The sequence below is a fragment of the Dermacentor andersoni genome, chromosome 7 (assembly GCF_023375885.2).
Source record: "Dermacentor andersoni chromosome 7, qqDerAnde1_hic_scaffold, whole genome shotgun sequence".
Taxonomy (NCBI): domain Eukaryota; kingdom Metazoa; phylum Arthropoda; class Arachnida; order Ixodida; family Ixodidae; genus Dermacentor; species Dermacentor andersoni.
In genome coordinates this window covers 132,572,426-132,644,514 of record NC_092820.1, presented here as the reverse complement: position 1 = coordinate 132,644,514, position 72,089 = coordinate 132,572,426, and the positions used below count along the sequence as shown (strand labels likewise).

The 72,089-nt window shown below is 45.0% G+C and overlaps 1 long non-coding RNA gene across 1 annotated transcript; it reads left to right on the top strand.

Moving 5' to 3' along the window:
* Window positions 1-17,368: 17,368 nt before the first annotated feature.
* On the top strand, window positions 17,369-52,457 carry LOC140219336 (uncharacterized). Its single transcript, XR_011895538.1, has 5 exons — window positions 17,369-17,500; window positions 17,559-17,638; window positions 32,034-32,123; window positions 39,782-39,838; window positions 52,105-52,457. It is a non-coding gene; the product is annotated as an uncharacterized lncRNA (long non-coding RNA).
* Window positions 52,458-72,089: the final 19,632 nt, after the last annotated feature.

Sequence of the window (72,089 nt, the reverse complement as noted above, 5' to 3'; positions counted from 1 at the left end):
GCAGCAGCAAAAACTTCGACATACAAGAGCAGCGATTGCAATCATGATAGCAACTATTTTATGACTATTTCAGTTGTATTACTTAAGCGGAGCGTATATGCGCATAAAAATCAACTGTATCGATACTTAGCAGAAACAAGGTAACTTACTATCACAAATTAATCATTTTGTTTTATTGAATAGCTAGTTGCTGTTGTTCTGCGTAACCTGAAAAGACATCTTCCACCTGCAACTTGTCTATGTCTCTCAAGGTATTGGAATATTGTTGCTCTCAAATATAGTCCATTTTTTTCTCAACATTTCACTACCTAAATCATGACCATCTACTTAGCTGTGTAGGCGATCACTGTAAGTGAAATTGGAACGTTTGTGGGCAAGCACCCCTTTATTATTGCTACACATCTGGTAGATTACAGCTTTGGCAGTATGCGAATGCGTTAATACATAAGCCGAAAAAGGTTCTCTGACCTACATTGTTAGTATATTCACGTCATTCGTTTGTCGTCTAACTGGCAAAAATGCTGAATAAGTTCTGCCAGTAAATTAGTTACGCTGTTAGACGTGAAATTGCACATCTGCAAGTGTGTTCTAACACGCTGCAATCCTGAATAGTTTCGGTAGTTACCGCAACCACTAAAATTTCGCTGTAAACAATGCAGCAAGGTTCAACATTAAACGAGGATAGCACTTTTGCAGGTCAATTTACGGTCAAGTTCAAATGTAAAGACAAGGTGTCTCATTTGGGTAACTGTATAAATTTGTGCTTTCGTTATGATTTAGTATGAGGTACACTTGGGAGATTTGATTGCTTTTGGACAAAGGCAGAAATGTACGGTTATACATAGACAATATATCACTCAGTGGAGCCCTTGCATGCTAAAATTTACAGGGCCCTGATAGAAGAATGCCAGCATTCACTGCTATATTAAACCAACACCTTTTATACTATGCGATAATGATTATTGCGTACCATCATGTGAAGATATTTTCGCTAAATGTATTTGCCTCTCTATAAAACCGTCCACACTTGTGCATCTAGAAAATTTACCACGTGTAGTTTATAATTTATAGTTTCTGGTCAGAGAGGTATATTCACGTTATATTTTTGTACTCAACAACAGTATAATGCAGTTTGCTTTTTTTGTAGTTTCCGGCTTGAAACTGCGGCGTTGTGTTCTGATTCATTGTCTCATAACATCAAATTATAATCGTAATATACATTTATGTTACTTTTCTGAGAGGCACATAGACCTCGCCGCTCGGTAAAATTGCGGTTGCAATATTTATTTCCAAATGACAGTGCTCAAAGTCCAATTCTATAGGAAAGTAAGCTACTGATACTGTAACAATTCTGTTTTACAGAGAACGAAAGTCGACTTGCGGAACAGCACAATGCAGCAGCCTCAAAGCCCACTCTCAAGTAGACAGACCACATTTTTCTTGCAGGGGAGCGCAGCACACCATTTCATTACTAGCTGAACAATTAGGCTATCTGAAAACTCACCAAGTAGCTTCGGCTTTGTGCTATCGGCCATTGCTGCTGTCCTCGGCATTGCATTCCCACCACTACTCTCAGACATGCTGAAGTCCCGTACCACAGAAACCCTATTCAATAGGTCTTCTTCCTGCTGCCTGGAATAATACCTCAGTGTGTACGCTGGCGCGGCATGTAAAACTCAACGCGACCGCAATCTTTGGAACAAGCCGTAAAATGGCAGCACTCTCGTATTGCGAATTTCAAAAGCAGATTCGGTGCACTTCCGGCAGCAATTTTTCTGTTCCCAGCGGAACAAGTCTATTTCTTTGGGAGAGTGAGAGTGCTCCCCGTATTTTTCATTCGCGGATCGTGAGCAGCTCGACTGCTAGATCTACTCTACATAGGACGGCGCTGGGAGTCAGCAAAGATTGACAGAGTCGACCGGAATAGGTTGATGTCAGGCCAGCAGCAGATAACCTATCGCTATGGCGAGTCCGCCCGTAAAAATGAATCGTGGCCTCACGGAACTAATGATTAGTGCCTTGCACGGTGAACTTCCGCTTTTAGTGGATTGTTTGTGGAGATCAAACATTCATCTAGTTGAATTTTCCAATGGACCACCGATGACTCAAGCGGCGAGGATACTTCGTAAACTATTGTAATAAAAAAGCTCTCGACATCATGTTTCGGCAGCCGGCACAGACGTGGAAATTTGCGCGTTAGGTCGACGAAGTCGTTTGTCAGCATTCGGATAAAGAGGCAACACCGGCTCCTTTTTGGAAGTTCGAATTTTTACAACCTTTGCTTTTGTCAATGAAATGCACTTCCGAAGGCGATTCGCGCTGCCTCCACGTGTTACCATCGAACTGATGGCGAGTTTCCCTGCATCCCCGATATTTCCGACACACAGTCACGCCGGATTAGAGAATCACACTTACATGCGATGCGACTTCCATAAGAACGCAGCAGGCTTAAAGGAAACACGAAACTACCAAAGAAAACGCGGTGTGCGAGTTCAAAAAACGCGAGAAATGCTCGCAGCGGCCTATGCAAGCTTCTCTGGCGTGAGGGCGGGAATCACAGATTATATCCTGTCGTCCTGCGCCGTTGTGGAGTGCGCCGGTACTGAGTTCGTCAGCCCCTCCAAATCTGCAATCGGAATTCACTGCTAGCTGGCATTCGCAAAGAATCACAAGTTGATTTGTTCTCCTGGTGTTTCTTCAATGCTTGTTCAATTTGTGCCAGTGAGGTCGCCGCAACCGTCCGAAGTTCTCGCGCTCCTGCATAATAAACGAATTATTCATTATTTACCTAAATAAATAATGATTCACGATCTATACATCAACATATACAGGAAATGCACGAGCTGATGTATCAAGAAGTGGCTAAAATAAAGCACTCGTTCGTCCAGTGTGACAGACGAATGCCGCGCATATCATGAAACATTTCAGTTCGAATTTCTTATCGTGAAGAGTGAACAATGTGCGGTGTTATTTTGAGGGTATTTTTTATGCTTTTTAAGCATCATATGCCTCAAAAGCAGCAGCAGGCAAAACAAGGAATTGAAACTAGGCAAACGCTCCAAATATGTTTCCCAAAGAGAGGGGCTGTAATTTATATGGAATTTATTTCCATGCATCAGCTTTCCTAGCACTTCTAGATTACTCCCCAAAAAAACGATGCATAGGACCCATCCTGATGAACGTAAATAACCATATATCAACACGCTTATGTTGCAACAGTGGATGTGAAAAAGAGCGTTGCAAAGCTGAGGCCCGAAACAAGAAATGCGAGAACGAACCAAATCGACAACAGGAGACGTCAACGGTAATGTCAAAGGGGAGCTAGGAGTGCAACAACATTTAGAATTCCTAATGCGACCGTCACCCAAAGGAAATGTCATCCATCTTAAAACACGTGCACCCGTTGTGAAAGCTTCTTAAGATGCACATTTTCTAAGAAATTATGAACATTACTTTGAAGCTATCCAACCTGGAGTTTGCCCCAACTGTTTCAAGTACAGAAATACACGGCATAGGAAGACGAATGTTGGAGCTTTTACCTTCTCTGCTAAATGTTGGAAAAGTTGATTTGCAATTATCTTGAACTGAGATAATTTATATGTATGTGGCCTAGGTTCATTTCATGAGCATAGCACACAACTAATAAACATTAAATGAACATAGTTTTTATGCGGGTATGATACGGACACCTCGGTCAGAATCCAAGCTTCCTTCTTTTCTTGAAGTTGATTTTTCTTGGCCTATAAGGGGTTAGTGCCCACGTTAGGTAGGATAATACACACTAAGGCATCCCATCGGGTGATGCGTTAGTAAAGTGCAGGAAAACATGGCATATGATTTACTTATAAGGATCATACTTCGTAATAATACACCATCACTTAGCGTTTAGGCAGGAGAGCTAAATACTGAGCACAATAAATGATTTCCTTATAGATAGAATAAAAGGTTAGGACTTATTCTTTCATCTCGGGTAAAACATTTCACAGTGTATTGTGTTTTTTGATAGAGAAACGAATTTACCTGTGTTAATAAGAAAACACTGTTGTCCTGAAAGCATATGCACGTTTCCAAAGTCCAAAGAATGACACTGACAGTTTTCTCAATTTTTCAAATTCAAGCTTAATTATCATTTCTACCTATCAGATGACTTGTGCCTTTACCTTATTTATTATTTCAGTTACTATTTGAGAATAGGTTGCGAGCAGTTTAAATTATAAATCTAATAAAAAAATAAACAGTATATCGGCCTGCTTGGGTTCTTCGAATTCTCGATGACAAGTTGGATAGTCTCGCTGCGCAATTATAATTCAAGAATGCAAGAAAGGCAATGAATTCCAAGGGTTCCAGCAATTCACTTCGTGATCCCTATAAATTAAGTGGTCGTTTTATTTCGAAGACTACTTCGCATATTGAAGACTTCAGTTTTTTTCTACACTATATTCTAGCCCAAACGCATGTTGTTTTGATCTATGATTGATACGGGCTCTCGCGACTCAAACTTTAAGTTGAACGGAATACTACAATAAATGAAGTGCTGAAGTAACCTTTCGACTTGTATTGCTTTTTCTTTCCCATCAATTTACAGGAACTCGGAAAGAACACAATATTTACGGGGCACTCTGAAAATATTTAAACATTTATATAAAGCTATCTCCTGCTTTCTGAACGCAACAACGAATATTAGAGCGTACTGAACGCTTGTTTTTACGTAGGAGATGACGTGAAACACTTGGAATGCAAGGACTGCAATAGTTCTTTTTAATTATTTTACTGGTCGTCACTACATTTGTATAATTGCTACTCTTAATATGTTTCGATTGGCACGAAGTTTCGACACCGGAACGGCTTTCCTTAGAAAAATATCTAGATGTAGGCACGTTTATGTGAAGTTACCGTCGTCACAAGTGCTGTATTAAATTCTCAAAACACAGCCCCACCGAACGCTGTCGATTGTAGAATGACATTTGTAGAACGAGCGGCTGAACTTCATCAATGGCAATGATGACAATTCACTACTAACATTTCGCTTCGTGATCCCTATAAAATACGTGTTCATTTATTGCGCGGGATAGATCGCGCATTGAAGACTTCAATTTTCTTGTTCAGCATATCCGGGTTTCTTTGGTTGGGCTGTCACTACTGCTCTAGGTCAATAAAACATTTAGATTTTGGGAATGCCATGAATATAGTTAACCAACCTCGTGCCTCCTAAGCAATAAAAGTGCATAACAAGATGACTTCGTCGTATTTATGTAGATAGTTACCACTAGTTTATTAGAGCACTATTTAAGGCTCCAAATGCTAACACCTTAATGTCCCCTTTATTAGCAGTAATGTATTGTTTACTGATTCGGATGCAAGCCTAAAACATCAAATCACAGTGTTCTGGCTTTACTGAGTTTTTCTGACACCTTTAGGTTACTACACACGCAGGCAATTAGTACAGCTCAATATCAGCCATACAAATAATGGCAGAGAACACTCATGTCTGATTACGCCTTCACGTGAGACCTTCACAAAAATTATAGCTTCTCTAGAATAGAAGCATATCTTATGACATCAGGCTCCTAGTACTGCTTGTAACGCTGGCCGGAAGTCGGGCAACATTCGCTGCAGAATAGTAATGCTCATGCTCGTTCTAGATGATTACAGCTTCGGTGAGTAGCCTTTACGAAATCCTGCGTGGTCCGTTGGTTGACAGAAGTCTAAGCAGTATCTGATTCTATTTGCGATTACCTTAGCAAGTACTTCATAGGTAACGGAGAGTAAACTGTTCTGTCTATTATTTTTCAAGTCTTTGTGGGGTGCTTTCTGCTGGATTAAGATTATGTTGGCGTTCTTCCAAGATTACTGTACGTTCGAGGTGATCAGGCACTGCGCATACAGAGTCGCCAGTTTTCTAGAACAATCTGCCCACCATCCTTCAAAAATCTGCTGTCACCTGAGCCTCCCCAGCTGCCTTCCCCCTTTGCATAGCTCTCAAGGCTTTCTTTACTTCTTCCGGCGTTACTTGTGGGATGTAGCTTACCTCATGACCCAAATTGTAGTATCTTCCGCGTAGATTGTCTGATTCAGGAACTCTATGCGATATAATTTTTCGGGGAGTCCAGCCTAGACTAGATTAAACAGCATCGGAGAGATGACAGCGCCTTACGGGGTGCCGGGCCCTCCTATGTGAATATCGTGGGACGTGAGCCCTCCGACGAGGATGATTGCTTGTCTATATGATAGGAAGCTCTTGATGTAGTTAGCGGTCCTTTTCCCGAGTCCTATTTGTTAAATGTTTTCCAATATGGTTGCGTGGTTGGCATTCTCAGAAGCCTTTTTAGGATCAATGCTCAAGATTATCCCTGTAGAGCGTGTTTATGATGGCTTATCTGATGCCTAAGCAGAAGCACCGCATCTTGTGCCAAAACTTTCTTGGGAAATCCTATCATTGCATCTGGGTATACGGTAATGTCCTGTAAGAAGTTATATACTTCGTTTAAGATTACATATTCCATTAATTTTCCGACGCAGGATGTTAGGGAGATCGGTCTGAGTTCTCGATATGAAGCTTCTTGCCAGGTTCGGAACAAGCGTGATCGTCGCTTTCTACTATTGAGCTGGCACTTCTGCCTTTATCCAATGCTCGTATATCTGCTCTGTTAGTTTGGCGATCCATTGAAGGTTCCTGGGAGTCTTCCTATTTATACCGTCCTGGGCTGGGGCTAATTTGGCGTTTAATTTTTGTAGGGCCGCGCGGATTTTGGCCTCCGTGTGTTCCTCGTGTAATTTTGAGTTTATATTCCCACTGAACCTTGAATGGCTCCAAGGGGGTGCCTATGTTAAGTATTTCTGCTCTAATTTATTAAGAAATTCCTCATCTCTGCTCTCATACGCGTGGCTTAACTTATTAATGCCTTGCATGCGGTTTTGCTTGTTATTCTCGTGGTCAAGCAGGATCCTTAGCATGTGCCATGTTTTGCCGGTGCTTAAATTCTCGTCCATGGAACTATATATCTGGACCCATTGTTGTTTAGTCAATAACTTAGCATGTTCTGTGTTTTTTTTTTGTTTTTTTTTTTGAGGAGCTCTAGGCGCTTTCTTAACTTTCTGCTAAGCTTCTGACCTGTAAGTCTATTATGAAGCCACTGCTTAGCTTCCCACACGTGGCGAATACTGCTGCCGCATTTCTCCACGTTAAATTCAGGTGGTGCTGTTCTTGTGGCAAGTTTGACGTCATCACTGAGCTCCCTAGTCGATTGTTCTATGTCTGTGATGGATTGTTGGTGTGTCTTCTCTAGCGTTCTATGAAAAAGTTCCCAGTCTACAACATTGATCTATCGTTCTCAGAGTCTCTTCGACCCTTCTCTGACCTGTCCTCAACCAAATATTGCAGCATGTTCTGGCACGTCGCCTTTTCAACATTCTTGGTAATGGTTAGGTCTTGGGTTGTGTCCCCGTTTGGCACCGTGCCTACTCTGGTTTAGTGGCACGGTCTGTGACGAGCGTGAGGACTAATTAGTGCGAGTAGTTCCATCAGTGTCTTCCGTTTGCTCGGTTATATAAATATCCCCACGTGGTGCGTGGGTTATTAAAATCTCCTCCTATACCTACCGGATTTTCTCCAGCAGATTTGAGTGTTTTCTGGAAAGAGTAATAAATTTGTTTTTATGTAACGGGGGTTGCTATAATTGTTGAGAATAAGTACGCTAAGTCCTGTCTTCTTTTGCAATGAGTTCTTATAGAATTCCAGCAGAACTTTTTGTTGGGCTAGTTGGTGCATAAGTTGGTGCATAAGTTGGTGCATAAGCGCTCGTCCGTGTCTCTTCTTCTTGTGTCGTCTGTTTGGCGCTATAGTACTTCAGTTCTTATAGAATCTTGTCAATGTGCATCATGCCTGTTTTGTATTGCATGCACGTTATTTTTTTTTTACCATCGTGGTTCAATAAAGTCGTTTACTACTACTACCATCGTGGTTAATCCCTGGTCTCCTCTTTGGTATAGTCAAAAAACCTGTATCCTGCTGGCTTTATGATCCCGTGTATTTACTGCAGAATTATGACATTTGGTGTATTTTTGCTTTTTAAATAATGCTGCAAAACTTACTTTCCTGGTTTTGGGAACTTCTAAAATTCTACTGCTATATTCTGAACCCTTCTTTAGAGCGCCTCATTTCGGGTGCGACCATGGGAGCGAGATGGGAGGTTGGAGAGAAGGTGATCTTCTTTCGTTACTGGCTTGTGAAGTGGCTAAGAAGTGGCTTTGGCAGAATGTGACTACGGCTGTAACGGTGGTATGGTTCAGGGCCAGGGAGATTTGAAAAGAATCGTCTCCAGCGCACTTGAAGATTTGTTCAATCCTACTTTCTTCCGTCATCGTTTGGCCGACTCGATTGAAAAGTTATATGACGTCATCAGTGCAACCAGTGAAGTTCCCGCCTGCGTGTTGCGCTCATTGGCGGAGGCGCTGTCCGGCACGAAGCGCTCGCACAGCAGATGGCCGAATGCTTCCACAACGGCAGTCTTAGTCATTCCTTGTCGCAAGGGTTGCCTGATGGGTTCGGAACCGAAGGTTTGCGTTACGCACAAAAAAACAAATAAGGTTTGTGAGCTATGTCGAATCGTCCCATTTGTTATGGTTACACAGCTGTTGGTAAAAAAAAAGCCAGTCGTCGACGTCAGTGTCAGTGGTGCCTCTGAACACAGCTTGGTCACGTTGACGACTGGCGTCACAGGTGACTGGTCCAGCTAAGTGGGTCTCTCACCCGCGGCACCTCGCATGGTGGTGAAGCTATCAGCATTAAGGGCACATTCACACAGGCGACTTGAGGAGGTCGCGCGACCATTTGCGACTCGCAATCAAAAAGCGACCTAAGACGACTGATGCTCACACCGGCAAGCCCGGCTGAGCGCGACCCGCAAGTCGCAATCCCGGAGATTATCGTTCTCAGCGAGAACTCTCGGAATCTACGCGGAATTTGAACGTGACGCCGGAGGAGGCCGGATGTAGACACACGAAAGATCCCTTCCGGTGCGCCGCTGATTGGTTTATCAGTTTTGCGACCACGGTCACGCGACTGAAAAATTGGGCAGAGAGCGACTGGCCCAAAATGGTCGCTTTTCAAGAAAGGCGACCGTTTGCGACCATTTGCGACTGGTCGCTTTGCGACCAACTTGGTCGCGCGACCACTGTCAGTCACCGGTGTTAATGAGCCCTTAAGAGTGGCACGCCGGAGTTCCACGGAGAGTCGTTAAGTATCGAGCACATGCACCAAACGCTATTGGGCTTATTGGCTCTTGACAAGAGCCGTAGCCCCATCGGGTCTGATGCAGAGAGCAGCTGTACAGCTCCAGCCGAGCGCAAGCGTGACGAACAAAGCCACACCGATCCTTCTATTTTGCCTTCCACACTTCAGGCGCCACGCATCCACAGCTACACTCGGGCTATATTCGTCATTACACTGCGAATGAATTGTGCCGAGCGCTTCCTTGCTGGCCCCGCCAAACGGTGCCTCATGCTTTGCACCACTTCAGACCCCCACACATACCCCCTACGCAACACCCAAGACTTCACGATAGACTTCCGAGAAGGCTTAACTATATTTAAGCTCGATCTCGAGAAAGCATATCATCAAAGTCTCGTTGCCCCGGAAGACGCTCCCAAGACCACCACTGCCAGCCCGCTCGGGCGTTTACGAATTCACCAGCCTGCCGTTTAGCCTTAGAAACAGCGCGCAATGTTTTCAGCGCTTCATACATATTGTAACGGGTATAAAACCATTTACACGGTGTATTTACGAGAGAAACATAATGAGCACTTGAGAATTCCGAGAGGCTGTTGCCGCATCATCGCCTTTACCGTCGTCGTCATCGTCTTCTTCTCCCACCGTAACACGACCACGTCTGGTGCTTCAGACGTGGCCATCGGAAAGGGTAGGGTAGTAAGGGTAGGGTAAGGCTTAAGCCGGGATATGTGTTGTACGTCTGACATGCCTGACATTTAACAACAAAGTCTAGGAGAATTTATTTCGAAAAACTGAAGATAGATTTCGTATCTCTGTGGATGGTAAGCGAGGACCGCAAGTGTCATGACAAGCATTCCATGTCTGCGATCAGCTAGGAGCTTCGAGGAACTTTGGAAGCCACATTTCCTCGAACGCCTCTGTAGGTGCAATGACATGACAATGACATTGGCCGGAGAAGTATCTGCCCTTCACGAGTGGAGAAATACGGCGGTTTATTTCCACGAAAGATGGATCTTTACAGTCTATGTTAGCTACGTGACGATATCAAAAACATAAGAAATCACAAGAAAGCTACTGTCGCAATAACATTATCTAGCGGCAGCAATAAATGCAGCGCTTGCTCGCAACATTGTCACTAAGCTACTTCTGTGCGTAGCGGGACAGCAAAGATATGGCTTTACGGGGCCTCAGTTTTTCTGGTTTTGCTTTGGCCATGATCAGTGTTGCTGGAATTTTGAGTGGAACAAAGGCCGATTACGAACCTCCACAGCCCGACCGAAGTGGCGACAATACATTTCATAGGGTGAGAATATTCTATATTTTGGTGGCTATAAGTATATATATATATATATATATATATATATATATATATATATATATATATATATATATATATATATATATATTGACGTCCGCGCATGCATTTCCGGGGGGATGCGTTTGCGTGGCATTTTATATCAGTACAACCGGTTACAGGGACGCTTTTGAAGAATTATATACTGGAACGTCAATGCATTTATTATCACAGGTAAAAACCTATATGGGAATTAACCTATTGCAGATTATGGCTCCGTAACTTACAAACGTACAGGAAATCTCTTCAATGTTCAAAGGAACAAAAAGGAAGTAATTGCGTGTAATGAATTTATTGCTTCAAATGTACTACAACCGGAAGTTGGCTTGGTACAGGGAAACGATGAACCAAGGACTAAAGCAGATTCCATTCTCTGAGCCAACCCCACCATGGTTCAGAACATAGAAGTGTTGGCGAGGAAAGGCAGCAGCGTTGGCCAGTTAGCGAATACAATGTAGCGAAATATTCGAGGAGAAATGGAAATGAATTTAAAGAAAAAACAGGTCAACAGAGCAGTACAGATGAAAAAAGGATTCATTCACGGTAGTGCTGACCAAAAAATATAAGCGTCTTAGATCGAATGATCCAGACAGCATAAAAGTAGTATATGCGATAGTAGATTAAATAATATCATAGACTGCATTCACATATGGTAGTAGCGCATAAACACAGTAAATAGGTCTTTCCTCTCTGGTAACAAACGACACCGAGAATAAATTACATCTTATGAAAGCACCTAACTTGAGACATCCAAGAAAATGTTGTGCATGATGAGCGATAAGAAACGAAAACAACCTAAATAAAGTTCATAATCAGAACATCGGAAATTCCGAGGAAGGTATAAGCAAATGTGGAATCGTGAGACCATTAAGAAGGAATGCACGTAGTCCAAATATGTTTGGTTCCAAACAGCAGGGCAACATCAGCCTGGCTTTGATCACTGGACCTCGTGCATATCACCGGCGCGCCATAGTCGCTAAGCCACCACGGCGATTGGATTACCAACAGAGCAGCTCAGCAAAATTTGTTAAGAGATAAGACTCTCGAATAAAATTACTACCTCAACAAACGCAGTTACATAAGAGCAGGTAAGAACTATCCTATTTAATAGCCATAGAAATCTGAATGCGCTGGAGGCAACAATAATAAAGTGAAAAGAAATTCCTGAGACCTGCTGACCGCAGTTTCCAATGCACATGAAATGGAGATATTCCAAATAGTAAGATATATTTGTTCCCCATTTCAGCGGTCACAAATTACTATACCTGACCTTAAATACACGATATGCTATACGGCATTGGAATGAAATGTACGCTTGTTTTTCTTATATCTATTACAACGTCCGTTTCAAGATTAGCCGATGAGAATCATTCCTGGTTACTTTGTTTCACAGAAGAAAGAATGAACTAGGCCGAGAGGATGTCTAGGCCTAGTATGTGGTCATGGGGACATTGGTACAGCGCAGTGAAAAGCATGACAGTATGGTGGCTATTTAATCTGCACTTTCAGAGCATCCGTACTTTCGAACAGCGTCTTTTTATTCCCTTTATTCGTATTTCATGACCACATTACACAACAAATGTAGCAAGAATGCACCCCCAGTCCGTGACTCCTGAAAATGAGCTTTTAACCTTTTTGACGGGCCCTCGTCGATGCTTATCGATGCATCGAACTGGCATCTCACTTTATCCATGCAATGCAGCTTTTGCTTTAGTTAGGACAACTAAGCAATATTGTAAAACATTGAAAAAAATATATTTCTTATAGCCTATGTGACGAAACTTGTAGCTTAGCAATAGAACATTTACGAAGGGCGTCTTGCCTGAATCTATCATGTAACTTCAAAGACATTTTTGGTGTGTGGGGTTAGGAAGCAGAAATGAACATTGGAAATGCTCCAGCTGGTTGCAGTCGCGAGCAAGTCTGGGTATCAGAGGTGCCTCGATTTTTCTTTTTTCGCAGACTGGGTACTCCGCCTGAAATTAAGAGTGCACGCCTAGGTGCACCTGTTTTAGCAATACAGTCAATTAAACGAATTATGGTTAAGAGCTTATGGTGGATAATAAATAAATATTCATCAAGCCCTCACGCAATCTGACCTACACAATGCTCTACACTAACGACCAATGTAGGTTCCTGACGTTCCGAGAAATATGGTGGTGTTTCAGCAGAATAATTTGAAGTGTGTTTCGTATGCAGCTTTGCGGAGGAAGTGAGCGTGCCCTTATTAAGGCGAACAAGAAATTGAACAATTTACGAGACCCTAAATGACCCCTAATCTCCGCCAGTAATAATAAAAAGATTTGCCTGAACTCCTCGAGGGGCATTTCTAGTTCGCACAAAGCACGCCACTGTGGTAAATGCTATGGATTATTCCATAAACGAACAAAATCGGGCCCATATTATTTGCTAGCACGTCTTCGCCATGCAGTCACCTATCTGGTTTGCCTCGTAGTCTTGCTTGGTTGTCGTGCACAATCACAGTGACAGAATCTAAAGGTAATCTAATATGTTTATATTGCAATTTCTTTGGTAGGCTTCTGCGAGTGGTCAAACATTTTCGCGGTATTGTTAACTTCGCTTGCCAGTCATCAGACGTCTTAAAAACCGCAAGAACTGCCCACCTCAGAGTAGTGCGTATATGTGGATTATGCATGCTTAAGCCGAACAAAATAAAAACAACTCTTTCCGATTCTTCGCTTTGGCACCATTAGCCTTCCGTGATTGGTACAACTTTTTTCGGGCCATGCCTAGTTCGCCCATCGGCCACTCTACGTCACGAAACTGCATAATACCACCATGTCAAATTGATAGGTACGCACTAAAGACACTGCAATATGCGAACAAAACCGATATCTTTCGGAATAGGCGAACGCTGCTACGTGCACAAAGGAATAGAACATGCATGCTACCCGTTTACAGCTTCATGGTGCTGCCACGCGGAAGACCAACCTTTATTAAAAAGAATGGTGCTGCAGTTTTTGTTGGGGTGGCGTCAGGCGGCGGCTGGAAGTCCTTGGACACGGGTGGAATCTTCGGCTTGCCGGTCGGTCCAGAGCTGGTCTTCCAATTACGAACTTTTGAGAACTGCCTCCTAGTGGTGGCGACACCGATGGAGAAGGTCCCAGCGGCCCGCGCAGCTGGGGCGGCATCGGGGAGAGGCGAGCTTGAGGCTTCCTGTAGACTGGTCACGGCCGCGGTTATGGACGCGTCGCGAACCGAGGTGGTTTCAGTACCGTTCTTGCCGGTACATTCCCAAAGCATGTGTCGCAGTGTTGCTCTCGGTCCGCAGGCTTTACACGTGTCGGTTGGGTATAAACCCAGGTAGCAGCTATGTAAGAAGGTGGGGCTAGGGTAGGAGTGTGTTCGGAGCAAGCGTAAGGTTATGGCTTCGTTCCAGCTTAATTTATTGTGTGGTGGCGGGAATGTGCGTCTTTCGGGCCTGTAGTGTTGGGTGAGGTCTCTAAACGTGGTGAGGCGATCGCCCCACGCTTATTGTGATTCTTCCTGGTGCATTTCTGCCGTACGTCGTACTTTCCCGATCCGGCCGATCCGATGCCCCGCTCTCGGAGGTGGAGGCAACATAATTGGCGTGTCCGACCTCGAGCCGTCGCATGGGCCGCCTCGTTGCGCCTGGGTGGGACATTGGTGTGTGCCCGGGCCAAGAGGAGGCAGACCGTAAAACTGGTGGGTTGCGAGAGTGATATCGAGTCACCATCGCTACAAATTTGGAGTATGCAGGCTACTTCTCGCAAGAAACGGCCGCGCGCGCAGCCGCAGTCGCTGATCGCAATCGCAGCGTTCGGCTACGCGGCGATTGCCAGGGCTGTCGCGGCTTCTTCGGCCGCCTCCGTGCGTGCCGTGGTCACCGTGGCGCTCGCGAGGTCCGTGCCTCCGTGGTTGTAACCCGTGCAGTCTACAACCGCAATCGCCTGTGCGTTCCTGCCTTCACTATACCGCGCGGCGTCTACGTGCACCGCCTCGTTGCTGTTGCGAAAATTGTTTTGAAGACCGCTTGCTCGTTTGCTCCGTTTCCGAGCATGTTCTTTGGAAGCGGCGGGATGATCAGGCGGTTGGGGACCGAGGCCGGAACCGCAATCTTTTCTCCGTGCTGAGTGCGGTACGTGATGCTGAGCGACTCGAGGATGCATTTACCACCTTTGACTTCGATAATCGTTCCTATATCGCAGCGTCGTGCGTCTCGATTAAATCGTCAATCGAGTTGTGAAGTCCGAGCTCTAGAAACTTCTTCGTGCTCGCGTTGAGTGGAACGCCGATCGCCATCTTGAAACCCTTTCGTATCAACCACTCGACCTTGTTTTTTTCTGACCCTATCTACTTAAGTTTCGGCGCATAATACGCAATGCACCTTATCGCGTACGACGGCACGAGACTGATCGCGCAGTGTTCGCGCATACCATTGCGTCTATTCGTGATGCGTCTGATGATGAGTCTGATTGTGCCGTCTACCAAACGACGAAGCTTTCTCAGCGTCTCTCCGTTGTTTATTTGTGTTTAATAAACATTTTCCGTTGCAGTATGACGTTAAAGAGCCCATTCGGTACGTCTGGAAGATTTTTGATGCCCAGGTGTGTGCAGCTGCAATCACCGATTCTCTACTCCAATCTAAGCAAGGGGAATCAGACCAATCGCAGGCGGCAGCACCACTTTTCTCACCCAGTTATCGACTTCCATTGCGGTAGCGCCCCACCGAAACACTCTGTTATTCTGCATGCTCCTAGCTTCCCGCCAGCCAATTATATTAGAAAGGTATGTGGCTCCTGCCGGGTCTATTCTTCTTGAAGGCAAACAAAAGAAACCTTCTATGAACAAGCAGAAAGCGTCATTGCTTTACTTAAGTAACTTTGACTGTCATCATTCTTGCTTGCCTTGACGGTTACCTAAATTAAATGTCAGAAGATTGAACTATAACCAGAATCGAACAATTTTACGTTGAAATAAACCCTACAGAGTTCACTTCCTGCAGTGAAAATGCAGATAAAAGAGGAAAGTGGGAGCATCCATCCGAAGGATAGCGAAGACAAGAAAGTTTTCTCTCACCTATGAGGTCAGGGTGGTTAAGGGAACCTCTAATAAAGGTGCAAGACGGAATTATCTGCTGCTAAATGCGTGCCTGACAGGTACGAAGGGCCACACGTCAGATTATAAGGAGCCGGAATTCAAATAATTTAAGATTAAAACTGGTAAGCACACGAAGTTAGCAAACCCATTGTGTTTGTCCTCTCCGGCATGCTACTGCCTGTCCGGGAACCGTACTGCATTTAGCTCCAACCATGGCCTCCGATATAGCGCGCGCTGACAGGTTTTGCTCGGGCCGTCGCGTCCAAAAAAAAGAAAAGACAATGTGAATCGGCGCGAGCGCCTGGCCGCCACTGGATGGCGCTTTTATCCGAGGGCTCCGGTGCATACTGAGACGGCAGTAACAGGCAGACTGCGCGTGGTCACAAGGTGCACATTGACGGTCTTTTTCAGTGTACCGGAATATTTTTTTTTTCTGGATGTATCGAAGGCAATTTTTCAGCCTTTGCTCCAACATTCTGATGACTGAACCCTCTATGGTTTTCTATTGCCTTACAATTTCCAGTACTTTTGTAGGTTGCTACCTATTAATTTTGTATTATTTATGTTAAACAAATTTATTTTTATGAGCAGCTCATGTGTGGATTCTTAGACCATTTATTGGCGCTAAACTTGTAGCTTATCGTGGATCGCAGAATTTATTTCTTGTTGCCTTGTCAAACGCATTCTCTTTATTTTCACATTTCTTCTTTTCGCACTTCCGATTGTAGTTATTTGGCAATTTATATGGCAACAGCAGCGTTGTATGTCTACTTTCTTGCCACGAATTTCCATGTAATATTACTAGTATGCCACCGTGCTTACTTTTTCCTTTCCTTAGTTTTTATTTATTCCTACTTTTTGTATTGACAGTATTGATCTGACATGCCATTACAGTGTGAGAATGAAGCTTTCTTATCGTTGATGCTTTCTTGCCTGTTTGCATATCGCTTGTTTAATTTTGATGTAGTCGCATAGTTTTCCCCTTAATCAGTGCCTTCCTGGAGGCAGGACAAGTATTCTTAAAAAAATATACTTTCCTCAAAAATAAACATACCGTAAGCAGACACGTGGACAAGAGACTGTAATTTGGTGTTCGGAGTAATTTACACTTCACACTGTCTGTAAGGGCTTCGTTTATTTAGCGCATTCTATCGCTGTGCTTTCTGTGTGGCCAATGAAAATCATAAAATCCAAGTACAATATTCACACGCCGGACAAGCTCGCATTTCCTTATGCATTAAAGAGTGTGACTGTGATATTAAATACGAAATTTGCAGAAGTTTTACACCGATATCACTTTGAGCCACAACGTCTATACCAATAATTGTTCACGTTTTCCTTTGTCTCAAAATTGCCATATTTGGCTGCGGCAATGAAATCAAATATAACTTAATATAAAGGAAGCGACCGGCACGTTACCTAAAACTTAATGAGAAATTTATTTACCTATTTATTGCGCGCCGGAAACGTGACTTCCCTAACGATGTGTTTCAGTAACTGGTAATTCATATTACCAGCATTGAGTTAACCACTGCTCTCAGCCATAAATCCGGCATGCTGTAAGGAGCGCGCACAATATGCAGTACCTTAACACCTTTTTAAGAATGTTTTTGTTGTTTTGTGTTTTTGTTTTGCACATTATATTTCAGCATTACTTGATTTGATCACTTGGTTATCTACACCTTTTTTTTCTTGCAGTTTTGGAACGCCACCCAGAAATTGTGGGTTTATTATTCTAATCAGATTGGTGCCCCAAAGTGTCAAAATGACGTCAAGGTCAACATAACAAATAATACTATATTCCTCACTGAATCCTATATAAATGGCTCTGAAAAGTAAGTTTCAAAGCTCCATAGTATTCTTGGCTGATATTAATAGTGGTTCGTCTTTCAGGCACAGTGAAGGCAGTGATTGGTGGTTCGACAGAGGCGGCAAAGGGTCGTCCTCAAATTCCATGGTAATGATGAATTACAGTAAGTGACGGTATTTTCATCTTTCTTTATAAAACCCAACTGAGCATTGTAGTACCGCTAATACTATACTAGATGGTACAGTGCAACTTCGAGACGTCTACTTACAGCCGTAGAACTTCTTTAGAGAAGTCCGTCAAGCGAATCTTTCTTTTTCTTTCCTGCTTCGTTTCGCGAAGTTGTTATCTGTTGCGGGGTCGGTCTGTTTAACTGCGAATAATTTACACATAAATGTACAAATGGTATTTTCCACCGAATGCTAGAGCTAGCGAACTAATGCCCACGTAAATGCAGAATATATGCGTATGGTAAGGTTATAAGTATCAGTATAGCACAACAATCTCTTTATGGAATTGTAAGGGCTTCTGTATCTACCAAGTACAGGCAGTCGGGAAAGGGCGTGGTAAGGTGACACACTACGATTGCAAATGCCCTCGCGACCGTTCGAGGTGACGCATATGATGACGCTACTGTTCTTTGTGCACTGGCGGGCAAACGTATTAATCACTAAGACCTCAGCGTGCGCGTGTTTACTGCATTCATGGTAGGCCGCGAGGCTGGTGTATTTGTTGAGCATTTCCATCTGTCACCACTCGTGAGTGGAATGGATAAACAGCTGATATGCTGATTTGACGGTTCCTGATAAACAAGGGCTTTAGTGTGCATCGACGACAGTCTAGAGCGAGATCGAGAAGGTCGACATAGCGAAGTGGGCCATTTATATTCAAGGTTTAGCTCTTTATTTCATGCCTTGATTAATACATACCTGTATACAGAACGCATTTTACAAAGAGAAATGCTAGTGCGTCTTTCTTGGCATCGATGGCCTCACGGAAACAAATACCCGATGCCTGCCACGAGAGGGAGTGGTGGCTCAGTGGGGGACACGGTGAATGAAAGGATCTTGTACTTACTGGAATAGTGCATTACAGACCGTAGACAGAGCTGCTGAGCGGCTTCTGCGAAGATCGAACACGTGACCGCGCCTCCATTGAGCACCTTCAGGATTTATCTTCCCGACAACGGGCGAGGTGGTGTGCATATGCACAAGAAATTTTTCTTCCTTTCTGGGTGAAAGATTATTCTCCCTTTATTGAGTGCTCTCAAAAGAATGCGGAATAGGAACTGTAGTGCTGCTAATAACTTATACACAGCCTCATTTTTTCCTATTCGGCGCATGTGCGTCTTCCAATGAAAGAATAGCCAACTATGCGTACTTCTTTTCTTTTCATTTTTTTTATATGAGCACATGGCTCGAAACATTGCGCTTATATGCGTGAAATATTAGGAAATTCTTATTTCCAGTGTCATCATATATGTCTTTGTTGTTTGCACTGCTTCTCGCTGCCATCACTTTTCTTATAGCGTTAGCATTCTTTCTGTATTTCGCCCTCCTTCACGAGGCTATGGGCTATATTTGTTTGCAAACTCGACCAATGGTCACTTGGTGTAGATTTACCTGCCCATTTTTAAGAGTATCGTTCACAGCCTTATCACCGCCTAGAGAAGGAACGTGGTTTGTTCCTCGTGAAATTTTCACGTTTATTTCAACAGCAATTATATCGGCGGCTCAATATATATGTCGCCGTTGCCGTGAGCTTACGTATAAAATTCAAGTGCGATAAGATCATATCCCGCGCCGTTGGCTCTGCGCGGGAAAGGACGTGGTCGAGGGTAAGTCGCGATTGATAGTTGCTGGGTGGGCGCCCCAAGTATATATAGGAGCCTGGGCCAATTTCCTATCAATCTTAGCACAAATTTTGACCAACTTGTTAGAGGCAGAAAAAAACAACCTTTATATCAAATCTGCCTGCTACATTCCTGAGGCTGTGTGATAGTTTATGCACATATGGGATTATGAATATGCATGTCGCGTGGCATTGCTCTGAACATGGGTGCACTCCAATATATAAATACACCACAATACTTTCCGCGCATAAAAATAAGACCACGAGGGAGAATATTGAGGCCTACTATATCAGCGGTGGTCCCGTATGTATACGTTTCGCGTCCATAATCGAAACACGTCAAGCGACGCGAGCTAGCTCGGGTCGCTACAAGCCGAAATTAACGCACGTGGCAATATATATATATATATATATAAGTCATCATGTATATGTCTATATACATGCTCATAATCATGCATATATAGAAGTATCAGTCAGCGTGTTACTCCAAACTTCACACGTCTTCCGAGCACGGCTTCGACGTCTCCTTGCAAGAACATCCTTCTCCCAACCCATTCCACCCGTTCCTGATGTATCCGACATCATTGTGCGCATCATCCTCCGCGAGATTGAAGGGGCCTCCCCAGTGGAACTGGGGAGGCCTCTTGCAGCCTTTTCGTGCAGCCATTTCGCTTATCGAAGCCGTCGTGCGTCAATAACCAGCAAACGCATGATTACAGATGCTTTACTATCCTGAGTACCGTCCGCCCACCACACCTGAGGTATACAGAAGGCCATTCGTTCGTCCTCGTTATCAGAATTCCGCAGTATGGCCCATCTGCTTCTGTTTTAGAGTGTAGTTCCCGAGTGCCGGTACACAATGGCGACGACAGCCCTCCGCCATTATGGCGGGCACAACGAAACGTTGCCCTTTCGCCATCCCGACACCTGCACCGCTCGCCTCTGCGTTGTCACTCTCCTTCTCCCTCATATTCCCGCCGTTCATCAGAAAACTGACGGGCGCTGCTCCCAGAGGTTAGCCTCCCACGTCGAATAAACCTGAAATTCCTCTGCTCACACTAAATGGACATCACAACCTTATCAACGTAGTCGTGGACGGTATACCCGTCATGGCACTCATTGTCGCCGGTGCCAGCATACCGGTCATAAACTCAAACCTCCGTAGTCGTCTGAAGAAAAGTTCTTACCCCTGCTCCGATCGCTATAGTCCGCGTAGCCGATGGTGCGAATCCGGCTGTTGCTGGATTACGTACCACCCTTGTCACTGTTGCCGGACGCCAAACTTCAGTTTTCTTTTACATATTGGATCAGTGCCCACACGAAATCATCATACGACTTGACTTTCTTTCCGCACATTCGGCTCGCATTGCCTTGAAGGGTGATCCACCTTCACTTATCTCATGCTGATGAGCCTTCAGATCCTGCGCCGAGTCGACTGTGTTCCGCCGACTACTTTCGTCTACCACATCTAGCCGTGACGTACATCGATGTCTCACCTGATCCCTCTGCGGACTACGGCGATTACATCGTGTGGCCCAACGCTGCCATGCTCTGTTCGCAGAATGTCATGTTCCCCTACTCGGTCACCAGTATAAAGGGCAATGCCGCACGTCTCCCTATTGTGAATTTTGGACTATGCCCTCAAGTAATACCCCAGGGTATCACCCTTGCAACCCTAGCGCCAGGCTCCGACTATCTTGTTTCCGTCTTAACTGATCCTGCTGCTAGTCATTCGAACCCCACGATGTTACATAGCATAACGAATATGATCGCCACTGACCTTCCGGCTGGACACGTGCACGCACTTATATCGTTTATAATTTATTGTCCCTTAAGGACCCCTTTCAGGGTATTACATAAGGGGGGGGGGCAAAAGCATCAAGAATCACCATGGTCATTGTTATAGAATGGTTAACCTATTTGTACAACGGTAAACAAAACTTAGTATACATGCTAGTAGACGATGGCGAAGAAAAATTAAAAAAGAAAACGAAGTAAGGTACTAACCGGCAGTAGAAATGGCAACACAACCGGCAATATAACAGAAAAGTAATAAAAAATTAGACGTTAGAGTAACAGCATAGTAGTGGTAGGTTCAGGGTTTAAAAAACATGATAGTAAGTGTCTTCCTCATATCGTGCCAGGACATTTTTTTATCTTAATGACCGACGACTGGGCTAAACAACAGTTGTCAAGCGAGGGATTCGCCCCCGTGATGCCAAACCCATACACCGACGTCCCTAATGTGTCTCCACCGCTCAGCGCCCAGATTTACAAAATGATGTTGACGAAAAGGTTTCCCGTAATATCGTCGCACATGGCCATCTATCGTCGTGCTCGTTATAAAGAAAGACAAGAGCTGGGGCGCTTCTGTATCGTATACCGGAATCTTAACCAAGTAAAAAGAAAAACCAGTACCCCTTACATCGGACACATGACGTCCTCGACTCTCTGAGTGGTTCCAAGTATTTTTCTTTCATAGACGCGCTCCGGATATGGGCAGATTGCAGTTGACAACACGAATCATGAAAAGACGGCGTTTATTACACATGATGGGCCTTATCAGTTTAAGGTTATGCCATTCGGGCTATGCAATGGACGGATGGATGGAAAAAACTTTAATAGAAAAAGGACCTGCGAGGTTGCCAGCCCGGGCTCAGGCCAGCCGGGCATTATGTACGGTGAGGCATAGCCTTTCCACCGCTGCCACGGCCCGCTGGATAGCCCATAGTTGGTCGTCTAGTTCCGACCTAGTCAGAGTGCTTAGCCATCGCTCCTTGAGAAGGTCCGGTTCTATGTTGCCCTCTACATATATTGAGCTGATCTCTGTGCATTTCCATAAGATGTGTGCCATGTCTGCGTGTTCGCACTTGCAGAGCTTGCAACTCGCCTCTGGGTATTGTATTGTATTTATTCTAAGGGTACTGGGTTTCAGAACGTTCTGGTTTGCAACCTTCTCCAATCTATTTCTTGAGACCTGTAGAGTTGTTTGTGGGGTTGTGGGTATGCTTCTCTTTGTTTCGTGTATTGTGTGAGTATGTGGTGGTACATGACCAGTCTATCCCTGTTGTCTTTTATCGCTTCTTTGTCGTCGTCGCCTCCTCCTTGTTCTCCATCGCCTCCGCCGCATTCCTTCCCCCTTCCCCGAGGGTTGCGGGGTGTTGTGCCATAACTGTTCGTGCAGCGGTGGGATAGTATTCGCGCGGCTCGCTCAGCCTTCACGTTGAGGTTGGGAGGGGCTTTCGTGCAATGCTATGCAATGCTCCCGCCATATTTGAACGAATTATGGACGCCCTCCTTCACGGCTTAAAGTGGGCAATCTGCTTGTGCTACGTCGATGATGTCATCGTTTTTTCGCCGCCTTTTGACACACACCTCGAGCGTCCCTCGCCAGTTCTTCCAGTATTCCGCAAGGTGAGACTTCAGCTCAGTTCGACGAAATGTCACTACGGCCACCGGCAACTTACTGTGCTCTGAGACCTCTTTAACTCTTCCCGTGTTTATTCCGATCTGGAGGAAGTTTGCGCGGTCAAGGATTTCCCTGTACCCACCTGCGGTACCGACCTTCGAAGCTTGTTAGGCCTGTGCTCCTGCTTCCCCAGATTAGGGCGTAATTTTGCTGACATCGCACGCCCTCTAACAGAACGTCTTAAGAAAGACGCAACTCTGGCTGGGGTGCCGACCAAGCTAGTGCCTTTGCTGAGCTGATGATGCGACTCACGTAGCCACCGTTTCTCGGCCACCTTGATGCGTACGTCCCAACGGAGGTTCGCACCGATGCCAGCGGCCACGGTATCGGCGCTGTTTTGGCACAATGACAGCGCAGTTGCGACCGTGTCATTCTGTACGCTAACCATCTTGTTACCAGTCGAACGCAATTACTCGATCACCGAACGCGAATGCCTCACCCTTGGTTGAGCATTGGGTAAATTTCTCCCCTGCCTCTGTGGACGGCGTTTCCCGGTTATCACCGATCACCACGCCCTATGCTGGCTTTCCCATTTGAAAGATCCAGCTGGACGTCTCGATCGGTGAGCTCTACGGCTCCCAGAATAATGTTACGCAGTAATGTATGAAATAGCCAGGCTCTAAGAGGGCGCTCATTGCTTGTCACGTCATCCAGCAGAGCCACCAGACAATCCTGAGGCCGGCGAGTCATCTTGCGTCCTCGCGCAACGACGTGACCCTCGCCTGAGAGACATCATTCTCAGCCTGACGGACTTGCCATCTTGCGCCTCTTCACGTTCATTTGTGCTGCGAGGTGCCATATTGTACCGTTACAAGATGTACCTTGATGGCCCTGAACTGCTAATGGTCGTTCCCAAGCATATGCGCGAGACTAGTCGCACAGTTGCACGATTTCCCAACCACTGGTGATTTCGGAGTCTAAAAGACATTTGACCGTGTTCGGCGTCATTCCTTTTCGCCCGGTATTTACCGTTTCGTTTGCCGTTACGTCGCGTCCAGCAAATCTTGTCAGCACGGCAAAAAACCAGCTTCTCCACCAGTTGGCCGTATTCAGCCCATTGAAATACCATCTGCGCCATTATTTCGTGTTGGTCTTGATCTCCTTGGCTCTTTTCCTGTATCGCTTAGCGGGAACATGTGGATAGCATTTGCTACGGACTACACCACCTGGTACGCTATCGCGCGGACTCTCTCTGCAACCCCCGCAGGGGCGTCTGCGCAAGCAGGCGTTTGGTGTGTTGCGACACCACGTACCCGAGCACACGATGGTTGGACCCTCCCGCGCGTAGCCGTGCGCGGCTTAGCCGTGTCTGGGGAAAAGGGGATCCTGGTGGTTGAGCCGAAGCTGGGTGTTTGGACCTTTAAGGCCCCCCGGCGGAGGCAACACACCTCTTCGGCCTCGGCTTCACATAGACGGCACCTCCAGACTGACCCACCTGGAGGAAATCGGCAGTCGCCTTTTCCTGTCACTCTCTCCCTACAACCTTCGTCTTTCCCTTACTTTCCACCTTTCCTGTCTCCTTCTCTCTTCTGTTTACTTCCGTTTACCTTGGCGGCAAGGGTTAACCCTGTGTGGCTATCCAACCTTGGGTACACCATATTTGGTTATAGTGGCGGCGTACGACTGGCGTCGTGCAGACTTGCATGCAAGCTCTGCCGCGTCCCCTCGTTGGGCTCCGTGGTGGGCGGTCGGCGCTGTTGCCGAATTTTTATACATTTTCATGGAAACTTCCTTCCCCAAACTTCCTGATCGCCCTCAGAAACGAGGGCGCACCGAAGATCTCTTTCAATTTTTCGGACAACAAGTCCACAACTTTCCTCGATTCCACGTGATTCACTCAGAAAAGCCAGACAAACTTGTGCGATCAATTTCACCATTCCTTGTTTCCAAGTGTTTGACCGAAGTTTTCGGTACAGGATATAAGGTTTCGAGAATGTCAAGTGGTGATCTCCTTTTGGAGCTCCAAAATCAGAAGCAGTATGAGAAGCTGCCGAAACTTGTGTCATTTGGGGAGACCCAAGTAACAGTAACCCCGCACCGTACCATGAACACAAGCCGTGGTGTTGTCTCGGACGATGACTTGCTGGAGCTCACTGAGGATGAACTCTTGGAGGGCTTCAGTGACCAGAACGTTATCAATGTTAAAAGAATTAAGATCAGGCGTGACAGCAAAGAAATCAAGACCAAACACCTTATATTGACTTTTGGCTCAAGTATTCTGCCCGAGTCTGTAGAGGCCGGGTACATCAAGCTCCGTGTTAGGCCATATGTGCCAAATCCGCTTAGATGTTTCAAATGCCAACGCTTCGGCCACAGTTCGCAGAGCTGCCGAGGCCGTCAAACCTGTGCGAAGTGCAGTGCACACGAACATACTTCTGAAGCTTGCGTGAACACTCTCCATTGTGTAAACTGTGAAGGCGAGCACGCCGCATACTCGCGGTCGTGCCCGTCTTGGAAGAAAGAAAAAGAAATAGTCACAATCAAAGTTAAAGAAAACATATCGTACAAAGAGGCACGCAGGCGGGTAGCATACCTGTCTAAGAGTAGCTTTGCCGATGTGGCGCGTAAGGGGGCAGCGTCACAACGGCCTCCGGCGGCTGTCCGACCCACAGGCAGTGAGTCGGCGGTTACGCCATCTGCCCCCGCGGCGGTTGCAGCTAGCGCTGCTCCGTCTACCCAGCAGACGGGGCCATCGACCCCGAAGGTGGACGCAGCCGACGCTGCCCCAGCCTCCGAGGCCCCTTCCAGCGCTGGCAACGGCCAGCGCAGCCAAATCCCTCAGGGAGCCCCATCGACCTCCGGGCTGGTGGGCACAGGGGTCTTGCCCTCCAAGGCGGGACTCCCTCTGAAAACCACTCGCTCGCAAGAGCGCTTGTCCGGCGCCTCACACGAGGCAATGGACACTACACCTGTCCCCAAGGCGCACCAAGCGCCTAAGGAGCGTCGAGAATCGCTCGAACGCTTCAAAAAGAACAAAACACCTATTACAGGGCCTCGAAAGGGCTCTGTAATCTAAGACATCTTTCCGTTTCCGTACACACAGCACCAATTTACTCTAAATATGGATACACAAATTATTCAATGGAACGTCAGAGGTCTTCTTAGAAACCTGGATGACGTACAAGAACTCATACACAAACACAATCCAAAAGTGCTGTGTTTACAGGAAACACACCTAAAATCAAAACACACAAACTTTCTCCGACAGTATATAACTTTTCGCAAAGATCGCGATGATGCTATCGCATCATCGGGAGGGGTAGCTATAGTTATCCACAAAAGCATTGCGTGTCAACATTTACAGCTCCAAACGCCTCTTGAAGCAGTGGCAGTCCGAGCTGTCCTCCTAAACAAACTCATCACCATTAGCTCGCTTTACGTACCCCCACACTACAAATTAAACAAACATGAATTCCAGTCATTTATAGACGAATTGCCAGAACCTTATGTTGTTCTTGGCGATCTCAATGCGCACAGCTCCCTGTGGGGTGACTGTCGTATAGATGCGCGAGGTCGTCTTGTTGAACAGTTCCTTTTTTCTTCTGGTGCGTGCCTTTTGAATAAGAAGAAACCCACCTATTACTGTCTTGCAAATAATTCCTTTTCCTCAATTGATCTCAGCATAGTTTCCCCGTCTATACTGCCTGAACTGGAGTGGGAAGTTTCGAACAATCCTTACGGAAGCGACCACTTCCCCATACTATTAAGAACACTTAAAGAAAACGAATATCTACCACAGGCTCCTAGGTGGCAGGTTGACACAGCCGACTGGGAGAAATTCCGAACCATAACTAGTATATCATGGGATGACATGTCCTCGTTACAAATTGATGCTGCTGTGGATTACCTTACAGCTTTTATTATAGATGCCGCATCTAAATGCATACGTGAAGTAAGTGGCTCGGCATGCAAACGGCATGTCCCGTGGTGGAACGATGAATGTAGAGTCGCACGTAGGAATCAAAACAAAGCGTGGGGGTTGCTACGCGCTTCGCCCACTGCAGAGAATCTTGTTAACTTTAAGAAAGTTAAGTCTCAAGGCAGGAGAACCCGCCGACAGGCTAGAAGAGAAAGTTGGGAGAAGTTTTTATCAAGTATAAACTCTTATACAGATGAGGCCAAAGTATGGAACAAGGTAAATAGAATTATAGGGCGACAAACATATTCGCTTCCTCTGGTAAATACACAGGGCGATACACTGCAAGACCAGGCAGACTCACTTGGGGAGCACTTTGAGAGCGTATCAAGTTCAAATCATTATTCGCAATCCTTCCTGAAATATAAGCAAATAGAAGAACGTAAGCCACTAACAAGAAAATGTCGAGAGAATGAGCCTTACAACCGTTCTTTTAGTATTGCCGAATTAAGAGCTGCCCTGAGCGCATGCAAGAGCTCCGCACCAGGATCTGATAGAGTCATGTATGAAATGCTCAAAAACTTACACAATGACACGCAACTTACACTACTCACACTTTTAAACACCATCTGGAATGCAGGGTACCTTCCAACCGCGTGGAAGGAAGCCATTGTGGTCCCTGTTTTGAAACAAGGCAAAGACCCTTCCTCAGTGGCAAGTTACCGCCCGATAGCCCTCACAAGTTGCATTTGTAAAGTGTTTGAAAAAATGATAAACCGGCGACTCATTCATTTCCTTGAACAGAGCAAAATGCTTGATCCTTATCAGTGCGGCTTCCGAGAAGGGCGCTCCACAACTGACCATCTTGTACGTGTAGAAGCAAATATCCGGGACGCGTTTGTACACAAACAGTTTTTGTTATCCATATTCCTAGATATGGAGAAGGCGTATGATACGACGTGGCGTTACGGAATCTTAAGAGACTTGTCGGAAATGGGCATCCATGGTAATATGCTAAACCTCATAGAAAGCTATTTGTCCAGTCGTACATTCCGGGTAAAAGTCGGTAATGTACTTTCGCGTCCTTTTACGCAAGAAACGGGTGTACCCCAAGGAGGCGTGCTCAGCTGCACACTCTTCATCGTGAAGATGAACACGCTTCGCGCTTCATTACCACCGGCAATCTTTTATTCTGTCTACGTGGACGACATTCAGATAGCTTTCAAATCCTGTAACCTCGCAGTGTGCGAGAGACAGGTACAGCATGGCCTGAACAAAGTCTCAATGTGGGCAGACAAGAATGGATTTAAGATCAACCCTAACAAAAGCTCTTGTGTTGTTTTTACAAGAAAGAGAGGCCTGGTTCCGGATCCTTCCTTAGAACTGTGTGGACAACGAATACCTATCATCAAAGAGCACAAATTCCTAGGTATCATACTTGACTACAGACTCACTTTCGTCTCCCACATTAAACATCTTAAAGAAAAATGTCTAAAAACAATGAACATAATGAAACTTCTATCCCACACTACGTGGGGTAGTGACAGGAAGTGTTTATTGAAACTCTATAAAAGCCTCATTCGATCACGATTAGACTATGGTGCCGTGATTTATCACTCTGCCGCCCCGAGCGCACTAAAGATGCTGGACCCAGTCCACCATCTAGGAATCCGGCTGGCCACTGGTGCTTTCTGAACGAGTCCCATACAAAGTCTATATGCAGAATCGAATGAGTGGTCACTTCATATCCAGAGAACATACATCAGCCAAACATATTTTTTGAAAGTCCACTCTAATCCTGAACATCCCTGTTTTAACACCATTAATGATATGACATATGCTACACTGTTTCGTAATCGTCCTTCCGTAAGACAGCCTTTCTCGCTGCGTGTGAGGGAGCTTAGTCATGAAATGCGTGTTCCACTCCTCGAACTTCGGCTAATGCATCCAGCCAAGCTGCTACCTCCTTGGGAGTGGCAGCTCATACAATGCGATGTATCTTTCATGCAAGTTACGAAACACGCTTCAGACATTGAAATCCAAATGCATTTCCGGGAACTCCAGCACAAACACTCCTGCACGGAGTTCTACACAGACGCATCGAAGTCACACGACGGGGTGTCCTACGCAGCCGTCGGGCCATCCTTCTCGGAAACCGATGTACTACATGCGGAAACTAGTATCTTTACGGCTGAGGCCTACGCACTATTGTCGGCTGTGAAGCATATCAGAAAATCAAAACTCCAGAAAGCAGTCATATATACGGATTCCCTTAGTGTTGTGAAGGCCCTGATGGCATTCTGTAACCACAAAAATCCGGTAATTAACGAACTCTATTCTGCTCTGTGTAAAGCGTATATAGGTAATCAGCATGTCATCATATGCTGGGTGCCAGGTCATAGGGGCATCGAAGGTAACGTCCTGGCGGACCAGATGGCCACGTCAGTTGCATCACATTCTGCTAATCACACCGCTGCAGTTCCTGTCACAGACCTGAAGCCCTTCTTACGGAGGAAACTACGGAACCAGTGGCAACGCCTATGGGACGCGGAAACAAATAATAAGCTCCACGTGATAAAGCCACAGTTACGATTCTGGCCTTCCGTAACAAAATCACGCCGGACAGATGTCCTATTTTGTCGTCTAAGAATAGGACACACATTTGGCACACATAACTATTTACTCACCGGAAACGAGCCTCCAACCTGCGGTAGATGCGGGGAGAGGCTCACCGTCCTCCACGTCCTTCTGGAGTGTCGGAAAGCCGAATATGAAAGAAAGAAACATTTTCCCATAGCATACCAGCAGCAGATCCCCCTTCATCCAGTAATGTTACTCGGCCCAGAACCGCTATTTGACACCGTCGCAGTTCTAAGTTATCTGAAAGATGTTGTGTTTCATGTCTTTAGCCCCACATGTTCGTAGCGTCTCCTCTCTTCAGAGGATGGCGCTATGATAATTACTTTGAATAGCACATGCCTCTAGGCCCTTGTGGTTCAAGGGCTCTGGCGAGGCAGCAGTGCTCCAAGTAATTTTACCATCTTATATATTTTATAATTTGCATCATCCTTCTACGATGGATTTTAATGTTCATAGTACTCGTCATTAATCATCGCCATAATTTTATAGCGCGTAGATTTTACGCACTTCACAGCGACTATTTTTAGGCCACTTTACAGCCAAGTCACATCTTCCATAGTACATCAACATTAAAACTTGTCATGGTGCTCTTTGGCCAAACCTGGCCCTTGCGCCACTAAACACAACACATCATCATCTCTCTGCAACCAGCGTCGCTCACTCCCTTCTCGACGCCGTGATACGTCACAACGGCGCTCTCCGACGACTTCTTACAGACCGGGGCCGCTATTTTCCTTCATAGGTTGTCCAGGACATCTTGCGCACGTGCCCTACGAAGCAGAAGTTTACGATGGCGCATCACCCTCAGACCAACGGCCTCACAAAATTGCTCAATATGATTGTCACAGCAATGCTCGTTATGTACGTCTCTACCGACCACCGTGACTGGGACGCCGCTCTGCCGTTCGTCATATTCACCTACGATACGTCCCGCCATGATTCTTCTGGTTTCTCTGCATTTCTTTTTCTATTGTATGGACGAGACCCTATACTACCGTTTGACAGGATCCTCCCAACTGTTCTCGATAAAACGTCAGGATGAGCCCGAGATACAATGCATAGAGCTACCGAGGCACGTAAGATTGCACGCCTGCGTCTGACTACTTCCCAAGAAAAGCAACAACGCATACGTGACGCTTGTCACCACGATGCCCACTTTAACCTCGGGAACATCGTGCTTCTCTGGAAACCAGCATGGAGACTTTGTCTTTGTGAGAAGCTGATTACGTCCTACTTAGGCCCATACTGTGTCTTGTGCCAAGCGGCGGACGCGACTTACAAGTTACAATCTCTCGATCCTCCTCCGATATCGATCACGCCTCTCCACTGAAGCGATATCACAAATACCCTACGAAGCACCGGGAAAACGCATTTGCCACCGAGGGTCATCATGCTACTAGACGCTTCGGTAGCGAACAATGATGAGAGGACTGACGAAGACGACGATCGCGGATAGTCGCGCGCACGGGCTTCATCGTCTATGCCTGTCTCATGCGCGTCGTATATATGTGGTAAATACATGGTCAAGATTATTTTGTCCCTGTTTAATATATATATATATATATATATATATGTATATATATATATATATATATATATATATATATATATATGTTACGTAACCGAACTTTGGCCAAGCCTGATTCTCTAGCTATCATAATCAGGGCCGTGATGCGCAGCAGTGCTCGCATTCGGACTTGCAGTAAAGAAAGAGAGAGGGCGAGGGAGAGAGGCTGCAGTTTTTCCAGAAAAGCGAAGTGGTATTTCTGACAACGAAGTGTAAGTCAATTACATGAAGGAAGGTTATACGACTGATAGACCCGAGTCTGTGGGTAGTGCGAGGGGACTCGGGCTATGACGTCTATGACGGCTAGTCGTATCAGAGGGTCGTTTTAGTGAATACTTCTTCGAGGACAAAGGAAGTTCCTACAAATGCGACTGGTAATAAAACTAATAAAACTAACGTTACCCACACACATACCTATATATATATATATATATATATAGATATATATATATATATATATATATATATATATATATATATATATATATATATATATATATATATATATATATATATATACACACAGATATATCGGTATGTGTGTGTAACGTTAGTTAACGCTTATATAGATATATCTATGCGTTCGGAATCTGGTCAACCGCCCCTCCCCGCAGCATAAAGACTATCCGACACACTAGAGCGCACTTGAATTCGAAATACTTACCCATCTTTTAGTTACAACAGTTTGCCATGACAACATGTAGGTGGACTATTTCGTGCTGAGACATTTTCACAGGTATCATTTGATTTCTTAGCGCTCAGTCAGGCCATTTTTCCATCATTTGCTTCTCATATAAGACGTAGTTAATTAAAACGGTTGGTGATATGATCTGTAAAGTGTAATATTGATTATGCGAGATCTGGATATCCCACATGCAGGAAAGAAACCATTGTATCTAGACGTCTGCAACACTGATAGGTACTACGCCGCCCAATGTCAGGAAGGTTTCTGAAGTTTCTGAAGGAAATAAAATGTCATAAAGCAAGGGAAATCGTGCTGCTTATGTAAACATTTTCATCAAGTAAGGGTTATTGATACCGAACACCCTTTATATTTGTGAAATTTATGCAGTTTACTCTTGTTTATGCGATACCTTTATATCGCATTATAATAATGCTTGCATTTCATGGAAAGGGTTAGCTTATTAATGACCAAAATATATTTTCTACGTATGCAGGTCGAACTGACTTGGTAACAAAATACCTACTGTTCACTGGTTCCGGTAATAACTGCGGCGTCGTTAAGGTGGAAACATGGTATCCAGAGGGTAAGTATTTCTAAAGACATCTACTTTACCAGGCAGGCGATCTACGTTCAGTTATCCCTACTAACACGACTAAGGTTTACTAGAGAATATGAGGAATGGACAGGCTAGCGAAGCACAAAGGGCATGTTCAGAGGGACACCCAAATCGGAATGCATATGCACACACTAAATCTAAGTAATTACGAGCAAAGTTTGAAAAAAATTATATTGTGGAACGCCACCGCAATTCAACCTGCACAGTTAATCCAAGGTCTTGCCCCACATGTGCGCACGAAGACTAATTATTAGCTAACTTGTGAATACACATGTTAGCTAATAAGTGTTGAAAAATGTGAGCGATTCTGGCGGGGTACCGACAAACACACCGAATTTAGGGGAAACAGTACGGCAGCCGTACCACGAAGTAGCCGCTGCACGTTTATATTAATACGAAAGAAGTTGCGTTGCCCAAACGTTTTTTTTCTGAAATACAGTGCTGCTGAGGTACAAGTTTGATAATTTTTAAATTACAATAAATAACTTTCCTATTCGCAGATCAGATATTTGTAAACGTTAGCTTGATTTCTTCGAAATATTCTAAAGAACACCTGCTGGAGTAGGTTTGCTTTTAGAATTGATGACAAAATTTGTGAGTTCTTACTACTGTTCTGGCCTGTTTCTGTTTTAGCGCCCAAAATTATTTCGGTCTCTTTCAATATGATTCCTTCCGCCGTTTGCCAGCACTACAAATATAGCCGCTGACAAAGAAATACCTACAAAGAAATGCCAACGTCCAAAAACTCAGTGCACCTTCTTTTTACTTTTGGGAGAGAGCTGGACTAGCTGCAGTTCCTTCACAGCCTAATGACTGTGGTCGGCTAGCTCAAGTGGTAGACTAATTGGAAAGTAAATCGTGGTTGCTTCATGCTAAAATAATGTCTTTGTCAGAGCAGTGACATCAGTGTATACTATATTACGTGCGTAGATGGTGAGGTTTCATCCTGAAACCAGTGACACAATGACGGATTTGTATGGATAATATGTTCGCCAAAGACAACAAAATCAGATAAAGAAAAGTTGGATAGGCGGATGGTGGGACTTATCTCAATATTTGTGAGGGAACCTGCACCTAACCTTTTCTTTCTCTCGAAGCTTCCTTGCAGAATGTCAGGCAAATGAGCAAACCTAATTGGTTGGCAGATCTTATAAACTGGTTGTTTGAAGGGCCCCTTTGCGCAGCAAGCACACCGTCCTCAGGATTGAGCGTGAGCGAAACGTGTATACCAATCACATCATTTCGTTTCTACCAATCACAGAGAGGCGCATGTCACGTGCTCTCTCCCAAGCATAGCTGGTGCGCCACGTTTCTTTCATCTGTCGCAAAGGCGGCGCCCAGGGGGGGGGGGGGTGAGCAGGTGAAGGGACCACCATGTCTACAAGTGTACTAAGAAAACGGTACTTGGTAAAGGAGCAGAGCGCAATGCTACAGTGGCGTGCATCGTTTTGAATGAATGCAAATATGGCAAGGGCGCTAGAGATAAAAAAGAACCGGAAAGCTCGCCGTCGTGCACAGCGTTCGCCGCAAGAGTTTGTCGGTAAAGCTAGTTTGCCTTCAATGCTATCGCGTTTTCCTCTTGAATTGGAAGCTTAAACGTCTCCAAAGTTTTTCGTACGTATCCTCTGACTGTCCACCACACATTGCGCTGTGCTTTCTTAGGTAAAGCAGCCGTGGAGAAACCAGCACCAGTTCAACGCCGAATGCGATCCCGGTGCTTTCTCTTCAATGTACCGGTTCCGATGCCGGATGACGCCGTTATCGACTCTATCGAAGAAGGCTGACGTGCCGGAGGCATTCAGGTGGAAAGTCCTCGCGCGACGCTTTCAGAAGTTGTCATAAGAGGCAGATGGGCCACATCAGACTTGCGGCAATTTGTCACGTCCTACTAAAGACGAAAGACACAGTAGAAAAAACTGTGAATCATAAAACTTGTTCTACGCTGAGGGAACCAGATCGCAGAAAGGCAGATGACGCTCAAAGCACCACTGTAGTGGCAGGCACGACTCTGCCCGCCGCTACCGTTCACCTTTATCTTCCGTTACCGTACCGTTCCTTCATCTACCGCTACCGTACCGTACCTTCATCTACCGCTACCGTTCACCATCACCAGAAGAGAGAAAGTAGGCGTACCCAGCGACAACGTATAGCAGTGAGCAACTGCAGTAGTAACATCCAAGTTATTTTGAAGAAACAATTACTCGTGATGTGTTATTCAGAATGTCAGTTCTCAGCATGCAACAAGTAGCTCTCACTCTATTCTTTAGTGACAATGAACACTTTTTGTGTTTGTGGGCTAAACATAAACGTGTGCTTTGCCAAAACATTGCTTTGAAATCAATATTCCTGTTGTCTTTGCTATTGGTCAAAGAGGTACCTAACGAATAATTTGCAAGGAGATTGAGGAAAATGTGAAGGCGCGTGTTCAGCTGACGGTTTATTTTGGGGACAGGGAAAGGAGGTGATCTAAGAGTAGCGGTTTGTGCGGCGACGTCAGCGAGTAGGCCACGCGTAGCGGACAGCGGCTATGTCAATGCGGTCACTGTGGTCAAACGAGATCACACTGGGATTAGTGTTTGTCTAAACAAAATGTCATTAAAATTTGCCAAGGGTTGTTTAATCAAATGATTTCTGACTTTCCCGTGTTACAAAATATCGTAGCATACCCCGAGTGAAAGCTTCCTTTTAACGCTATAGATCCACTCGATGACATCCCTTTAGTGCAGCTGGTAGTTTTCCTTGTGCTTCTCTGAAACTCATATGCGCCTCCTTAACAGACGCGCTTGCTTCCCTTCAGGGGAATCAAAAATCGGGTGAGCTGCCATAGCATCATAATTACGACGGCCCTAATTTAGCTCGATCCGTTTCAAATCTCAACCTGGCAACGTTTACCGTTCAAACGTTATCTACTGAGGCGAGTCTAGCAGTACTATTGGAGAAATTAGAGGGCAGTCAATTGGATATCATAGGGCTCACTGAAGTTAGGAGGACAAATAAAGCATATACAGTGCTAAAAAGCGGGCACATCCTGTGCTACCGGGGCTCAGCGGACAAACGAGAAAAGGAGTCGGATTCCTGTATAATAAGGATATAGGTGGTAACATACAGGAATTCTATAGCAATAACGAGAGGATGGCAGGTCTTGGTGTGAAACATAATAACGGGTACAAATTGAACGTCGTACAGGTCTACGCCCCTACGTCTTGTCATGATGACCAGGAAGTCGAAAGCTTCAATAACGGCGTGGAATCGGTGATGGGTAAAGTCAAAACAAAACACACTATACTGATGGGCGACTTCGATACCAGGGTAGGCAAGAAGCAGGCTTGAGACAAGTCACTGGGGGAATATGGCCTAGGCTCTAGGAATAGCAGGGGAGAGTTATTAGTAGAGTTTGCAGAACAAAATAATGTGCGGATAATGAATACCCTCTTCCGCAAGCGGAAAAGCCGAAAGTGCACGTGGAGGAGCCTGAATGCCGACACTAAAAATAAAATAGACTTTACACTCTGCGCTAACCCTGGCATCATACAAGATGTGGACGTGCTCGGCAAGGTGCGCTGCAGTGACAATATGATGGTAAGAACTGGAATTAGCCTAGACTTGAGGAGAGAAGGGAACAAACTGGTACATAAGAAGCCGATGAATGAGTTAGTGGTAAGAGGTAAAATGGCGGGATTCCGGATCAAGCTTTAGAACAGGTGTTCGGCGTTGACTCAGGAAGAGGACCTTAGTGCTGAAGCAATGAACGACAATCTTATGGGCATCATTAAGGAGTGTGCAATAGAAGTCGGTGGTAACTCCGTTAGACAGGATATCAGTAACCAATCGCAGGGGACGAAAGACCTGATCAAGAAACGCCAATGTATGAAAGCCTCTAACCCTACAGCAAGAATAGAACTGGCAGAACTTTCCAAGTCAATCAACAAGAGTAAGACAGCTGACATAAGGAAGTATAATATGGATAGAATTGAACATCCTCTCAGGGATGGAGGAAGCCTAAAAGCAGTCAATAAGAAACTAGGAATTGGCAAGAATCAGATATATGCGTTAAGAGACAAAGCCAGCAATATCATTACCAATAAGGATGAGATAGTACAAGTGGCTGAGGGGTTCTATAGAGATTTATACAGTACTAGTGGCAGGCACGATGATAATGGAAGATAGAATAGTCTACAGAAATTTGAACTCCCATAAGTAACGCCGGAAGAAGTAAAGAAAGACTTGGGAGCTATGCAAAGGGGGAAGGCAGCTGGGGAGGATCAGGTAACAGCAGATTTGTTGAAGGATGGTGGGGACATTGTTCTAGAAAAACTGGCCACCCAGTATGCGCCATGCGCCATGACCTTGCGCGTACCGGAATCATGGAAGAATGCTAACATAATCCTAATCCATAAGAAAGGGGGCGGCAAAGACTTGAAAAATCATAGACCGATCAGCTTATTGTCCGTTGCCTACAAAGTATTTACTAAGGTTATGGCAAATAGAATCAGGAACACCTTAGACTTCTGTCAACCAAAGAACCAGGCAGGATTCCGTAAGGGCTACCCAACAATAGACCATATTCACTATGAATCAGGTGACAGAAATGTGCGGAATATAACGAACCCTTATATATAGCTTTCATTGATTACGAGAAAGTGTTTGATTCAGTCGAAACCACAGCAGTCATGGAGGCATTACGGAATCAGGGTGTAGACGAGCCGTATGTAAAAATATTGAAAGATATCTACAGCAGCTGCACAGCCACCGTAGTCTTCCATAAGGACAGCAACGAAATCCCAATAAAGAAAGGCGTCAGGCAGGGAGATACGATCTCTCCAATGCTATTCACAGCGTGTTTACAGGAGGTATTCAGAAACCTGGATTGGGAAGAATTGGGGATAAAATTTAATGGAGAATACCTTAGTGGCTTGCGCTTCGCTGATGATATTGCCTTGCTTAGTAACTCTGGGGACCACTTGCAATGCATGATCACTGACCTGGACAGGGAAAGCAGAAGGGTGGGTCTAAAAATAATCTGCAGAAAACTAAAGTAACGTTTTACACTCTCGGAAGAGAACAGCAGTTTACGATAGGTAGCGAGGCACTTGAAGTGGTAAGGGAATACATCTACTTAGGGCAGGTAGTGACCACGGATCCGGATCATGAGACTGAAATTATCAGAAGAATAAGAATGGGCTGGGGTGCGTTTGGCAGGCATTCTCAGGTCATGAACAGCAGGTTGCCATTATCCCTCAATAGAAAAGTATGTAACAGTTTTGTCTTACCAGTACTCACGTACGGGGCAGAAACCTGAAGGCTTACGAAAAGGGTTCTACTTAAATTGAGGACGACGCAACGAGCTATGGAAAGAATAATGATGGGTGTAACTTTAAGGGATAAGAAAACAGCAGATCGCGTGAGCGAACAAACGCGAGGTAATTATATCTTGGTTGAAATCAAGAAAAAGAAATGGGTATGGGCCGGACATATGATGAGGAGGGAAGATAACCGATGGTCATTAACGGTTACGGACTGGATTCCAAGAGAAGGGAAGCGTAGCAGGGGGCGGCAGGAAGTTACGTGGGCGGATGAGATTAAGAAGTTTGCAGGGACAACATAGCCACAATTAGTACATGACTGGGGTATTTGGAGAAGTATGGCAGGGGCCTTTGCCCTGCAGTGGGCGTAACCAGGCTGATTATGATGATTGTGATGATGATGATGATGATGATGATGATGATGATGATGATGATGATGATGATGATGATGATGATGATGATGATGATGATTCAAATGCTGCATCTGTATACCCATGAAATAATTTATTTCCATACTTGCGCACCCAATGAACTGTTCCTTAATGATATCGAAGATCACGTCAAAGCACAATCAATATCCATTAGAGGAACACGTGGGCTCAAACGGCGCTTCACAGTGAACTGATAAGCCACAGTAAAGAATTTAATAAATAGAATAGAAAACATTGATAACTACTACTCAAGCATAAACATCAATATTGCTCTTCGGAATTTATTGAGTATTTGCGAAAGACCCAAAGAAGAGAGGAAGCAGAAATGGAGAAGACAGGATGATCCATTGAGCGTAAATCAATATAAGAACAGGAACACGCCTCGGTGGTCCCCAAGGCCTGTTTGTTCAAGTAGACATAAGTGTACAGCAGGAAGGTTTAACCTGGACAAGACAAGTGACAAGGACAAGTGCTGTACACTTCCGATTATAAATCAGCAACTTGGCTAATCAGCCATGCTGCCTTGTTGTAGCAGCTTCACCGTTGGCCTTTCTTGCGATCTTTCTAGGAAGTCCAGGAAGCACAAGCATGATTCCGTGTTTTTGTTTCAGGCCACTTTTTTTAAAGGCGTGTGGCAGCAATATCAGTAGTGGTTGTTCTGCAATTTTTACAAATATACTCCTTGTTAAGTTTCTTGATTTGGTTTTGCATTACAACACAGACAATTTTAGAGCGAAGCTGCTTAAGGCTAGAGTTCCATGGATTTTTCGTGTCCAAGAAATCTGCTAATGGAAAAACTCAACTCCCAAAGTTGATGCAGAATCGCTTCATTCTATGCAAAAGCGTATTCGTCTCACCACTTGGATATGCCTTTTCAGTATATTAGTTGTCAAGAGGCAGCATTTTCAATATCAGTAGACTCTCAATAAGATAGAAATCTTTTTTTTGCTTGTTAACAGGGGTGTGAGCCATTGCATAAGGAAGCATAAGTCATTCATTGTGTGGCATGATCGACAAATTTCTCGTTGGGTAGACATAAAAATGTTTTTTGCATTTGACAGTACATGTGACACTAGAACGCCTCTGCGTACCCATCGTCACGATCAGCACGGGTCAGGATAAAAAATGTGTTCCTGCCTTTCTAAAAAATTATGTCTGACCTCTGTGGCGTGTGCTAAACAGTTTCCCTGGTCATCCGCCCTCACAGAGTGGAAAGTCTCATGATTTGTTTTCCTCTTCAATACAAGGTTACCTCCAATACAAAATACCTTCTTTGGTTTGAACACATGCACACAAATGGCTTGATGGTGCTTTTTTATCTCCCCCAGCAGTAATTTCGAAATTCTTCAGAGGTGCGCAATTTGATATGCTTTGCTTCGCGTTACTTCTCCAAAATTTCACCTCTTCGTTTTTTATATGGCTACTCCAGTTTAATATAAGTGGATGCTGCAGCATACCTCACCGATTCGACGGCCAACAGCGCAGAACATCTAGGTTAATCATTACTGCAATTCCGAGAAAAGTTCGATGAAAGCGCGGTAAATTCAGGGTTATGAGAGCCTGCTACAATAAAGTACCTTCACTAATTATACTGGTTTCTGTCTTTCGACCTGTGCGCCGACACGGCAATCAAAGCAAAACAACATTTGCCCATTTAACATTATCATACAACACATATTTTTCCAATTCAGTGAACGATAACTGAAAAATTCATGAAAGGTTTCATTACTCTCATTACTCGCATGCCTGCGCTGAAATTACAGGCATTATTGCTGCAATGATGCTTGATATTTGTACCACGAGATGTGGTGCGTGGAATTATTTACAAAACAGTTCCTGCAACACAAGCAACGGACTATATTGAAGATACTTATTGCCTTTTTTTTCGCAGGCCTCCCTCCGCTCGCTAAGGATGCAGTAGGCATAAAAGAAACTGGTGATTTCACAGGTGAGAATAGCTCAAGAAATCTATACATTGTTATGAAAACAAATTTTGATCAATACGGTCCATGCGAAAAGGAAAACCTCCATCTGAGTAAATATGCCGGTGTTTTTATGCCAGCCTTGTCGGACGTCAATGCGATATAGCGTAGTTTCGAGTAAGCAATATCAAAATAAAAACAAAGTGCTCGTGCAACATTTCTTTGGCGCATAAATTCGCTGTAGTATTATGCACATGCTACTCCAGATACTGTCATGTTAAACTGAAAAGTATGCCTCTGAGATAATTAGTACATGCATGTATTGAAAATGTTTCATTTTGGATGTACCTTATATTTCAAAAGGGAATATGCTGATACAACGCATATGGCAAGTGGTTCGCGACGCACGCAATGAAATGCGGTAAAACAAATTCCATGCTTAAACTTGTCTTTATTTTAGTCCAACCTAACATGCAATCTCTTGGTATGTTTATTTCGTTTATATTTTAATTCAGAAACACGGAGTACAACTTTATAGTCACGAACTGTTTACGTTTATTCTCAACACCGTTCAACAAGCTATGCCGAAATGCAAACAGCAAGTCATGCGGATGCACAATGCCATAGGGGGATGAAGAAATTGTATGTGGGAAAATGCCATGCTACTTGTTTTTCAAGCGTATAATGGTTACAAGGAACTTGCTCACAGAGAAGCGTGACACATCTATAAATATATTTAGAAATTCTATGCCATACCCCTTAGGTCATAGTTGCAGATATTCATATTATAAATGTTTAGCAGCTGCAATTAGATAATGAACTGAGCTTTTCAATATTAGACGCTGCTGCATTAAAAGCCAGTGCGCTTGAAAGATGCATACGATGCTACAATATATGTACACACATTGGGAAATATATGTACACCAAACCTTTGTTATGCCGAACTGGAATGATGGGCTGGAGTTACTTCCGTATGTTTATTGCATCATTATATCCACTAATGATGTTTACTGCATTATTTATTTATTTATTTATTTTATCCTCAACCTTTGCACATTGGGGAGGTATAGGTAATAAATGTCTTCTGAGGTGCACAATTTTAAACATACATGGAAGACGACTATGGTGTCCGCGGAACCCCAAAATTGCCACGTTTGCGATAAAATTGGAATTAAAGCACAAAGCAATATTTCCCGTTCGCAACACATTATTTATTTGCACTTGACACGCCTGCCTTTTATAATTCTGATTTGATAATGATAATTCGCTCACACTTTCCACTTGATAGAGTGTATAAGCGCGACTGGACGAGGACGAAGAAAGAAACAGATACACAGACACAGCGCTTCACACCACTTGACTCGTCTAAGCGTCTCGAAATCGGCGAATAGATGACGCCTTCGAAGAAGCACGCTTGAACGCTTTGTCGCAGATAAAGTCCGTTGTGCTCGAGGAGCCCGTGACAAACAACTTAGCATGCCGACTACCCATTTTATTAGTGCCGGTCCACTGCTATCACGTGGTGCTGCTATGCCCCTGCGGCGGCCAATGAAGGTCACCGCGCCTGCTTGGTTTTCCCGACTCATGTCATTCTAGATTGCACCGCCTGTATACGATGGAATATCGGAGCCTTGGCCTAGATGCACCAGTCAGCACGGCACGCCATGATGCGAGAGAGAAATGGATGGGCTGGCGTTTCGCACCGCCACGCGCATACAGACTGCAGTTGCTTTCGCGTATTTGACACAGTGTTGAGCTCATACGTGAGTAACGTGGGATACATTGATCGACATTTCTAGCGAAGCTTGCACTGACTCACAAGTTTCGGTGACGTTGTGGCAGCACAAAAAAAAACAAGTGGCTCCCAGAGCAGAGCAGCTGTTTGACAGGGCGGCTTCATGAGTTGACAGCTGTGCCGACGCCGGAGGGTGAGTCATTAGCAAGGATTTCAGTTGCATAGGAGCGTGCTCATGCAACGCGCGCTACCAATGGGAGCCGCTTCGCTTCCGCCTGGCAGAAAAAGGGCAGGAAAGGGTTTCGCGCGCGCAGCAGCGGCTTCATTTCCGTTCAATTTATAAACGAAAAACGGGTGGGTGGCCACGCGTGGTGCGTTCCCCCGAGGAACCGGCAGCCTTTGACGAGCGGCGGCGAGAACTGTCCCGTGAAAGGGCTCTTCGTTGGCGCACTCATCGAGCAGTTAGAGCCGCCTGAGCCAAGGCAATCCGACAGCAATGAGAAGACCCCAACCTCTGGGAGCGGGAGACCTAAGCAATCCGGCATCGTAACCTGTGTGTTACTTAACCCTGGCGAAGGTCAGGTGCACACATGACAAGCTTCGCTTAACCCCTTTTTATTGCGATAGCAACTATATAGACACCCCAGGCGCATCTCTGCCGTCTCCGTCGCTGTGAGGTTCCGTATGAGTGTAAGCGTGTCAGGGTGAGCCGATGAACGTGGTCCAATCTCGCGTGTACAAGCGAGGAACGCAGCCCGGATGGTTGCCCTCGCGTTTGGAGTGCGAGCCAGGGGGGTGAGGTGAGAGAGCAGGAGAGTTCTTCTCTGGCGGCTGCTACGGTGCCTGGTTGTCCTCCTCGCCCGCCGCTCCGTAGAGAGCGGAGACTACCGCGGCGTCTACTACGCCGTTGGCCATGCGAATTGTGGACACCGTATTAGACACTTTGGGGAACGCCATAGGGACGCATTGCCGGCGCTCGTGTGTCCAGAGACCAATGTGCGACGTGGCTTAAGTGCGCGCCGACGCAGGACTCACCTTCAAAGCGATATGCGATGTTTGCAGTGTGCGCGTAGTGCCGATAGCTTTGTATGCGCTATGCTTTCGACGTTTCTTTCGCACTGAAGCGAGACATGCATGAAGGTCAATTCGCTTGCTGCTGCCGAGATTCGTCACTGCAGAATTTTAACAGTGAGTTTCCACGCCAATCGAGCTAGGTGTGTTCTTTTTTACCTGTGCGCGCGTGCCACCATGCTGGTTAATTTAGTTAAAATACGTTGACGGGCTAGTTGGTTTGAATCCATGATAGAATATCTATGCGCGACTGTACAAGGACGCAGAGAGGAGCAGACACACACAGACAGCGCTGTTTCTGTGTGTCCCAGTTGATTCACGCCTACACATTGTATTATTGCTAATTTCATTTCATTTCATTTTATTACCTTAAAAGCCCCATAGGGGCATTACATAAGGGGTGGACATACATATATTTATTATACATCATTTTAAGAATAACAGAGCATAAGTAACAACACACGTTGTAGGCGAATATTTGTAAGCGAATGTTTACAAGTGTATACGGCCGATAAAACTATTATCCTTACTTCCTACAGCTATCTAATAATTTGCTTTCGCAATCGGCGCTTCGCTTTTAGGATGGAACTGCGATATTTTTTCGGTAAGGGAAGGGTTGGCTTTTTTTTCAGCACTTTCGCGAGGTATGAAGACCCTTTGCTGATCAATTTTGATCCTAATGTACGTTTGCTTAGGTATTATTGACGATGGCGTGCTTCCTTCCTCGTGTAGGTGCCGTCTAAACTTCCATCTTAAAAGGATTATACCAGGCAGTAAAGATTTCGAAGTGGCATATCGGCAGTTGGTCTTCGATGGTTGACCTGCGTGGCTGTGGCACATGTAGCATAAGGCTTTCCGCTTTGCAATGTGCCATCGGTGCTCTGCCAGTGGCACGACCGTTAGCGACAGGAGGAGTACATGCCGTTTCGGCATGCTCTGCGTATGCACCGCCCTCCAAGAGCGAGAACTGAAAGTCAAAGGTGAAACCAACGCCCTCCAAACATATTAAAAGAAAAGAAAAAAAGAAAATTATGGGGTTTTACGTGCCAAAACCACTTTCTGATTATGAGGCACGCCGTAGTGGAGGACTTCGGAAATTTCGAGCACCTGGGCTTCTTTACCGTGCACCTAAATCTAAGTACACGGGTGTTTTCGCATTTCGCCCCCATCGAAATGTGGCCGCCGTGGCCGGGATTCGATCCCGTGACCTCGTGCTCAGCAGCCCAACACCATAGCCACTGATCAACCACGGCGGGTCTGAAAGAAAAGAAACCACGAAGTTTCGGCTCCCACGTGGGGGCCTTGTTCACAATGAAAGTAAACGAAAGAGGGAGATGATTCTGTACGTGTGAATATATGGCGCAAATAGTGGGCATGAACAGAAGGAAGGCTGCCGTCATTGCGGTGTAGCGTGGTATCAGTAGTTCGGATTCGTAATGACTCGACATGCAAATGCGAGGTTAGAGAGAGAGAGAGAGAGAAAAAATGATAAATGAAAGGTAGGGAGGTTAACCAGGACTGAGCCCGGTTGGCTACCCTACACTGGGGAAAGGGAAAGGGGGTTAGAGGTTAGATTACTTTCAGTGGCTAGCACATGCGCCTTACGCCAGTGAATACCATGTCCTTTTGTTGCAGAATGTTCGGAAAGAGCGTTAGGAGAAGCTTTTTCTTTTTTCACATTATGACAATGTTCCTTGATGCGCGTTTGAAGATGCCCGTCTCACCGGTGTAGACGTAACTACAGTCTCCACAAGAAATGTTATATACTGCACCTGGTATCCAGGTACCCAGGTATTGTCATCTAACACCCTTCCTTTACTGTCATTATGAACAAACAGCCCCTATGGGACCCTAAACGCCTTGGTTTCTTTACTTTTAATATTTTTGGTTGGCGCCCGTTTTACCTTTGACTATGAGCAAGCCCGACAAGACGATTTTTTGTCGAACTCTTATTTTCAACGAGAAATGAAGCTTGCTCCGTAAATAAATATCTTACATTAAAGACCCATAAACCGCCATCAGTGCATGAGGAGCTAAAAAGGTTTAATTTGCAGCATACTCCATTGTCAGCTCCCTTAATAAGCCCCCGTGGTTGCTTAGTGGTTATGGCGTTGGGCTGCTAAGCATGAGGTCACGATATCGAATCCCGGCCTCGGCGCGCACATTATGGTAGGGGGCGAAATGCGAAAACACGCGCCTTCTTACATCAAGTTCACGTTAAAGATTTCCCGGTGACCGAAATTTCCTCACTGCGGCGGGCCTCATAATGAGAAAGTGGTTTTGGCACGTAAAGCTCTATAATTTTTTAGCTCCCTTGATAGTGTCATCAACGACGAAGTGCAATTGTCATCATGCATCAAGATAACACTCGGGCGTATTAGGCGACTGAGTAATGCCGTGCTACAAAAGAACAATGCCCCTACATCACAGCATTTTGTGGAAGCCGCCACACTCGTTCTGCTCTATCAGCGCACCCGCTACAGAGCAGCGGTGATCGACTCATTTCTCTCGGCGGAAGTCGGACGTCCGGCCTAGGCAGAAACAATAGCTTGATGGTGGCGAGATTAGCCCTATCACTGACCTTCAAGCACTCATACCACACTACCTACCTCGCGTGCTGACGATCTTGTACCTAAAGGACGGCATATTCAAAAATATACACCGATTCAAGCAATCAACAAAACGTACTGGTAGTCTCGGGCGACTTGTCGGTCATCAATATATTTCCCTACAACGCAGAAGACAGATCTAGGCGCACTGGCTTCACCCGACATTCACCAAAGTGCAGGATAATACCTCGTTCTGGCCATGGCTTTACGCAGATGACCTACATGATGTTTAATGCTGCCATTACCGCGAATTTCCGCGACGAGAGACACCGAACCGTGAAACCACTCTAAAATCTATTCTCCCAAGATAATAATGACATTTCAGGACATTTTAGTGTGTGAAACATTGGTTACAAGTAGGACATTGTGCGGAGGACTATATAACTCGTTATCCTGAGACAGGCGCCCTCACAAAAGTAAATGCTTGTGATGTAGGGAATTTGTCACATCATGTTGCGCAATGATGCCCCATCCACGGTAATTGCAGACAGAGCGACGGCGCTATGGGCAGACCTTATCAATGCGATTTATCCCACTAAGTGAAACCGGGCATTCAAAAGTAACTGCTTACCGCCCGCAGACCAATCTGCTTATGGCGTAGATAAGCAACGCCCTCACAGACACTATCCTCATCAGATCATATCTTGATTTACGTAATCTTTCCCTCAGCACAGACATATTCTAAACCGCGATGTTGACTCTATTTAACCCGAAGAGAAGGCGACCAGCTCACCACTAATGCTTGCCCGATTTCGAAGCGCGCTGAGCAAGTTTTCAGTTTGTACAGGCGCACGCTGTTGAGCAGCAGTTTGGAGATGCAGCACACCGCATTCGCAACAGACAACTGTTTATAACTAAGGAGTTCCAGTTTGGCGTGGACCCCTGTTTGCCTCCGTGACTTCTGGGAAAAATTTTCTAGGCGTACCATCGGTCCATATAGGGTTGATCGCATTCTTGGCTTGATAGAGAGAGAGAGAGAGAGAGAGAAGACGATGCATAGAAAGGCTGGGAGGTTAACCAGAGGCAGTTCCGGTTGGCTACCCTGCACGGGAGAAGGTGACGGGGGATAAAAAGAAAAAGGGAGCGGAAGGCGGAGATAGAACGAAATAGAGACGAGCACGACCAAACCGCGTACACGGTAGGGGCGGCGTTCTTAGTCTATCGTGAAGCCCCGCAGACCGCAAAAACCTTAATGAAGCGAGTATCGCCTTTAGCGTGGGTGTTCTGAGGGAGTACTAACCCAAAGCTTCGAATTCTGATAGTGGACGATTGTCCGACTGGTCCAGTACGCTGCACAGCACTTGTCTCTGGGCACTATATCGCGGACAGACACAGATAACATGTGCTAGAGCCTCATCGATGTTGCTTGTGGCGCACATGGGGCTGTTGGCCATTCCATATGGAAAGCATATGAGTTCGCAAATACAACGCCTAGCCACAGACGGTACAGTATGGCCTGTTCACGTCGGGGTAAGCCACGCTGTAGTCGCATCTGTATGTCCGGAGACAAGGAATGCGAACGACACATGGCGAAAGCGTTCGAGTCCCACAGAAGCAAAGTACATTCACGGGACATCAGTCGCAGCCCAGCCGCAGTGTCTGTTCGCGAAAGCGGAATCAAGACACGTCGGTCACTTTCATGTGCACATCGGGCGGCTTCGTCGGCTTGGTCACACCCGCTGATGCTGAAACGTCCTCGAAGCCATTGAAAGATGATGTTGTGTCCCTTGTCATGGCTACGATGATACATGTGTCGAATTTCTGAGGCCAGTTTTTCATTGGGTCCGTGGCGCATTGGGCTTTGTATGCACTGCAGGGCTGCCTTGGAGTCATTAAAGACTGTGCATTGTTGCGGTAGTTCCGGATTATTGAAATCGAGTGCAGCACCTAGTGCCGTAAGTTCAGCGCCTGTTGATGTGGTCACACATGAAGTTTTTCATTTGATTCTTCAGATTTTGCCGGGATGATGACTGCAGTAGCTGAGCTGTTGAGTTATTGGGGAACCATCTGTGTACATATATTGCCGGAATCTGTGTACGTTGTGAATGTGTTCCAAAGTTGCGTCTTTCAAAGTTTGCAACGGCGTTCCCGCTTTCTTTATGATTACTGAAATTGTCAATTGCACTTGCAGCCGGTGCAGACACCACAATGGATCTGATAATCGTGTAACAGGCGTAAACTCTGATGGCATGTAGGACTGATGTCTTAAAACACCTTTGGCAAAGGTTGAATGTGGCCTTTTTGCTGGCAAGCAAGCAAGATGGTGTCACGGAATCCGAGTCAGGTGTCGGGTACGGGCGCTCAGGACATCTGCATTTATATAGACTGTCAAAAGAGTGTCTCCGGCAAAGGCAACTGCCGCAATCGATGACGTAGTTTGGGGAGACCGAGACAAGTTCTGAGTGCTTGTGCTTGCACACTCTAAAGTTTGCAGATATTTGTAGCGCGAGTATTTCCTAGTGTAGGTAAGCTGTACCGCAGGAAGCAAAAAAACGTGATTTATATAGTGGCAACATAGATAGTACTGCTGCGCCCCAAGACTTCCCGCTGAGAAACGCAAGAAGGTCCACGACGGCGGCTAAACGCTTTGTCATGTACGAGACGTGAGGGCTCCAAGACAAGTCCCTATGAATGGTGACGCGGAGAAAGTGGTGTGTTCGTCTATATCGTACAGTTTGCTCATTATACCGCAAAGCATACGGGGTCATCGCTTTGCGAGTAAAGGCAACGAGTGCACATTTCTCAGGGGAAAGCTCCAGGCTTTGCCTTCATAGGTATGTTGACACGGCTGTTGAAGCCTTCTGAAGTCGTGCGCGGACTTGTAGACGTGTCCCTCCTGAAGCCCACATGCTAATGTCGTCTGCATATACGGAGAGCTGAACGGTTTGCGGTTACGAATCGGCGAGGCCAAGGAGCCCCAGGTATAACAGGATAGGGCTGAGTACTGCGCTTTGTGGTACACCACGACTGGTATAGCTAGACGGCGTTGGTCCGTCTTCAGTCAAAATAAAGAAAGATCTTCCATTAAAATAGCTGCGTATCCAGCGAAAGGCGTGTCCACCAATCCCTACAGCTTTTAAAGCGTCCAAAATCACATGATGATGGACATTGTCGTACGAACCCTTAACATCATGGAATAAGGCCGCAGTGATTTGCTTCAGATGTTTGTGGTGCTGTACATATGTTGACGGCTGATAGCTGATGGCTGCATGCAAACACGGCTCCGACACCACACTCCGATTTATTCCACACCGCGCTCAAGACACCGCACTTTCCGCGCTCGTGAGTATTATATGCGAAAGCATTACATTGCTCATAAAGCAGAAAATTCGGCGGTGTTGCCTGGGATATACAAACAATTTTGTGGTCACAGAGAGGCGCTCGTGCTCTGCTCGAGCGTTTGTTGTCGTCTCCTTCCACAGCAGCCTCCGAGGCCGCTCACCATCGCAGCGCTCCCATACGGCCCCTAATTCTGCGAAGGCGCTGACGCCACGGGCCCACTATCAGTCGGTGCGGTGATTTCGCGGAGTTATGTAGTGCACACGATGAAAGAACGTTCGACGGATATGGTAAAAGAAGTCACGTGGTCACAGTGACAGACCGCGCCGATAGTCCGTCTCGATACAGGGTGTTTCTGTATGAAACAGTTTGAAAAATCTTACGTAGTTGCCTGTGCCAGATATCACAATTCTGGTTCATGAGCTGGTCTACTCGAAGCGGCGGACAATACTTGCACAAAAAGTTTATATGCAAAATCGAATAAATAATAAAAATTCACTAATAAGTTTCTAACTAACATTATGGGTCAGTGCAATTTACAAATTCTAGCTGTGGAGCTCGCAATGCGGATCGACTTGGAACGAATTCTCAAGATGACACTAGTTTCTAGGCATAAACTCCCGAACTTTGTGGAGATATGCATTGGCGTTCCAGTAAAATTGTTAACAAAAAGTCGTTTCACGCACTGAAGCACACAAGTAACAGGAACGCCAATGTATTTCTCCGCAAAGTTCGGGAATTTATGTCTGGAAACTGGTGTCGTCATGAGAATTCGTTCCCAAAGGATCCGCCTTGCGAAGTCCACTGCTAGAATCTGTAAATTTCAATATGGGTCGTTAGATAATTAGCTAAAAATGAATTAGTGAATTCTTTTTAATTCGTCGACTTTTAATTTCAATTTTTTGTGCAAGTAGTGTCCACCGCTTCGAGCCGACCGGCTCATAAACTAGAATTCAGTAATCTGCCACAGGCAACCTTTCAAAAATTTTGAAAGTGTTCGCTGAAACACCCTGTATATAGAGGCGCGCGTCCCGGCGCTGCCAGTCGGTGCAGTAATTTTGGTGAGTTCTGTCGTTCGCTCCCGGGGACGATGCTTCGACCTCAACTTCTCACTCAGTAACTCCGCCCTTTCCTCTGGACGTCAACACGTGTCTTAACAAGGCAGAGGCGCGTGATACGATATAGGATACAAGGCAACGCGATAAGCATAACATTTCGTTTCGTAAAGCGAGTCGTCATTGAGAAGACGTCAGAATGTTTTCGCATTCACTCACGTAGGCATATCTAATTGTCTATCACTCTATTTTGTTTTCTGATAACAAGTATACAAACACGAACGACGAATTTCCTAGATCGCCGTCGGCCTCCGAGTGGGCAAGTAGCTGTAGCCACGCCGCTACGGCTGCTTCGCCGGGGCCTGGTTACTCAGTCTCGCCATAAATGGTGCGCCGGCCGGGCTGTCGACGCGTACGCTTCAGCGCAAGCGACAAGCTGAATCCAATCATCCAGCAGATATAGCTAGATGGCAGGTTCCCAAATCTTAAACAAAGGCAAATTTGTCTGCTGAAACGCAGGAGCAAAGGGAGACCAGATTAGCACGTTATAGACAAGCTTACCAAGCGCGGAAGCTTGCCAAGATCGAAGCTACTGCAACGACCACCGTCGTTCAGCAACACGAACAAGGAGGAGGAGACGAAGCTGTGGATAAAAGCAACGACAGTCACGACGAACGTTTGGCGAACCACGCCCTTCAAGCTCGACTGCGACGGCCAGGTTTCACCGCGACTTGACGGGCAACCCGTTCGGCAGCGTGCATAACGTGTGTGAAAGACTGTGGCCTAGTCTTGTGTTTATAGTCTTTGCAAAACCAAGTCAAACAGACCTTTCGATCGTGATAACTGGGTTTCCAAGAGTTAAACCTCAGTCAATTCTTCTCACTCTCAGTCTCAGTGAATTGTCAGTCAATAGTGAGGAAAGTAGCCATTAATAACTTCGCTGTAAAAATTGTTAAATAGCGCCGTTTCACTAGTACCAGTGCCAGTATTCTATGAGGATATAACGTTTCACATGACGCTCACAAATATATACCCATTGATCTCACCCTGTGCAGCGTCGAGGTTTGGCGTCTTCAACACCGCTGGTGTTGCTCATGACGCTAAAGTTTTCAGGTGCCTTAGTTGTCAAACGCCCTTATATCGAAGTGTTCGACTCTTATAAAATGTTTCGTTATGCAGGTTACTTCGTTGGGAAGGCCGAGCATATTTCCATTCACCACTCATTTATATGAGCTCAAGCCGTTTTGCGCGGTTGAAAGAACTTTTTTTTTTTCGTACAGCTCACTGGATCATTGGCTTTGTTTGACTGGTTTCATGAGGAAGTCTGAACGTCTAGAGTTAGAGATGGATGTCTCTGGTTCGAGGTGGTCCGTGATGGCAGTCCTCGATGATTCAAGCTCGCGCTGGCTGCGCCAAGGAAAAATCACCGCGCCGTGGAGGGTAGCACTCATTTCTACAAAAAAGCCGCTTGCCGGCGCAAATTATAATACACGTTACGCCTAGTAAGGCAATCACCGAGAAAACGTGGCCAGTAATGGCACCCCTTCAGCCACCACTGGTTTAAAGAATACTACCGCTATCTATATGCGTTAACATTTCGCATGTAAGTATGCTATAGCAGCAAAATTGGCTAACATGGGAAGGCCAATAGGATGCAATAATAAACCTATCCCGCCTGCACAAAACATTTCTCAGCAAAGCCCTATTGCACTGACCAGGGCCGGTGCGACCATCTGAAATGTCCGGCAATGAAGAGGTACTCTTACAGAAAGTGGCCCTTGAATATGTACGTGCAATTTTTATACGCCATTAGTGCTATCAAATAAAAACTGCGCTTTCTAACACTCACTTGCATTTCAGTGAGTTCATAGGGCATTGACCTGTCTTTTTTAGTAATTATTCTTTTTCCTTTTTCGTTTTATTTTGTCAAGGCAGCCTGGATATAGACAGGTGTTCATAGTTGAGAGAAATTGTTCTCATATTTATGTTCTATACCTCAGGCGCCGAATTAACAAAGGTTTTTGTTCGTAACTGCTGTTTTTCATTGGCTGATCGCCTTCGCTAATAATGTTTCCTGCATCACTATTGGCTAGCACTAACGCTTTTAGCGTAAGAACGTTTTGTGAATATGGGCCCAGATCTATACGCAATCATGTCGCATTTTGAATAGATATTCCGTGGCGTTCCTTGGCCATGTTTGGCCCTCGCGCCAACCGGCTTACATATTGAACTGATATTCTATATTTATGTTGCAAAGCACTTTTATTCAATTGAGAATGAAAAATGCAACTTTGCTATTGGTTAATGCATTTCTCTTTTTGATATGTTGTTTCTTTACTATAGTAAAGGTAAACTGTCGGATGTCTTGAGGTTGTTATTACGTGTTAGGTTTGGTTATTAGGTTGGGAAGTCTAACTTAACAATATTCAAGTTCATTCTTAATGTTCACAGAAATTTGTATGAGTAAAAAAATTCCAATTTTAATTACAATTAATTGTAATTAAAATTACAATTAATTCGTTGCTTACTTGTTTTATTTGCAGTGGCTGTATATTACGATCTTGTTGTAACAGATCCTCCAAGTGGAACGCCGCCGACTGACTGTAACAATCAATATTCTACATATGTAACGGGGACGCACACGCCCCTTTACACATCCGAACTGTGTAAGAACTGAGAGAAAAGCACTGTCTGATGGAAAGAAGGATCTCTACGTAGCATCCAGCATTTATATGTATCTCCGTTTTCGTAGCTGATCCATTCAAAATAAGTTCGGAACTATAAGCAAGTAGATCGGGACTGCTGTTAATAAAACATTCATACGTAGAAGCACAACAAAAGGATGCAAGGTATTTCTGAACTGGAGCTGTTTACTTACTCGTTATTGCTTTTTTTATCAGCGCAACACTCATCTTGTGCTCCGCAGGGAATTTTCGGCTTTTTGTGCTCGCCTTTATGTCATAGAAGTCCACTTTAAAAACTTGTGGCTTTAAACATGTACGATCGAGGGATCCCGCAGACATCAACATGGGATAAAGGGTAAACCGGTGCTCTTCTTTATTTTGCGTTGAATAAACTCGGCAGTTCCAGGAAACTTCGCACATTCTAACCAATGTATAGCGCATAATGAGTTCTTGCGCACCAGTATATGATAACATACCGAACATCTACAACATACTAAAGAAGAACGCCTCCGCTTGAGGGGTCACCTTCACTTTGATGTTATTGAAACCTCTCTAAAATGTCTCGCCGGTGTAGGATACTGAGAAGTATGAGTATGGCTCTCTGTCGACCAAGCTGTCACGTTTTCTTCGATATTCCTTCGGTAGCCACATTAGGTGCCCAAAATAGGCATTCGATTGTCGCCAACACGCTTTCCATTGCGTGTTTTTTTTTTCACTTCGGTGCCCCCGCCCCATAATAGAAAGAAAGACATTGTTGTAGCGCAGCGCATTTTCGCATGGTGAAAGTCCGATTTTGTTACTTCTTTTGCATAAAGTGATGGATGACGGCACTCTGGCACTCTTAATATATTATTGCGACAGAAATTATGCGGACACTTCAGGCGCATTCATGCCGTCGCCGTCATGTTCCGTGTAAACTCCAAGAGATGAAATAGAAAGTTTGATGCCAGCCCATCTGGCCGGAAAAATACATGTTGAAAAAGCGCGAAAACACTTCGTGATTTCAAGGGCTGAATGACTACTACTACAAAGAACAATATCGGAGTGGAAGTCTAATGTCCGTAACAAGTAAAATTATACATTCTATGCCCGTCGCCGACTGGAGTTTCTGTGCCCTGCGTAGTTCGCTTCAACACAGCCACATGCTAACTTTCAAGCGAGCGTGAGAAGGTGAAATAACGGCGTCATGCACCATGCCAAGATGGAAAGGCTGCGACTCTCCTGAAACGGTACGTCCCGAAGTTTACCAAGAGAAGCTATACACAATCTTTCTTACTATAAGCCTGACAAAGCGGAACTCTTGGTCCTAAGTCTTGGTCTAAACTTTAGCACAAGGCCCACACGAGATACAAGATGCTGATTAGTACAGTTAAAAAGGCTGTAAGCCAATTCGAAGCCACTAGACGTGACGAAGCTCGCACGCGTGTTGTTAACGTGCTTTCTAGGCCTCAAAACCCTACTTCAAACTCCGCGCTGTCGCTTGAGGAACAAGAGGCTATCGGCCGGCTTCTAAGCAATCCAGACATTGTCATTCATCAGCCTGACAAAGGAAACGCAACACTTTTGCTCGATGGTGACGATTACACCAAAAAGATGTTGACACTGGTTAGCGACGCCAATACCTATACTCGCCTGACGCGTGATCCCACAGTAAAACTGCAAAGGGACTTCCAAAAGATTCTAGCTGACGTCTTCCATTTGGTCCCGCCGCAGCATAAATCACTCTATTATCAACTGCTTTGTCATAACGGATCAGCTCCTGCACTTTATGGGCTACCAAAGATACACAAGCAAGGTGTTCTTATGCTGCCCATTGTCGACTACAGTTGCTCCCCTCTGTATAAGCTTTCCGGATTCTTAAACCGGATCATTTCGCCACTCGTTGGAAAAATCGTCACTCACGTACGCAATTCTGGCGACTTTATTGAAAAGATGTAGCAGGTAGTTCCTGCTCATGATGACGCCATGGTCTGATTTGATGTTAGGTCTATATTCCCAAGCTATCCAGTACAACTGTCTGAGAAAGGCTTGGGCCGCTGGCCGATAGATCTCCGATTGACGTTCCAGACCTTTCCCGTCCCCTTAGGTATGTTTGTCGAACACATACTTCGTCTTCCGACAGAACGTTTACCTGTAAACGCATGCTACGGCTATGGGAGCATCTATATCAGTTTCTGCTGCGAATATCGTCATGGAGGATGTCGAACGTCAGGCGTTTGCATCTCTTAGCCATTCTCGAAGGGTTTTCCTGGGATACAGAGATGATTTCTTCTGCATAATTCACTAGGTTGCCCTCGATGCCTTCACTGCTTGTCTTAGCAGCGCATAATAGGCGATTCAGATTACTATCGAGCAAGAAGCATACGGTTGTCTACCATTTCTTTCTGTTGTTCTCAAGCGTGGTGACTCTGGCCTTTCTTTCAAGGTCTACAGGAAGCCCACCCATACACGCCGTTACCTGCATATTACCTCACTACATCCGCTTTCACCCAAAAAGTATGTTCCTGCTAAGCTGTTCCAGCTAGCAAAAACCGTTTGCACAATACAAGAGGACTACAGGCGCGATATTTCAAGCATCTGTGAAGATTTAAGGACCTGTGGCTGCCCTCCGTCCTTTTTGTCCTTGGTAAGGAAAGAAGTGGTCACTCCCAGAGAGCGTTCTACGTCGTCTCCGAAGAAGTGAGCTACCATTCCATATGTCCCTGGCACAAGTGAGACCATCGTTCGTATCATGCGCTGGCCCGACGACGAAACTGCACATGCGCCAACCCGCAAATTAAGTAACGTTTTAGTAAACGTAAAAGACAAATTACCGAAGGAAAATTTCCCCGGTGCAGTCTACGCCTTAACGTGCGACAACTGTGAACTGCGACAAACGTGTGAAACAGAATATGTATGACGTCAAGAAACGGCACGTTGCCTCGAATGCCCTTGCTGAACATGTAGGATCTACAGGTTACAATACTGAATGGGCAAGTGCACGTGTCCTGGCCAAGGAAAAGAAGCTTGTGTCACGCCTGCATATAGAGTCCTTGCATATACAGACCACGGCACACACGCCGAATACGCATGATGGGACACTTGCGATGGTGTACACTCGCTGCTTGCGTCGCCTAGTGAAACGTAGTTAAATACGCTGTATCTCTGTTATGCGTTTTCTAGTGAATAAGGCTCCCGTATGGAGAGCTGAAACGTCATTAAATCTTCAGTTAATTTGGACGCTGCATCTTTGCGCGCTTATTCATCAAACGTCAAGGGAGCTAATATCGTCACTGCGCGCCGCGTGCTGCACGTGTGAGTGAAAGCGTAGGGGTGGAAGGGGTATAGGTGAGCCAACGATGGTGGATGTCTTGCGTCTTCTGTGCACAAAGGAGAAAAACGGGGCGAAGCGCGCCGCCTTCCGTCGCGCACGATGGATCGGGGGGAGTGGAAGAAAGGGGGGAGGAGGGGGCTTAAGATTCTGTGATCTGTGAATCTGTCACTGCACAACATGTTTATTTGCCTTGTTTGATGCATTATATACAGTGACTTTTGTTTAGATACGTTGATTTATTGGTGACTTACACATATATTTAAATATCTTGTTGCGAGCTTTTGTGTATAGATGCAGTCAATTTTGTTTCCAATGACACTTCTTGCCCTTCTTGAAGCTGTATCTCATTTGTATATTGCATTCTATGTTCGCATTTCTAATGTCTATTTTGCAGAACTCCTGCTTTTTATATTTGCTCTCTGTCGCGTCTATAATTTGGGTGCAATTACTCACAATACACGAAAGATGACAGCTGCTCCTGCGCAATACATTGGGACGAAGGTCAGCGTCATTGAAATGTTTCCCTGGCCCTTGCGTATCTACAAAAATGTAAAGACTATTCTTGAATCACAAAGTTTCATTAAAGTATTTGCATTTTGGGGCCTTCACGTTTTCCATATCAGCAGCATGCACTCCTTTGCTGGTTCCGAAATGATATAGCTGTAAAGTTCGTGTAATATTTTCGTTGAAATAGACAGAAACGCTGGAAGCATTGATATCAGTTATTTCTGGCACAATTTGTTGGGACATACGAGTATATTCTTTGACGAAAAAATACATCGTTACATGTCTTGGCAGTGCGTAGCGTTCAAGAATTCGTTTGCGGAACCTTTGGCAATGGCAATGCACTTATTATGGATGTATTTGAACCCTCGACAAATTCTATAAAGAGCAGGCCGAGCTTAAATGGGAGCCCTCTCCCCGAACGAAATTTCTGGCTACGCCACTGAATGCAACAGCTATTCTTTTAAATGTTGGGCCATGATATTTCGGGAACACATTATAATTCATTCAGTAACCGAAGTGAAGCCAAGTCGGATTCAACAGCAGTCATGCTCAGCAGCGCTTATACGCAGATTCACATAAAAAGAAAGAGAGAGAGAGGCTGCAGGTTCGCCGGAAAGACGACGCAGTATTAGTGATAGCCAAGTATGCGACCATTACACTAAAGAAGATTACAGCACCGAGCACTCAGGCTGTGTAATTGAGTTGTCTGCTACTATGAGGTCGTCTATATACTCACATAACGCTGTCACTTCAGCGATCAATTCTTCGAGGTCACGCGAAACTTCTTCCTGGGCAAGAACTATTATATACATATATATATATATATATATATATATATATATATACATTTATATACATAGACGAACGCATTGAACGCATATATATATATATATATATGGAGTGCGAAATGCTAGTCAAGCCCCAGCCCCCGAACCCCCCCCCCCCCCCCCCCGGACAAATGAAAACTGTCCGCCTATGTACAGATGTACAGAGAACTGTTGAGCTAGAGAATAGTTCGTGCTATCACACAAACTCTTGACGTTCCCCTGCTGGTAATTACGCACTGCAGTAATTTTCTAGTTGTAGCGCATTTCCCACACTGCGTCCCACAGGAACCCTCTACATCTTTCTTATGGGGAACTCGAAAGCAAATTTATAAAAAATACACGAACGGAAGAAAATCGAACAATCTTATTGGCATTAGCGTGATTTGCCCTGTGAACATGTCGACCAAAGTTAACTACTGATCGTCTAATATTTGCGTTGGCTCTTCGAAGTTAAGTATAATTGCGTTTCAGCGCATTTTCATAAAAACCATCGTCATGCATGCACGATCCTTCAGAATATGCCGCCAAATTCGAACAGCGGCTACTATCGGAACTCCGCCTCACCTATTTTCTGTACTCCAAATAAATAATTTACATCGCGCTCTCTAGATGGCGCCACTAACTCGCTGATGCTACAGAACCTACCTACTCGGGCGACTCCGCCAAACTATCCTCGCTGATGATTATGCGTATTCGCATTCTGGCAGTGGTTTCAATGTTATGAATTTGTCCCCAGTTGTAGGGTGTTTGAAACCAAGTGAGGTATTTGGCACCTTTTTTGGCAATATTTAGGAAAATGTAAAATATACTTTCCGACGACAAAACCGTGCACCTCGGGCCATATTCTGAAATTAGACATTTCCATTTTTACGATTCCACCCTTCCTTGTCGGCTGAGACTCCATCTTCATTATCAGGCGCCGTCACTTGCGCGATTATTAATATAAAAAAACACGACGCTATCGTTAAAAATTCTGTATCTGTATTTAATCAGAGATTAATTCATCATCATCATCATCAGCCTGATTACGCCCACTGCAGGGCAAAGGCCTCTCCCATACTTCTCCAACTACCCCGGTCATGTACTAATTGTGGCCATGTTGACCCTCCAAACTTCCTAATCTCATCTGCCCACCTAACTTTCTGTCGCCCCCTGCTACGCTTTCCTTCCCTCGGAATCCAGTCCGTAACCCTTAATGACCATCGGTTATCTTCCCTCCTCATTACATGTCCTGCCCATGCCCATTTCTTTTTCTTGATTTCAACTAAGATGTCATTAACGCGCGTTTGTTCCCTCACCCAATCTGCTCTTTTCTTATCCCTTAACGTTACACCTATCATTTTTCTTTCCATAGCTCGTTGCGTCGTCCTCAATTTAAGTAGAACCCTTTTCGTAAGCCTCCAGGTTTCTGCCCCGTACGTGAGTACTGGTAAGACACAGCTGTTATACACTTTTCTCTTGAGGGATAATGGCAACCTGCTGTTCATGATCTGCGAATGCCTGCCAAACGCACCCCAGCCCATTCTTATTCTTCTGATTATTTCACTCTCATGATCTGGATCAGCAGTCACTACCTGTCCTAAGTAGATGTATTCTCTTACCACTTCCAGTGCCTCGCTACCTATCGTAAACTGCTGTTCCCTTCCGAGACTGTTAAACATTACTTTAGTTTTCTGCAGATTCATTTTTAGTCCCACCCTTCTGCTCTGCCTCTCCAGATCAGTGAGCATGCATTGCAGTTGGTCCCCTGAGTTACTAAGCAAGGCAATATCATCAGCGAAGCGCAAGTTACTAAGGTATTCTCCATTTACTCTTATCCCCAATTCTTCCCAATCCAGGTCTCTGAATACCTCCTGTAAACACGCTGTGAATAGCATTGGAGAGATCGTATCTCCCTGCCTGACGCCTTTCTTTATTGGGATTTTGTTGCTTTCTTTATGGAGGAGTACAGTGGCTGTGGAGCCGCTATAGATATCTTTCAGTATTTTTACATACGGCTCGTCTACACCCTGATTCCGCAATGCCTCCATGACTGCTGAGGTTTCGACTGAATCAAACGCTTTCTCGTAATCAATGAAAGCTATATATAATGGTTGGTTATATTCCGCACATTTCTCTATCACCTGATTGATAGTGTGAATATGATCTATTGTTGAGTAGCCTTTACGGAATCCTGCCTGGTCCTTTGGTTGACGGAAGTCTAAGGTGTTCCGGATTCTATTTGCAATTACCTTAGTAAATACTTTGTAGGCAACGGACAGTAAGCTGATCGGTCTATAATTTTTCAAGTCTTTGGCGTCGCCTTTCTTATGGATTAGGATTATGTTAGCGTTCTTCCAAGATTCCGGTACGCTCGAGGTCTTGAGGCATTGCGTATAGAGGCTGGCCAGTTTTTCTAGAACAATCTGCCCACCATCCTTCAGCAAATCTGCTGTTACCTGATCCTCCCCAGCTGCCTTCCCCCTTTGCATAGCTCCCAAGGCTTTCTTTACTTCTTCCAGCGTTACTTCTGGGATATCGAATTGCTCTAGATTATTCTCTCTTCCATTATCATCGTGGGTGCCACTCGTACTGTATAAATCTCTATAGAACTCCTCAGCCACTTGAACTATCTCATCCATATTAGTAATGATATTGCCGGCTTTGTCTCTTAGCGCATACATCTGATTCTTGCCAATTCCTAGTTTCTTCTTCACTGCTTTTAGGCTTCCTCCGTTCCTGAGAGCTTGTTCAATTCTATCCATGTTATACTTCCTTATGTCAGCTGTCTTACGCTTGTTGATTAACTTCGAAAGTTCTGCCAGTTCTATTCTAGCTGTAGGGTTAGAGGCTTTCATACATTGGCGTTTCTTGATCAGATCTTTCGTCTCCTGCGATAGCTTACTGGTATCCTGTCTAACGGAGTTACCACCGACTTCTATTGCACACTCCTTAATGATGCCCACAAGATTGTCGTTCATTGCTTCAACACTAAGATCCTCTTCGTGGCTTAAAGCCGAATACCTGTTCTGTAGCTTGATCTGGAATTCCTCTATTTTCCCTCTTAGCGCTAACTCATTGATTGGCTTCTTATGTACCAGTTTCCTCCGTTCCCTCCTCAGGTCTAGGCTAATTCGAGTTCTTACCATCCTGTGGTCACTGCAGCGCACCTTACCGAGCACGTCCACATCTTGTATGATGCCAGGGTTAGCGCAGAGTATGAAATCTATTTCATTTCTAGTCTCGCCGTTCGGGCTCCTCCATGTCCACTTTCGGTTATTCCGCTTGCGGAAGAAGGTATTCATTATCCTCATATTATTCTGTTCTGCAAACTCTACTAATACCTCCCCCCTGCTATTCCTAGTGCCTATGCCATATTCCCCCACTGCCTTGTCTCCAGCATGCTTCTTGCCTACCTTGGCATTGAAATCGCCCATCAGTATAGTGTATTTTGTTAGAGATTAATTGGAGGTACGTAAAAAAGTGGAACTAGTTGATGACAGAATCTCATATTAACACTTTATCTTGTAGGACGTTGTTTTCATACAATCTGCTTGTGTACATTTTGTCAATCCTGAACTTAGGGAAGGATAAAACTGATTTTGTGGCAACCACGCCAGAAGAAAGCGAAGATCTTTGTCGGGGGACAGAAATACATGTCCTAGCCTCTCAGGTTTTTGTGTCGAATGTCGATAAAAGTGTTTTGTCAAGACCACATAAATGCAATAAAAGGGGATGTTAGAGGTGCTTCGTAGCAGATGTTTCTCTGCTTGGAGGCACAAGTTTCTTAACCATGGTTTCAGACTTGTGGATTCTGCATCTGACGATATGGTAAATTGAGTGTATATGTTAGTACTTTTCAAGCCTGCACAGGAAAAGGCGATTGCAAAATAATGATGCATGCCGCTTCGAAATAGAAGGTACAAATATATTGCCTCAACTTTTATTACGCGAGGAGTAGTAGCGCGTGATTCGAAAGCTGGACAAACGAGAACTTATTCGTCGTGACTTTTGCATCCTGAGAAGAGTTTAGGTAAAAATTATAGCACCTGCAGGGAGTTTTGCAGCTTTTATCCTTGTTTTTAGCGTGGTGTAATACCGTATGTTCTTCAGCCGGATATTAAGAGTGGATTGTATACTTTTGAAAAAAGAGCATAAATGTTTAAACGTATACATTCTTCAGGCAGAAAAGGGATTTTTGAAGTGTAATTGTAGGGATATACGGGCACAGCAGTTTGCAGTATTGCAGGCGTGTTATCGCAATCTTCTTACAGTGCGATAGGCACGAATCTTTCTATGAGCGTTACCACCTTCCGTAAAGGCTAGCATATTCCTTCACTCAAGCTACTCCCGGTTAAAATGAAGAGCCACTCCCTAGAATTTTGCTGCCTCGCCGCCTTCATTTTCCGCGATGTTTGATGGCTGTACAAAAGCAGACTAATCTAAGAATACACTGCAATGTGGTCACAACTAGAGCTTAGTGGTAGGGATTCGCGCGATCAAAAACGAGGACGAGAAAGAAAGGACGGGCCTACGCGTTGAGTACTATTACGTGTTTTTATTTTAAGATCGTTACATATACGCTGGATAAATGAACAGAAAGCGAGTGCTGATAAACCAAACCGATAACAGCGCTCTGGCTGCCTGGCCCACGCTCGTGCTCTCGTTTCTACTGTGCAACGTGATGTACGAATTAACCTTTTTAAAAAAGCCGGTTGACAGTGGCACGACAGAAGTCGTGTATTATTTTTCTTAGCCTGCTTTTCGCTGTTATTGCTTAATGCGACATACACTTTCATCGGCAATCGATGAGAACAGTTCGCCGCATACCTCAGTGAGCGCACGCCGCTCACATGTTGCCACGATGCTTCGAGAACACACACGGATACAATAGAAAAATCGAAACATCAGGCTGATAACTTTCAGGGCAAGAGCTGTCACGCAGGCTTACTGGTGAATAAGTAAGTGGTAAAAATGTGCAAAGATAGAAGAAAGGAATAAAAGAGGATTGCTCAAAGAAATGGAAAAGACAACGTACCGCGTACACTAAATGAAAATCAATCAACCATTAAGCCTGAGATTTGAAACACAACAAAATGTAGCGTAAGGTTGCACGTAATCCGTCAACTTCCGGCTGAAAAAAAAATATTTGGCCTAATAAAATCTTCTCCAAAGACAACACAAATTCAAATATTAGTCTGTGCCTTTAAAGTTACATTTATTTGGTCACCTGCGAACAGTTGTCTACAACAACATGGGCCGACAGTGACCACCAACGGAAATTCTTATATCATTATTCGGATGCCCCAGCAATCGCATTGCACATACTCAGTTAGGTGCATTTGCCTCGTCCGGCGGCTGCCAGTTTACAATGTCATTTTTAATAATCCTCAAATATTTAAATACCGTTTATTCACGGATCAGATCATGTCGATTATGAAGTGAATCACAAATAGTTTTGGGGAGTAGAAACAAAAGCCGCGAGCATTTGCTAATGCAAAGAGAAAAAGAAGATCTCCAAGCCAAGACTCGAGATCGCACAAGGTATCGATGTCGTTTCATCAAGCAATATAGACATTGAACAATATAGACGTTGAAGAACGTTGACCTTACTAACTAACTTGAGCAGAAGATTACAAAACCTTCAACTAGAGCGCAGAAAGAACTGATCCTTTCGCCAGTCCCCTATTCAACTTACATTATATGCTGCACTTCGATAGCCTCCTTTCTAATTCAATATGCGCCGACCAGATCGCTGAATCGCTGAAGATCTTGATAACGCTGAAACCATCTGACGTTCCCTACAATCTTACGCTATAAAATATATATTTGTCGTAATGTACAATTTGTTACAGGCTAAGTGCTCGGTGGTTTACGACGCGAGATGTCTGCTCTGCCCTGAGCAGGCAAACATTATATACAAGACATGCGACCTCTTAGTCAAGACAGCTACTTGTACACAAATAGCTTTGCACAATATCGGGAACGGAGGTTTGATACTCGCATAATATTGCAACACATCTGCCGCTGTCCATTGCCCAACTGCGCGTTCTCTCTGGCCCTATGCAGAAAAGTGTCCGCGAAGCAGTGTAAAAAACGATGAGGCACGGCGCGTCTTTTCTAAGTGCCTCCCTATGTGCAGTCGCCTATGTATAGTCTATCGGACGAAACCGGCCTGAGTCAGGGCCGAAGATTTTTCAGCTCAAGTTCAGCAAAGCGAATATTTCTGTAACCGCATAAGACTACCAAGCCTACCATCTGAGCAACCGATTTGTAGCACTTTTATATACAGAGTGTCCCAACTATCCTGCACCGAGATTTCAATATATGCAAATGCCACGTAGCTGAACAGAACCAAGGTAATGTTGCTTGCCGTCACTTGAAGATACCCAGAGAAATTTTTTTTGCATTCCGCCTAATATCAATATTGCCTCAACAAATATTTAACTTCTGAAATGTGATATTTAGGTTAAAAGCCTCAAAGAGAAAATTGTAGAGCAACATGAAAAGCTCCCCCTACCGCCTTCAGTTGCTTAGTACGTGTTACACAAAATTGTTTTTCCGAGTATAAAAAAAAAACCGTATTCGCAAGCTACTTTCAGGCCCAGAAAAGCTTTTGTGTAGCGCGTATTCAGCAACAGAAAGCGGTAATATTCTCAATGACGCTTTTAATCATACTACAATATTTCAGAAGTTGATTATTTATTGAGAATAATTATGTATATAAGTAAAATGCAAAAACACTCCATCTCCAATAGAAGGTAAACAACATTACCTTGGTTCTGTGAAGCTACGTGGCATCTGCATATATCTTGGTGCTTGATAGTTGGGACACCCGCTATATATCAAGGGGCTACTTTCTTCCAAATACCAGCTTTTGCTTTCCTCTGATGCTGTGGTGGTAATAAAACAGTGAGCATGAATGCGAAGTGTGCAGCCCATAGGTGCTACAGATGGAGGAGACATTAAAGCCAGATAAAATTGCTTTCCTGCTTCTCATTATTTCCTGCTTGCGGAAGCTGATAACACAGTTTCCATCCGAGATGCAGCTGCATAGGCGCACGCAATCAAAAGCATTAAAATATAAGCAACGAACGCCTTTGCCCGTGAAATTAAATTCGCTGGCAGGTGCCGTTTGTGCGCTTCTTGGATGTGTCCCAGAAACGAGAGCAGTCGTTATTTCTTGGGCGCAGCGAAGCGTTGTCTTTTGTCGTTCTGTCCTTTTACTTTGAGGTTTACATCAAAATGAGTTCGGGTAAGCAAGAACAATATTTCGTTCCTTCCCTAATATATGTTTCTCCTTGCGGTACTGTGCGTATTCACTTCGCATATTTCTCGCTCAGCGTAAACTGTATCGCCGACCAGCAGCCAATGAGAAATGAATTTGCGGCGCTGAATATTTGCATAAAGGTTAACGCAAGGCGAAATAAAGGCAACGAACCTCTGGTCGATCACAGACTTCTAGTGGAACAAACGAAAGCGTAGCCGTCTATAGCAAATCGAAAATATTTCTCCCTCTATTTCTTGTTATCTGGCCCTGGAAACCCCATTAGTGAGGTGTGCTTTCTTCCAGAACGTAAAGAGTAAATAGGTTACACCGTGCTACACCTTGAAATAATTTTTTTTTATTAGGCTTTTTTATTGTTTCTTGCGTAATATACCGTTACCTGCAACAGTGCTCTCAGGGTACATTTTCTTTATTTGACCTTTAGAGGTCGTCATGCCAAGATTTAGGGCTGAACATTTTTGCATGGGTTCACAAATTCGGCGCAATATGTTTTACGAGATAATACTCGTCTGTATTCTTTATTTGTATACGCACTTTAGGAGCAACGCTAACGTCTATGGGAATAAAGGTTACAAGTTGAACAGTAAGGGAATGGTACTAGTTTGGAACGTTAGAATTTAGGCTGCCACCAAGCTCTTTATTTTTCTGAGTGCCTGAAAAAGTACGTAATAAATCTCTTATAATTAACCCAAGGCCAGTTTACCTCCTTCTTGCCTCCGAATGGCAGCTCTTGAGCCTTTTAAGTTTTTCTAATATTCAGATCAGGCCTAGCTATATTGAGGCATTCATTGTCATTATTTGAAGTTCTTCAGTTTCTGTGTACAAGCATGTAAAAAAGCATGGACAAAGGAGGCATTTGAGGGGCCTTCACCAAGGTGCGATACGTCTAAATTTAGCTACTCTAGATGTACGAGTTCCACCAGAGCATTGGACAAACTTTTTCCACGCTTTGTATGACGCCTCTGCAGATAAGTAAATTGTTTATCTAATTTTCAAAAATGCCCATACTTTAAACATTTCATGCTCACCGAACCTAGCAAGCCCGTATATTCATTGCCAAACTCGATTCAGTGCAACATTTATTCTTTTCGTGGCGCCAGTAAAGAATAGTACAGCGCTTTAGAACTCTTCTAGTTGCGCTGGCGCGTCGCTGTAAACCGCTATACTGTCGCGTGGTAGTGACCGCTAACAACACAGTGGCAAAACTGCGAGTAACGAAACTGACTTTTATTGGCTGAACTTGTGGGCACAAGAGCGAGTTGCACTCAAAGCACAACGATAGCGGTGACCGCAGTCGGAGGTTGTCGGAATCTGATTAGTGGGTCAAGCACTTCCGCTATAACACGTCACTCTGCGAAGGCTCTATAGTCAAATACGACTTTAGAAAAAAGGGGCGTTTACTCCTCCAAGGCGGATGCACACGAGACTCCACCATGGGCACGCACTCTAGACTGACGTCATGAGCCGGACGGCCGGTGGAGAAGATGGCCGCCAGTACTTCTAACTGGGCCGAATCGCGTCACTCGTGTGCGTCTGCCCCTCGTCAGACTGAATTCCCAAACTGTCTGTGGTGGCCTACCATGCCAAAAATATTATTGCGAGCTTACTATAATCCATTTCTGCCGCGTGCCTTTATTCTGAGCCGGGATCCGGCGACGACAGATTGCATCGAGCATCGCTGACGCTGAGCTAAGCTTCGTCTGAAAACAGGGTCCCGCGGCGTGTTTGTTCCACGGTGTTTTGTTTTGCCCCAAAGTGAAGCTACGACGAGGAAAGTTTGCCAAAATCGCGTGCCTACTGTTAGCCGCGGGTGTGTTCGTGTACTGAGTCGCTGTATAAGAAAAAAAAACGAATCACATTCTTGAATATAAGTTTCTGAAAAAAATCCTATGCTATTAAAAACCAATAGTATCTATTTGAAACGATGAATGAAGTATTTTTGTACCTTTCCTGCATCGATCGTCTTCTTGTGCCTGGTTTGCAATAGTTACGATGCAATAGTGCATTGCTTGTTTAGGTACTTGTTAAATAGCAGCTCATTCTTTCTAAGCTCGGAAAACGAGTAGTAAATGTGACGTGTACATGTAAACCAGCGCAAAAGCCACGAAGGGCTGCTCTTTCTACTTTTGCACCCGGCAATGAAGCTACAAAGTAGACGACGCACAGCGTTGTATAAGGCCGGGGGTCATTTTCCTCTCGCGCTATTGCATGTAAAATCACGAGAGCTCTACCAAATAGGTCACAAAAATACAAAAGTATTTATTTGTACCATAAATTTCATGTTTTAGATGCACGGTTTTTTAAGCGGGACTATTTTAGTTGCGGAGGCAGTCGGCTGTCGCGCTTCGGTCATGTGAGTGGGGCCTCCCCCTTTTTTTCTAAAGTTCTACCCGGCTATAGTGTAATCTGTGTTGTCCGAGTCGTTTCCAGAGACTACTGCACAACTTGTGCCGCACATGCGATGTGATAATACATGGTGTGGCGAGAACATAAGCAACATATCGAATGAACGGTAACGTTCGCGTAAATTCGACATCGTGCATGCGCGTATATTGCTGTGCGAAAACGTTTAACATTTGGTAGCTGGTGAAAAGCGGTCACCGGAGAAACATAAACAAGTACACTTGTCAACATGCCCTGCTTTTTTTCTGAGAAAACGGATCTTTCATTGCGATAAATAGAAAACCAACCGCGCTGGTTGAATGGCTGGCATTGCGATGATCAGCTAAATGTTGGGCGTTCAATTCCGACCATGGCGGCCGCAGTGCGTATCGGGCAATATTCAAAATTATGCGCCCGTATTTGGATTGGGGTGCACAGTAAGAGAAAAGAAAATGAAACAAGATGACCAACATATTTTTGGAGTCCCCTGCCACGATGTGTTGTGCATTTGGGTGCAAAAAGAATAAAGCAAGGTGATCCACAGCCGATCTTAACCATACGTCTGGTATACCAGACGCGACCTCCATATCGGCCATGAGAGGTCAAGGTCTACGAAGGTTTTCTCCCGGAGCCTGGGAAGCATTCTGGCTCCGGCGTTTCTCATCTCACCATCACCATCCTGAACAGAGCAGCCCACAGGACCCAGAATGCCGAATATATATTTTTTTATCCGATACTGTAACTTTTTTTCACCCTTCGGCCCAATTTTGTTTATACTGCTGTTGGCACATGCACTCTGTGCAGAATGCCTGTGGTAGCCCCGGGCCACATTATCGCGCACAAGCAGCCAGCTCCTGCAATTAAAAAAAAAAGAAAACAGAATGAGGCAAGGTGAACAGGGGCAAGCGGGAAGTGAGAGAAGCAGGCAACTCGCAGATAAAGAAAAAAAAATGGGAGCACGCTTAAGCTTCGGCTTAACAGTGGAACGCGATAGCACTCAAAGATGCCTGACTGCTTCTCATGGTTTGATTTCATTTCATTTTTATTACCTTAAAGATTCCAGTCGGGGTATTACATCAGGGGTGGTTAACATGTGGATACAAGAAAAGGCAGGTGTTACGGTGAAATACAAGTTTGAAAAATTTATATGCATTGTGAATGACATGTGATGGCAGCGACATTGAAGGGTAGGTCGTTCAAGTCTTTGGCAGCTCGAGGAAAAACTGAAGCTTGAAATGTGACAGTGCGTGTTCGAGGACGAGAAACTTGGAGTTGATGGCTGGTGTGCTATGACATGCGTGAAGATGATGGCGTGATGTAAGGTGGTCGCCTTAGCGAGCTGCACAAAAAATTGTGAAAGAGAGAGAGCGTGGACTAAAAGCAAGAGATGTGAAGCTAGATTCTGCCTTTAAGAGCGAAATGCTGATGTTATATGAATATGAAGAATGGATGAATCTGTTCGCACGATTCTGAACTAACTCGAGTGCATTGATGACATATGTTTGATGAGGCTTCCAAATGGCGGCGGCATATTCTAGTTGTGGTCTGACAAATGATTTGTATGCGAGTAGTTTGACGTGCTGTGGAGCATAACGAAGGTGACGCCTCATGAACCCAAAGGTATTGTTCGCTGACGAAATAACGTTAGTCGCATGCGCATTTCAGGAAAGGTCGGGAGACAGGGTTGCGCCTAAGTACTTATAGGCTAGAAGTGGGATGTTTGCGATTGTGTAAGAGGAGAGATAAGGATTACGACGGCGGGAAATCGAAACAAATTTGCGGTCCTAGAAGCGGTCCTAATAAGAAACGGTCCTGAGACTGAGCCTTGAGGGACGCCTGAAATGACAAGGAGGGGTGCGGAGGAGAAGTTACTGTCAAGGACGAACTGGGAACGATTAGTAAGGAATTATTTGATCCAGACTACTACGTGAGGATCCAAGTTCAATCTGGGTAATTTTATTAGCAAGCGGTTATGAGGCATTGTGTCGAAAGCTTTAGAGTAGTCTAAAAAGATGGCATCCGGTAGATGTACCCGTAGTGTTTACCGGGAAACGCTGGCGCCGGACGTTATGCATGAAGACTAGCTTTCTGGTAGAAACGGCACGCCATATGCGGCGGAGGTGAGCGCCGACTGGAGGCAAGGAATAGGGCGCGCCGCTCCATGGCCTCCAAGATTGGCACCCGGTCACACGTTGGTTGCTGCGCGCGGACCTTGGAGGCCATGGTCGCCCTATGAATGGTATAAATGGTGGAAAAGTAGTTGTGTTTGAGTTTCCGCATAACAGAATTATGTTTTCGCGTATGGTGAGTGAGTGAGTGAAACAACTTTATTTGGTCCGCTATAGACGTAATCAAACTCAACGTCACGTGGCTAGGCCCACTCGGGGACCATCAGGTGAAACCTGATGGTAAATTACGTTTCGACGCTATCCTGTCTTTAGATTGTGTTTAAACTCTATTTTACGATTTTTGTCACGCATGGTACGTTGAGGAATTCAATTAGATCAGTAACGCCTCTGAGCCACTCGGATGGCCTGTGTGGTTGTTGTTGGTAATGATTTTGCGCTAAGCGACGCCCTACGTCGAGATCGCATTTTGTGCGACAGATCGGATTTTTAACGCAATCGCGTTGAAATCAGCCCAATGTGGCAAGCAGTGCAAAGCTAGCGTGCTTTTATTCATAGAATCACACCCATAGGCATTATTGAAAGGATGATTATCTAAAAAAAAATTTTAAAAAATAAAGTATGGAGTTTACGTGCCAAAACCACTTTCTGATTATGAGGCACGCCATAGTAGAGGACTCCGGAAATTTCGACCACCCGGGGTTCTTTAGCGTGCACTTAAATCTAAGTACACGGGCGTTTTCGCCCCCATCGAAATGCGACCGCCGTGGCCAGGATTCGATCCCGCGACCTTGTGCTCAGCAGCGTAACACCAGAGCCGCTGAGCAACACACGGCGGGTGATTATCTCGAAGGTTCTGCAAATAGGTGCTCTCCTCGAATGCTGGTGGGCAGTGTGGTAGTTCTGTAGAACAGCAGTTCTACAGAACTACCACACTGCCCACCAGCAGTTCTACAGCTGTTCTACTGGTGTGCCATTCCACTCTGCGAAAGTGGAGGACCAGCGAAACTCTTTAGCACATGACAAACAGCTGACACAGATTTTGATCAATAGTACGAACCCTTTGTCTTCATCGGTGCTTTCGTCCCGAGCTAATCGGGACGAAAAGTACGTGCACACATTCATTTATATATATCTGCGTAGACGACTTTATATATAGCTTCTGCATTAGAGAGGAAATAACATTACATTTCTGCATGCATGGGGGGAGGGGGGAAGGTTTGAGGCATTGCGGATGGTGACAGTTTTGCTCGCACAAATGAAAATTCTACGCAACGCGAGCCATAAACGGCTTCGCTGTAAAAAGAACATTAAATGTGCGCCCAGATTGCCCCTACTAAGGCTATCACTATAAATTCTGGAAGGCCGTAGGATGTCCTTGTTTCGAGTTAAACATAATGACCAGAAAGCATAGGCAATGTTTTATTGATGGTCCGCCATTCCCTGCTCTGGCGATCAAAACTGATAAAGAACATGAAATATAAAAAGTGCATGAAACCAGTGAACGGAAATGTAAGAGGAAATTTAAGACCCTTCATTTACAGCTGATTTTCATTTCAGTCATGTCCCTGTGGTATACTTTTCCATTTCTTCAATGATTTCGAGATTACCGAAGTTAGCTTATTCCAAATTGCAAAATGAATCGCCGGTGATGAAAATTACCGCATGATGGGAAAAGCAAACAGCTGCGAGGCAACAAATATACAGCCACTATGTACAATGCCCACATTGGTCACGGGGACATGTAAACTGGAATGAAAAAAGAAAGAGCAATTGAAAATTATGAGTTCTTACAGCGGTCTCTTGTATTCCTTGTTTACATGTTTTAATCTAACTTGAATTAGAATAAGTCTTACGTATGATCAAATAATTTATCTTCTATATTTGTAGTTTCTCGACTTTTATAAAACTTTCAAGGTAACCTTTTCAGAGGACAAAAAGAATGCAAGGAGAATTCCTGTTTCTTATTCTTTTCTTTCTTTTTGCAATGCGTAGTATGCTCCTTGCCCAAATTAGTGCTTCGTAAATATGTGCTGCCGCAAATGGTTATTTAAATATGTAAATTTCGCTTTTCCACGCATCTTTTCATTCTTAAAGGGAACATGAAACGATTTTTACGATGTTGTACAAACGTATTATATGGTCAGGCTTGGCTCTTCTGATCATTAAGTGACGCATTTAAGCGCTCCGCGTAGAGCGTGTAATTTCTTATAAGGTTTTCAAAACGTACAACGCCACCTATCGCCGCACACCATTCCCCCGAGTTTTGAGCTGCGCCTGACCAAATGACGCGAGGTGACCGTGTGACGCCACTAAGGCGAGCTGTCCGATTGGCTGCCCAGCGCGCGTCATCTATAATTTTTCGAACTTTACGGTGAACAAGTGTTGTTCGTAATAGTTAGATTGTTAGTTCATTTGTTTCCATAAAAAAAGAAAATAACAGAAAGAGAATGCACAAGCCTTAACTTACCACTACTCTCACGCACTTTCGGCACACAGCAAGTGTCGTCTGCTTGTTTTACAACGTGCTCTTCGTTCGAGCTGCGTGGTCTGTGTTGGTCTCGATCCGTCTTTATGCCAGCACCATGGACCGCCCTTGCGTTGTGTGCTGCAAACGCAGCGATCGGCAAAATGTCAAGATGCGATATCATGTGCCTCTGCAAGGCGAATATGCGAGCGGAGTGGCTGCAGGGCTGGTCGTCGGTATCCGATCGGCACCGACATCTGCGCGTTTGCGGACGTCAATTCACGACGAAGGATTACTATGTACCACGATAGTATCACGCGTGTCCGGTATTCGGGCAAACGCATGCGCATGGGCCTGGGCGTTTTACGGGACAGGCGCAGGTGTAGACGTGAACGGCCTGCGCGGTGCAGTCACCAGGTGTCACAGAGCTCAACCAAAACAGAACTCATACAGCAATTGCGGCTGGTGTAAGTTTGTGGCAGGGGCGTATTCGTGAAAACATTGCTTTTCTAAATGTTTAAAATGTTTAGCACTTGGTTGCAGTATTATGAGCTTTTTGTTTGGCTGATTAAGCTCTGCGCCACCAGGTGGCTGGGCTATGCAGACCGATAAGGGCACTCACGTACTATCGGCGTCAAATGAAACGTGAACAGCGGAGCGCGTAGCTCTATAACATTAGTGAAGGTATAGTGCGCGCCATCCATTCATCACCATTGACAGGCGCGCACATCCGGTTAGGCGATAATGAGCGATCCCCCTCTAGTGAGATAATTTCGCTTCTGCTCTGGTTCTTATATTTGAAAGTGAGAAAATAAAAACGAACACAGGAGCTAAATATGCAAGTTGACGGCAAGTATTGACGCACAGTTCGCCGAAAACGTAAGTGCATTCGGCGTCAAGTGACGCGCGAACAGCGGTGCGCGTGGTGCAGTTTCCACCGTCAGCATAATAGATA